The sequence below is a fragment of the Hordeum vulgare genome, chromosome 2H, assembly GCF_904849725.1.
Source record: "Hordeum vulgare subsp. vulgare chromosome 2H, MorexV3_pseudomolecules_assembly, whole genome shotgun sequence".
NCBI classification, from domain to species: Eukaryota; Viridiplantae; Streptophyta; class Magnoliopsida; order Poales; family Poaceae; genus Hordeum; species Hordeum vulgare.
In genome coordinates, this window is record NC_058519.1 from 573,563,343 (window position 1) to 573,635,431 (window position 72,089).

Sequence of the window (72,089 nt, forward strand, 5' to 3'; positions counted from 1 at the left end):
ACCCACTCACATTAATATATATTGATGGGCATCTCCATAGCACGTTGATATGCCTAGTTGATGTGACACTATCTTCTTCCTTTCTTTTTGCAACTTCCACCATATTCTATTCCACCTATAGTGTTATATCCATGGCTCACGCTCATGTATTGCGTGAGAGTTGAAAAGGTTTGAGAACATAAAAAGTGTGAAACAATTGCTTGACTTTCACCGGGGTTGTGCATGATTTAGATACTTTGTGTAGTGAAGATGGAGCATAGCGAGACCATATGATTTTGTAGGGATAACTTTCTAAGACCATGCTATTTCGAAAGGAAGCAATTACCTTAAGAGTATGCTTGAAGTATTATTGTTTTTGTGTCAATATAGACTTTTGTTTTGAGTCTTATGGACCTGAATATTCATGCCACATTAGAGAATATTATATGGATAAATATGTTAGGTAGCATTCCACATCAAAGATTCTATTTTTATCATTTACCTACTCGAGGACGAGCAGGAATTAAGCTTGGGGATGCTGATACGTCTCCAACGTATCTATAATTTTTTTATTGTTCCATGCTATTATATTATTTGTTTTGGATGTTTTATATGCATTTATATGACGTTTTATATTATTTTTGGGACTAACCTATTAATCTAGAGCCTAGTACCAGTTTTTGTTTTTTTCCACATTTTTGAATATTGCAGATAAGGAATATTAAACAGAGTCCAAACATAATAAAATCTTCAAAAATATTTTTTCTGGACCAGAAGACACGCAACAAACTTGGAGTAGGGGGCAAGGCAGTTGCCGGGAGGCCACAAGCCTGCAGGGCGTGCCATGGGGGGTGGTCGCGCCCCGTGGTTTGTGGCCCCCCTGAAGGTCTCCTAACCCTAATTCTTGGCCTATAAATTCCCAAATATTCCAGAAACACGAAAAAGGAGCCACTAGAATACTTTTACGCCGATGGGAGCCTCTATTCCCGAGAGATCCAATCTTGGAGCCTTTTCCGGTAATCTATCGGAGAGGAAATTGATCACGAAGGGCATCTACATCAACTCCATTGCCCCTCCGATGATGTGTGAGTAGTTCACCACAGACCAACGGGTCCATAGCTAGTAGCTAGATGACTTCTTCTCTCTCTTTGATCTTCAATACCATGTTCTTCATGATCTTCATGGAGATCTATTCGATGTAATACTCTTTTGGAGTGTGTTTGTTGAGATCCGATGAATTACGAGTTTATGTTCAGAATATCCATGAATATTATTTGAGTCTCTTCTGAATTCTTATATGCATGATTTCGTATCTTTGCAAGTCTCTTCAAATTATTTGTTTGGTTTGGCCAACTAGATTGGTAATTCTTGCAATGGGAGAAGTGCTTAGTTTTGGGTTCAATCTTGCGGTGTCCTCACCCAGTGACAGTAGGGGTAGCGAGGTTGTTGCCATCAAGGATAAAAAGATGGGGTTTCCATCATATTGCTTGAGTTTATCCCTCTACATCATGTCATACCTACTATTAAAAGCACGAGAGGGCAGATCCAACTTAAGATCTGAACCGTCTAATCATACAATCAGTGGTCTAAACTCGTCGTTAACGAAATCCTTCGTTAACACCGCGAAGCGGGGAAGCCCCACGAGTGGCTACATCTCGCACGTTCTCTTCGTCGAGTAAACCGCTCAACCCCGCCTCCTCTCCCCTCCCCTCCCCTACCCGCACCCGCCCGCTCGCCCCGCCCGTTGCCTGCTCGCCCCACCCGCCGCCTCTCCCTCGCTCAGCCCTAGCACTCCGCCTGCTCGCCCCGCCCGTCGCCAGTTCGCCCCGCCCGTCGCCTCTCCCTGCTCAGCCCCGACCTCCGCCTGCTCGCCCCGCCTGCCGCCTCTCCCTCACTCAGCCCCGCCCCTCCGCCTGCTCGCCCCGCCCGTCGCCTGTTCGCCCCGCCCGCCGCCTCTCCCCTGCTCAGCCCCGACCTCCGCCTGCTCGCCCTGCCCGCCGCCTCTCCCCCGCTCAGCCCCGCCCCGCCCGTCGCTTGTTCGCCCCGCCCGCCGCCTCTCCCCTTCTCAGCCCCGACCTCCGCCTGCTCGCCCCGCCCGCCGCCTCCCTTCCGCGAACCCCTGCTCTCCTCCCGCCGCGCCTTCGTTCCCCGCTGCCCCCGCCGTATGCAGTCCATCTGCAGGTATGTCGATCCTTTCTTCGCGCGCGAGTTTGTCTGCATTTGAAGGGCATTTGGGTCAGCTTGTTGCAGGAGAGAGTCTGGTGCCTGCCCCTCTGGTTTCCATTGGCACAGTGGCAGAGTAGATGGTGCCGTAGCATCATAGGGCGACGGAGGTCACAGCGGGCAGAAGGGATAGCTCCCCTTCGACGGGGAAGATGAATCCCCAGACGCACGGATAGAATAAGAGGTCAGTGGAAAATCTTTCTTGTGTCAACAGAGATGCAAAGATTTTAGTAAAGAAAAAATGACAACAATATTGAAATCAGAAAGCTAATCTTTCAGTAAAACAAAATTGGCAACACTAAATAAATCACGCAACTATGTCAATCTGGTTGAGAGTAGTTTGTGCACTGCATTCAATTGTAGATCGTGGATAAGCGAGATGCAAATATTTAGTAAAAAAAATTGTGTGCAGTAAAGAAATCGGGCAGCTACAGTTTTCTGGGTTCAGAGGAGTAAGCACACTGCATTCTTATTATTGACAGTCAGATAATGAAAAGCTTAATCATGTGATCACATATGAAAAATATTTTAATAAATAAAAATTGACAACACTAAACAAATCATGCACCTATATATGTATGGATTCAGAGTAGTTAGTAAACTGCATTAAAATGAAACCATTTGATATGGGAGATGCAAAGATTTTACAATAGAAAATTTGGTTGCATAAAATAAATCAGGCAACTATAGCTTTGTGGATTCAGAGGAGTTAGTAAATGCATTCACATAAATAATGCCTACTGCCTGGTGTTTGCCGGCTAAGAACTGCACCATTCATGACACCATGCCCAAATGAAATCAGTGCGTTTGAGAACGTTGTTAGATGTTTTGCAGAGAAACCGACGCAAAATGTGACCACACTTGTTCTGAGCACTACATTTGACTCCTTGGGTGAGGTTTACAACTTATACATTCTCTATTCATGGGAGAAGGGATTTGGCATATGGTACGAGAAGAGATTTGGATTAGTATGGTGTAGGTTAGTTTTGAATAGTATCTAGAGAAATTATAGCCAGCACGAGAAAAAGAGAATGTGAGCTGCTTATATTGATAAGAGGAATGGTCTAGATAGTGGTCGTGAATGATTGAGTTGTTGAATAGAGAAAATTGAGTGGAAGAAATTGCTGACTTGGTAAGAATTATGTGATTGTGTATTGACCATATTCCCCTTCTCGTGTTACAATATTGTGTTTTTATCTATCATTTTATCTTGAATACAGAATATGCATGCGTGCGCACATGCTGGTCATGCCGGTTGGTCGTGCAGGTGCTGGTCAAGAAGATGTTCCGTGTGTCCCACATGGCGAGGGAGTTCGCCTCTCGTCTAGTGGACACTGACGCCTGCACGTGCTGCACCGAGGTGCCGCGTGTGGGTGCCTTGCAGAAGCTGATCCTACCACTCCAGGTGGGCTACGATGGCGTGACCAAGGATCGCGACAGCGAGCTGCTCAAGCTGCTAAATGGCTTCAGGGGCAGCGTAGGGTGCATGTGCATCTAGACGGTGGACTTGATGGTGCTCAAGAGGCCATTTTTACAGGTGATGCTTAATTTTTTAGCGTCAACTTTCACGTTTGTTTAGATTGTTTTGGGAGCTACATTAGATGTGTAGATAAAACATATTCCAGGATGACTAGATTATTTTGTAGAGAGTAATTGAATACTCGTATACAAAATGATCAACACAAAAGAGGACTGAACATTGTCCAATTGTTGTCATGTTTATTTATCTTCACAATTTGAAAGTTAATTCGTGTTATTTTCAATTTTGAAGTGATCCTCACATTACAGAATTTCTTGAAGAGTTGGGAAACATAAGTCTATTTTTGGGGTCATCATGATTTCGATAAAGTCTTTATGCCTCTTTCTCCGAGTAGTATGCTCCAATTTTGGGGGGATTAAGTATATTGTGGCTTGAATCATATTTAGTTCCCAAAACTCTACATGTTTGGAAATGGTTCATGCATACTGTTTTGGCCATCAAATACATTTTATTCTTCTAAGAATGCTATTAGGTTGTTTTGTGGGCAAATGACTGCCATGTCTGTTTTTGAAATATTTGGTTGTGGAGTTTTCTGATCGATCTTGCTTTTTCACTCAAACCATGTTGTTTCTCCAGTACGTAGAAGCCCTTTTAAATCCTCTGAAACTAAATGATCCAGTTGAGACAAAAACAATGACAGATAAATTTGTTGCAGTTTGCATACTCTAGGTACACCAAAACCAGGATGACTATAATAATCGAGTCACTCGGTTCATGTTTTCGGTTGACATAATCATTATACAACGATAGATCTTTGGACCGTTCAGTTGAGAGCTGATATTAGTCACATTGAGACTATATCGTTTGTGGGCAGGGTTATTTAGATAACATGAACAGAGCATTGACGTCTGCGGATAATGTGAAGAGTAACTTAAGTTCAGCTTCTAGTAAGTGCTTCTTTGTAAATCTTTGTTTCTTTCTTTGTTGCGTGTGTTGTGTGTGTGTGACAACTGACATGTTTGTTGTTTACAATTTGCATAGGTCAATGAGCATTTGCCTCTTAAATGTTCCATCCGCCTGTCAGTCTTTCTTGGAAGCATGGTTTCTGAAAGTGTTTCCGTTTCTTGTATTATGAAGCGCATCTGCGTTCATTTGGTCGAGACAGAGCATAACTCGGAGTTGGTGCGCCGTTGGACATATTGTGCTGATGGCACATCACCTGGGCAAAAGCAACTTTCCTACTTGTCTTAACCGATGCTAATCTATTGGGAAGATCCTTCCTCCCCTGCTTTCCTTGTAGCCTCAGCCTACTGATTTCATTGCCTCCCCATCGATGGTCTTAACATGTGAGAGATGGAGAATCAACATGCAGCTGCATCCCCGTTAGGATCAAGGGAACATTCCTCATTTAAAGACCAAACGAGCATAATATATTTAGAGTTTTTTGTTTATTGCTGGAAGTTCATCGGTGACAACCAAGGGTCATGCTCCGGAATGATTGCTTCTTCCTACGGTTCACGGGCTGAAGTAGGGGAGGTCGGCATGGCTAAACCCTTTTTGCATGGTGTGTAAGGATGATGATTGTCCCAACATTCTTTTTCTGCAAAAGAGTGTAAATCATGTCTGCTACTTTACTATAATAATTGTTTCCAACATTCGGATAGGTGAGCACATGCATTTATATATCTGGATCTTATATATTGAGAAGCTTTTTAAGTGCAGTTACCAAGCACCTTTCTCATTTAGCTGCCCAGTTTGTATCTATAGTTCTATTATACTCAAGACACTCTATGGGCGCATGCATTTCTAGCTCTATCGGATCAAAACCATGTTGAGTCACCTTGAATTCTGCTTCAGCTTACTGCAAGGTTCATGTTATGTGTATTTAAAGTTGAGGACACAAAAGGTTTTTCTCTTTATTTTATACTGGTGTAATTTAAATTTGGGTCAGTTGATTTTGAAGTTCACCATAGGGAGGCCGGAGGGAAGGAAGGGGCTTGCCGGAAGGCTACCACAATATACATCGTTCATATGGGGAGGGGGCGCGACGGTCGTGCAGCTTTGTTGGAGAGTTCCCGTCAGAACGGGGAGCGGGGGGGGGGGGGAGCAACACGGTGATGGGCCACGGTTGAGGAGAGGATGGTGCGGTGAGGTTGTCAGGGAGCACCGCCGTCGGCGGCGACAGAAGCAGGCGGCTAGACTGGCAGGCGCGCAGCGGATCGAAAGAAGAAGAGAAGGGACTGGAGGTTCAAGAAGGTGATCTGCCTGTCCATTTTCCATCGAACGTCCTAAACCAAATCAACTAACCATACAAAAAAATCGAAGCCACTGTCATCTAACCACGCACATTTTTATCGAGTCAATATTTAACGTGTGTTGCACGTGTAAGCTTACTAGTCTTACTTAATGCGTTACTCTGTTCTTCATGAACTTAATACTCTATATGCAGGCACGAGTTGGTCGATGTGTCGAGTAGTAGTAGTAGATGCAAAATCGTTTCGGTCTATTTGATACGGATGGGATGCCTATATACATAATCATTGCCTTGGATATCTTCATAATTATTTGCTTTTCTACCAATTGCTCAACAGTAATTTGTTCACCCACCGTATTATTTTCCTTTATGAGAGAAGTCTCTAGTGAAACCTATGGCCCCGGGTCTATTTTCCATATCATATTTTCAGATCTATAAACCAAAAATACCAAAAATACTTTGCTGCAATTTATTTACTTTAGTTTTACTTTCAGATCTATCAATATTTTATATCTATCTCTATCACATCTCATCCTTGCAAATAACTCTGAAGGGATTGACAACCCCTTTATAACGTTGGGTGCAAGTGTTTGATTATTTGTGTAGGTACTACTATTGGAGTCTTGTTTGTTCCTCCTACTGGATTGATACCTTGGTTCTCAACAAACTGAGGGAAATACTTATCTACTTCACTGCATCACCCTTTCCTCTTCAAGGGAAAACCAACGCAAGCTCAAGACGTAGCACTAGGCGGCTGAAGAAGAGGCCATAACTCGAGAGCAAAGGAGGGCGGCGGCTCCACGTGCAGCGATCGCTGTTGAGGCAGAAAGTGAGGGTTAGAGCATGATCGTCCTATCCTTCGATGACGAAGACCGCCACGATGACGATGGCATCATTGTTCTTTTGGATGATGAAGACAAGTAGTCGTCCATCTGTTGTCGTTGTTGGTGTTGGCCAACCATCTTATGTTGCCACTGTTAACATATTAGTGTAATGTCACTATGTCAGTTTGTTGTGTTAAGCGTTGACAAAATCTAAGAATGTGCTTGTTAAGGTGTGTGTTTCACACCGCCGCATTCTCGATTTCAAGTGTCACTACCATTCTGCAATGTAGAAAACATCAGGTCAAATAGCCCCGGCTCTGCCCATAAGCAAATAGATGCGCACAATTGAAATGGCTCGCACGATCCATAATCAACCGTTGGTCGCGAGTTCGATCCCTCGAGCGACATTACATTCCACCCTTAGTTTTGCAAATAAATCAAACACTCACATGTGGGTCATTAGGTGTCATGATGACCCACAAGTATAGGAGATCGCGATAGTCTTCCATGATTGCATTTCACCCAATTTATTGGTTCGATACAAGGGGAGACAAAGAGTATTTATGAGCCTTAGTAGCTGATAGTCAATTCAACCTCACATGGGAAATTAAATATCTGCAGCAAAACATTTAGTAGCATAGTAATATGATAGTTTGATAGTAACGGTAACAACAGCAATACTAATCTCTACTATTAAAGAGGGATCTGCCGTCTTGATGGTTGGACCTCCCTCCTTTTATACGATCCCGCCCTTTTTTAGTGGACAGTTCGGCCTCTACTCCATCGTCTCCCACGCTCAGATTCTTTTCATCCCACGACCCCCCTAGCAGCACGATATGAACCCAGAAAAAAGCAGTCGGCCGCACGTCCCACAACCTCCACGTTCTTTTCTCCCTTCCATGGTTCCTCGCTATTCCAGCGGCACCTCACCCAGTCGCACCTGACCCAGCCTCCTCTGCACACGACCCAGAATGCCGCCATCGTGTGCGCCACCGCCTGTCGAAGCGTCGAGATCTGGCGGTGATCCGTAGGGCGATGGAGCTTGCGGCGTACAGAGAAGGAGATGGAGGCTGGTATAATTTTCGTACCCTTGATGGGATCTTCTCATGCGATACAACGTCCTGGCGACACGTACGGCCCCTGACGGCTTTCCCTCCCATGTTGCATCTCTTCCCTCTTAGGCTGATCTGTTCAATACATGGAGGCATCGATCTAGACCCCGTGGAAACAATAGTCTGGATCCAGTCTCTTCCATGTCTCCCTCCTTTGTCAACCCCTCCTCTTATTCCTCTCTCTCCCCCTGATTAGTTTTTCCTCTTTGAATTGCAGCATGAAGGACGTTGGATTGAGTGCATGCGGGCGACTAGGAACAAAAACGGCATCAGAGTTATTACATTGTGGTGGCGGTTTCTTGCTGTAGTGAATAGAAAATTTGATAGCCAAATCACTTACTGTTTGGCAGACTTGTTCATCATTGTTGTACCATGGAGACTCCTTGTAGCTATTGTACTCGTCTTTTTTAGTTTCATTTACTTGTTTTCTTCATATATTCTTGCTTTGAAGTTTGAACACATGATTGTGTATTAGTTTGCAGGATTAAACATGTTTAGTAAAAGCATGCAGAATCTGTAATTAGAATTGGTAGCACACTGCAATTTTTCAGAAGCACTAAACTAATAATGTAAGGTGGTAGAAGGAATTTTACATCAACCTATAGGTGTGTCTGTCCATTCTAAAGGGATGTGTGTATGAAGTGACAACTTTCATGATGGAACAAACCAAGTTTGCTTTTAGTTTCTCCCGCTTGATGTTGTGCTTTGTTTTCTTCTATGTTTTACTACAAGTACTATGCCTCTCATGTGCAGTAGTTTAGCAGATCTAATGTATTTAACACTATCTTATTTATGTGGACGTGATGTATTAAAAAATCTCTAATAAATACGCTTAAATGGAGATGCCGCTACTCAAATCCAAATGTGTTGAAGAATGCATATGTATTGCATGGTTTGCCACCGGAGCACCTTTGGAGGAAGAAGTTCACCTCAAGCCATTGGAGTGAAATTCTCATTGCCATAACCAACTTTCATAGGGAAGCATAAGGTGATCTGGGTTCTTCACGTAGTATGTAGACTGTAGAAGAAATCTAATATATCTCTTATCTAGAATTTGTATGCAGATTTTGTGACAATTTGTCACATTCAAAACTACATTACGTGACTAACGTATTGTTTAGCGTATTTTTTGCCGGATCATACAATGAGTTACTGTTTACATGTGTTGTAGCTTCATGAAGAAAAGAAATAGGATAAATTTTCTATCCTTATATTAATTTATTTTTACTGTAATGTTTAAGAATTAAAGCACTCAAGTTCTGGACATTTTCAGTAGTTTCTTGTCTAATAGTTACCTTTTACACAAGTGGGGCTTATGTGATAACTTGGCATCTACATCTTTGTTGTGTCTGAATTTAGTGGCAACAGATTGAGGACCTTAACGTGAATGACAATGGCGTGGACCAGCGAACAAGGTTGATGTCATGGAGCCAGGAGAAAGGCTTTTGGAAGTAGTATGAGGCAATATTGTATTCTTTCTTCTCTTAATTAACTTTACAGTGATATGTGTTGAAAGCCTGAAAGTGCAGGCTATACCAAGGTTGATGATATCAAAATGATGTAACAAATTATCCATCTCTTGATTGGTCAGATTTGCTCATGCAATACTGATTCATTGCATATCTAAAATTTGGAAAAGGCAATATGAATATTCCTCCATTGAATGGTTGTATTATGCCCTCGGTATCAATGAGTTCCTCGTTTACAAAGTAAGAAATCACCCTAAGTTTTTTCATTCCTTTGGTAGTTGTGGATGCAATACAGTAGTTGAGGGACAAAAACCAATCCATTAGCTCAGGCATAAAAGTCAATCAACTAGAGTTGGCACAAGATTCACACATGTTTTTAGTTTCTATATCATAGTGTCTCTGTAAATTGTCAATAAATTGAATTAAATTCAATACATGACATAATTTTGATTGCCAACAAATTTATGTTGAAAGTTTTAACTGAAGCACTATTTTACTGTTTGCAATAATATATCAGATTTAGTAAAATCTCAGGTAAATGTATAGTTGATACCATTGTTCTTTCAACCCCCTTACCAAAATTCAGTTCTAGCTCCAAAGTGAGCGGTTGAATTAGTAATTACTGCTGTATGCAGATTTTGTGACAATTATTAACTAGAATTTGTAAACAGATTTTGTGACAATTTATCACATTCAAAACTACATTACGTGACTAACGTATTGTTGACCGTATGTTTTGCCGGATCACATCATGAGTTACCGTTTACATGTGTTGTAGCTTCATGGAGAAAAGAAATAGGATAAATTTTCTAGCCTTATATTAATTTATTTTTATTGTAATGTTTAAGAATTAAAGCACTCAAGTTGTGGACCTTTCTAGTAGTTTTTTGTCTAATATGTTACCTTTTACAACAGTGGGGCTTATGTGATAACTTGGCATCTACATCTTTGTCGCGTCTGAATTTAGTGGAAACAGATTGAGGACCTTAACGTGTATGGCAATAGCGTGGACCAGTGGATAAGGTTGATGTCATGGAGTCAGGAGAAACGCTTTTGGAAGTAGAATGAGGCAATATTGTGTTCTTTCTTCTCTTAATTAACTTGCAGTGATATGTCTTGAAAGCCTGAAAGTGCAGGCTATACCAAGGTTAATGATATCAAAATGATGTAACAAATTGTCCATCTCTTGATTGGTCAGATTTGCTCATGCAGTACTGATTCATTGCATATCTGAAATTTGGAAAAGGCAATATGAATATTCCTCCAATGAATGGTTGTATTATGCCCTCGGTATCAATGAGTTCCTCGTTTACAAAGTAAGAAATCACCCTAAGTTTTTTCATTCCTTTGGTAGTTGTGGATGCAATACATTAGTTGAGGGACAAATACCAATCCATTAGCTCAGGCAAAAAAGGCAATCAACTAGAGTTGCCACAAGATTCACACAGGTTTTTAGTTTTTATATCGTAGTGTTTCTGTAAATTGTCAATAAATTGAATTAAATTCAATGCATGACATAATTTTGATTGCGAGCAGATTTATGTTGAAAGTTTTAACTCAAGCACTATTGTACTATTTGCAATAATATATTAGGATTAGTAAAATCTTAGGTAAATGCATAGTTGATACCATTGTTCTTTCAACCTCCTTACCAAAATTGAGTTCTAGCTCCAAAGTGAGCAGTTGAATTAGTAATCATATTGAAGTTAGTGATGGTTAACAAAAAATGATAGAAAAGATTTTTTTATGTGTTCACTACAAACTTGCATCCAGTTTTGTTCTATAGTGCCTTTATTTGAGATTATGCTCTGAGTTTACAAGAAAATGAAAAGCTAGCATGTGAACTTTAGTATGGCCATGAAAAGGTATTCCTTTACATTTGAAACATATAATTTTATTTTTTATAAATTATGTGAGTATGAAGCAAATAAAAAAGGTGTTAGTCCCAATAGCACTATGAATTCTTTCAAAGGTACAAAAGCTACTGCAATAGAAACACAAAATTTACATTATGTATGTGTTCCAAGGAAAGTAATCCTTTTATTTCATTAGGCTGGTATGCAAGTGCATGATTCTGAATGGATAGATGACTGACAAACTTTTCTCCCATATTCTGGAGTTGGACTCACATATGTTGATACGAGCACTCAATGTTGGTGATTTTTATTTGGCGGATTATGGTGTATTGTACTACCTCATAATGTGAGGAGTACTTGCATGGTGACCGTTTGATAGGCATGAGTTTACCTTTTGCCATTGTTCATGTAATTCTGTTGGCCATGCTATAGCGAAATTTGGGTACCATTCGGCTAGGGCTTCTATATTTTGGCTACAGTCTAACCCAGACTTTGTATCTTTTAGTTGCCAACGACTCCGGTGAGATCATTGGTTAATGAAATCATTTTTTAAATACTTGTTCTGCATGCATATGTATGGGATCCACCCTACAAGACAAATAAATTTGTAACCAAGAACTAAGCTAATATATGAGCACCCATATTTTAATCGATGTCAAGGCATCATCATCAGGGTCAAAGTGGTGTATGATAGTCAAATAGTAAGAAGCAAGATAAGTTTCTTATGTTATCACACACACGAAAAAACCACAAGATAGAAACACACATTTACACTAATTTTCCTTCCATGGAAATGCGAGGAGTATGAAATACTAGGTTTGTTACAAGGTTCAATGAAGAGCATTGATACGTCCATTTTGCATCATGTTTTCATGTTGATATTTATCGCTTCTTTGGCTGTTATTTCACTTCACGGTACTATTCTTATGACTTTTCTCTCTTATTTTGCAAGGTTTACATGAAGAGGGAGAATACCGGCAACTGGAATTCTGGCCTGAAAGTGGAGCAAAGTTGAGATACCTATTCCGCGCAACTCCAAACGCCGTGAAAATCAACGGATATTTTTTTCCCAATTTATAAAAAATACTGGGCCGAAGAAGTGCCGGAGGGGCACCACGGGGTGCCCACAAGCGTGCACGGCGCGACCACCCCCCCAGGCCGCGCCATGGGGGCTTGTGGGCAGCCCACTGGCCCCCCTCTTTTGTTATATGGAGGGTTTCGTCCAGGAAAAAAAATCAGAAGGGAGCTTTTTCGTGGTTTCGCCGCCGCCACGAGGCAGAACTTGAGCAGAACCAATCTAGAGCTCCGGCAGGACGATCCTGCCGGGGAAACTTCCCTCCCGGAGGGGGAAATCATCGCCATTGTCATCACCAACACTCCTCTCATCGGAGGGGACTCGTAACCATCAACATCTTCATCAACACCATCTCATCTCCAAACTCTAGTTCATCTCTTGTAACCAATCTCCGTCTCGCGACTCCGATTGGTACTTGTAAGGTTGCTAGTAGTGTTGATTACTCTTTGTAGTTGATGCTAGTTGGATTATTTGGTGGAAGAGATTATGTTCAGATCCTTGATGCTACTCATTACACCTCTGATTATGATTATGATTATGCTTTGTGAGTAGTTACTTTTGTTCCTGAGGACATGGGATAAGTCATGCTAATAATAGTCATGTGAATTTGGTATTCGTTCGGTATTTTGATATGTTGTATGTTGTTTTTCCTCTAGTGGTGTTATGTGAACGTCGACTACATAACACTTCACAATTATTTGGGCCTAGAGGAAGGCATTGGGAAGTAGTAAGTAGATGATGGGTTGCTAGAGTGACAGAAGCTTAAACCCTAGTTTACGCGTTGCTTCGTAAGGGGCTGATTTGGATCCACTAGTTTAATGATATGGTTAGACTTTGTCTTAATTCTTCTTTCGTAGTTGCGAATGCTTGCAAGAGGGGTTAATCATAAGTGGGATTCTTGTCCAAGTAAGGGAAGTACCCAAGCGCCGGTCCACCCACATATCAAACTATCAAACTAACGAACGTGAATCATATGAACATGATGAAACTAGCATGACAGAAATTCCCGTGTGTCCTCGGGAGCGTTTTTCCTCTTTTAAGACCTTGTCCAGGCTTGTCCCTTGCTACAAAAGGGATTGTGCCACTTTGCTGCACCGTTGCTACTTTTGTTACTTGTTACTTGCTACGAATCATCTCACCACACAATCACTTGTTACCGACAATTTCAGTGCTTGCAGATTTTTCCTTGCTGAAAATCACTTGTCAGATCCTTCTGCTCCTCGTTGGGTTCGACACTCTTACTTATCGAAAGGACTACATTTGATCCCCTATACTTGTGGGTCATCAAGACTCTTTTCTAGCACCGTTGCCGGGGAGTGAAGCGCCTTTGGTAAGTGGAACTTGGTAAGGAAACATTCATATAGTGTGCTGAAATTTGTTGTCACTTGTCACTATGGATACTAATCATTTGAGGGGCTTGTTTGGGGTATCTTCACCTCGAATGGAAGCACAAAGAGTTGCTCCTCAACCTGCTGCACCTACTAAAAATATTTTCTTTGAATTTCCTTCGGGCATGCTTGAGAAATTGCTGGCTAATCCTTTTACAGGAGATGGAACATCACATCCAAACTTGCATCTAATCTATGTAGATGAGGTTTGTGGTTTATTTAAGCTTGCAGGTGTGCCCGAGGATCAGGTCAAGAAGAAGGTCTTTCCTTTATCTTTTAAGGATAAGGCGTTGACATGGTATAGGCTATGTGATGATACTGGATCATGGGACTACAATCGGTTGAAATTGGAATTTGATCAAAAGTTTTATCCTATGCATTTAGTACATCGTGATCGGAATTATATTTACAATTTTTGGCCTCGTGACAGAGAAAGCATCGCTCAAGCTTGGGGGAGGCTTAAATCAATGCTATATTCATGCCCCAACTATGAGCTCTCGAGAGAAATTATCATTCAGAACTTCTATGCTTGGCTTTCTCATGATGATTGCACCATGCTTGACAATTCTTGTACCGGTTCTTTTATGAAGAGAGATATTGACTTCAAGTGGAATTTATTGCAGAGAATTAAACGCAACTCTGAAGATTGGGAGCTTGAAGAAGGTAAGGAGTCAGGTATGAATTTCACTTTTGATTGCGTTAAATCCTATGTCGAAACAAATACTTTTTGTGACTTTAGCGCTAAGTATGGACTTTACTCTGAGATAGTAGCTTCATTGTGTGAATCCTTTGCTGCCCATATTGATATCCCCAAAGAGAAGTGGTTTAAATTTCATCCTCCTTTAGAAGTCAATGTAGTCAAACGCACTCCAGTTGAAGAGAAAGTCATTGCCTATAATGATCCCGTGGTTCCCAGTGCTTACATTGAGAAACCACCTTTCCCTGTTAGGATAAAGGATCATTCCAAAGCTTCAACTGTGATATGTAGAGGCTATATTAGAACACCTACACCCCATGAGCAAATTAGAGTTGAACCTAGCATTGCTATTATCAAATATCTTCTGTCTGAAGAAGTTGAGGGACACAATATTCACTTTTGTGAAGATGCTGCTAGAATTGCTAAACCTCACGTTAGAGACAAACATAGGCCTGTTGTTGGCATGCCTGTGGTTTCTATTAAGATAGGAGATCATTGTTATCATGGTTTATGTGACTTGGGTGCTAGTGTTAGTGCAATACCTCAATCCTTATACGTGAAGTCAAAGATGAGATTGCACCTGTTGAGATAGAACCTATAAATGTCACTATTCAGCTTGCCAATAGATATACTATCTGGCCTGTGAGAATTGTTAGGGATGTTGAAGTCTTGTGTGGTAAAACAAAGTATCCTGCTGATTTCCTCGTTCTTGCGACCGCACAAGATAGCTTTTGTCCCATCATATTTGGCAGACCCTTCCTCAATACTGTCAATGCCCATATTGATTGTGAGAAGCAAACTGTCACTGTTGGCTTTGAAGGTGTGTCACATGAGTTCAATTTCTCTAAGTTTGGTAGACAACCTCATGAAAAGGAGTTGCCTAGTAAGGATGAAACTATTGCCTTAGCTTCTATTCCCGTGCCTCCTACTGATCCCTTAGGGCAATACTTGCTTGAGCATGAAAATGATATGCATATGGATGAAAGGGATGAAATAGATAGAGTTGTCTTAGAACAATATCCTATCCTTAAGAATAACTTGCCTGTTGAACTGCTTGGGGATCCACCTCCACCAAAGGGTGATCCTGTGTTCGAGCTTAAACAGTTGCCTAATACTCTTAAGTGTGCCTATATTGATGAAAAATAGACATATCCTGTTATTATTAGTGCTAGCCTCTCGGAGCATGAAGAAAATAAGTTACTAAAAACTCTGAGGAAGCACCGTGCTCCTATAGGATATACTCTTGATGATCTTAAGGGCATTAGTCCCACTCTATGCCAGCACAAGATCAAAACTGATCCTGATTTCAAACCAGTTGCTGATCATCAAAGGAGATTGAATCCTAAGATGAAAGAAGTAGTGAGAAAAGAAATACTGAAGCTCCTGCAAGCAGGTATTATCTATCCTGTTGCTCACAGCGATTGGGTGAGTCTGGTGCATTGCGTTCCTAAGAAGGGAGGCATTACCATTGTCCCTAATGATAAGGATGAGTTGATCCCTCAGAGGATTATTACTGGCTATAGGATGGTGATTGATTTTAGGAAGTTGAATAAGGCCACTAGGAAAGATCATTACCCTCTGCCTTTTATCGACCAAATGCTAGAAAGACTATCCAAACACACACACTTTTGCTTTCTAGACGGTTATTCTGGTTTCTCCCAAATACCAGTTGCACAATCTGATCAGGAGAAAACCAGTTTCACCTGCCCTTTCGGTACCTTTGCTTATAGACGTATGCATTTTGGCTTGTGTAATGCACCTGCCACCTTTCAAAGATGTATGATGGCTATATTCTTTGACTTTTGTGAAAAGATTGTTGAGGTTTTCATGGATGACTTCTCCGTTTATGGGTCTTCCTTTGATGATTGCCTCAGCAACCTTGATCGAGTCTTACAGAGATGTAAATACACCAATCTTGTCTTGAATTGGGAGAAGTGCCACTTAATGGTTAATGAAGGCATCGTCTTAGGACATAAAATTTCTGAAAGAGGTATTGAAGTCGATAAGGCTAAGGTTGATGCAATCGAGAAAATGCCATACCCAACAGATATCAGAGGTATAAGAAGCTTCCTTGGTCATGCTGGTTTCTATAGAAGGTTCATTAAAGACTTCTCTAAGATTTCTAGGCCTCTTACCAATCTCTTGCAAAAGGATATTCCTTTTGTTTTTGACTATGATTGTGAGGAAGCCTTCGAAATACTTAAGAGGGCTTTTCTAACCGCACCTATTGTTCAACCACCTGATTGGAACTTGCCTTTTGAGATCATGTGTGATGCTAGTGATTATGCTGTTGGTGCTGTTCTAGGGCAAAGAGTTGATAAGAAGTTGAATGTTATTCACTACGCTAGTAAAACTCTAGACAGTGCCCAGAGATACTATGCTACTACGGAGAAGGAATTTTTAGCAGTCGTGTTTGCATGTGAAAAGTTCAGGTCTTACATAGTTGATTCCAAAGTCATTATTCACACTGATCATGCTGCTATTAAGTACCTTATGGAGAAGAAGGATGCTAAGCCTAGACTTATCAGATGGGTTCTCTTGCTACAAGAATTTGATCTGCACGTTGTTGACAGAAAGGGTGCTGATAACCCAGTAGCGGATGACTTGTCTAGGTTGGAGAACGTTCTTGATGACCCACAACCTATTGATGATAGCTTTCCCGATGAGCAATTGAATGTCATCAATGCTTCACGTAGTGCATCGTGGTATGCTGATTATGCAAACTATATCGTTGCCAAATACATACCACCTAGTTTCACGTACCAGCAAAAGAAGAAGTTCTTCTTTGACTTGAGACACTACTTTTGGGATGATCCTCGCCTTTATAAGGAAGGAGTAGATGGTGTTTTAGACGTTGTGTACCTGAACATGAACAGGGACATATCCTACAGAAGTGTCACTCCGAGGCCTACGAAGGACACCTTGTAGGAGATAGAACTGCACACAAGGTATTGCAATCAGGTTTCTATTGGCCCACTCTCTTCAAGGATGCCCGTAAGTTTGTCTTGTCGTGTGACGAATGTCAAAGAATAGGTAATATTAGCAAACGTCAGGAAATGCCTATGAACTATTCACTTGTCATTGAACCATTTGATGTTTGGGCTTTGATTATATGGGACCTTTTCCAAAATCCAATGGGTATACGCATATCTTAGTTGCTGTTGATTACGTCACTAAGTGGGTAGAAGCTATCCCCACTAGTAGTGCTGATCACAACACTTCTATCAAGATGGTGAAAGAAGTTATCTTCCCTAGATTTGGAGTCCCTAGATATCTAATGACCGACGGTGGTCCACACTTCATTCATGGTGCTTTCCGTAAAACGCTTGCTAAGTACGATGTCAACCATAGAATTGTGTCTCCCTATCACCCTCAATCCAGTGGTCAAGTAGAGCTAAGTATTAGAGAGATTAAACTAATTCTGCAAAAGAGTGTCAACATGTCTAGAAAGAATTGGTCTAAGAAGCTCGATGATGCATTGTGGGCTTATAGAACTGCCTATAAGAATCCCATGGGCATGTCTCCGTACAAAATGGTGTACGGTAAAGCATGTCACTTACCTCTTGTGCTAGACATAAAACTTACTGGGCAATCAAAGAGCTCAACTTTGATTTCAAACTTGCCGATGAGAAGAGGTTGTTTGACATTAGCTCGCTTGATGAGTGGAGAACTCAAGCATATGAGAATGCCAAGCTCTTCAAAGAGAAGGTTAAGAGGTGGCATGATAAGAGGATACAAAAGCATGAGTTCAATGTAGGTGATTATGTCTTGCTATATAACTCTCGTTTAAGATTCTTTGTAGGCAAGCTTCTCTCTAAATGGGAAGGTCCCTATGTTGTTGAGGAAGTATATCGTTCCGGTGCTATCAAGATCAACAACACGGAAGGTAATTATCCGAGAGTAGTAAATGGGCAGAGAATCAAGCATTATATCTCAGGTACTCCCATAAATGTTGAAAGCAATATCATCAATACCATAACTCCGGAAGAATACCTAAGGGATATTTATCAGCCTGTTTCAGACTCCGAAAACGAAGAGGTATGTGTTTCGGTAAGAAAACAGAGTCCAAAACTTTTCCAATAGGAATTTTTCTCCGTTTTGGAATATTTGAAAAAATACAAAAATTGGAAGTAGTCCGGAAAGTGCGCGAGGAGGCGACAAGCCTGCACGGCACGGGCCCACCCCATGGCCACGCCGTGAGGGCTTGTGGCCACCTCGTGCGCCTCCCGGACTCCGTTTTCATGCAGGGGACTCCTTCTGGTCTGGAAAAAAATCATTATATATACTTCCGTTTGGTCTGACCCCTACACCACGCAGATTTCTTCTGTTTTTTGTTTTGAGCCCATTTTCTGCCGGAGATCTAGGTCAAGATGTCTTCTCAGGATTCAGAGGGGAGAGCTATGTGGCAGATTACCTTGCTAACCCCAAGGTCTATTTGGACTTGGAACCATATGGCTGGACCACTGATGGGGAATAAGACTATGATCCCAAGGGGAAGGAACAAACGAGTTCCGATGAAGAGGAGGCTCCTCTACCTCAACCTGGATGCACTCATGTGGAGTTCAAGAAGTTGAGCCTCCCTGACTCAAGGAAGAAGCCTAAGACCTTGTTTATCCCTTCTCGTTAGGGATGTAAATGGTGCTGGGACCCACTAGTCCCACATATGCCATCCACCAAAAAAACGTTAAGTGGCGTTTGTGGACACCCACGAAAACTAACTGGCGTAAATGGGCAGCCCAGAAAAGCCCATCGAGCAATCTACAAATCTCCTTCCTTGCTCCCCAGTCAATCGTCACGCCCTACGCTAGGGCGCCGCCGCCGCCGCCGTTGTCGCCGCCGCCGCCGCCGCCGCCATCTCCACCGCACCACCTCTCACTTCCAATGGCGCCGCCGTCGCGTCCTTTCAATGGAGCTAAAGAGGACATCACCAGCGACCGAGCCGAGCCTTGCGGGGATGCTCCTCTACTATCTCCCTAACTCGCGCATGTCCTCTTCAACTCCTACTCCGCGGCAACAGTCAAGGGGAATAGCCGGAGACGAGCCGAGCCCTGCGTGACTGCTCCCTTCCCAATCCTAGCGATGGCCTCTTCGGCCCCTGCTGCCCCGCTTCCTCCTCTTCTCCCCCAGATATGCAAACTCCTCTCCTCCTCCTCCAGATTAGCTCAGGATGTAAATGGCACTGGCTCTGGATATGTGCTCGTGTGATGAATCTGCTTGACTGCACGATGAATGGTAGATAGCAATATCATCTGAATTACTTGTGTTTTGCTTTACTTGTACTAGCACACGAATCAGTTATAAGATAGTGATGATCTTTTTATACGGAAACAGTTAGAAAGGTCTATGAAAGGGTGAGATCTTGTGTTTTGCTATGTTGTGTTGAAATCAGTTATGTATGCACCTTCAGTCTATCTATCTGTAATCCATATCAATTCATCTTTGAATTAGTAGCACCTGGATACACACAGTGTTTCAGAATTGTTCGCCGATTCAGCGTCCAAATTTTGCTTCAAGGATAATCTCGAGATGCATTTGATTCAAACTTGTTTCTAGGGCTGTAAGTAGATGTGTGATTGTTTCATGGAACAACTAGCTAGTACTGAATATTGTGGAGATGAGGGAGGGATGGTCCGCTGAATTCGTGACATATAAGTAGTTAGAGTAATGGACTGTATTTTTGGTCATACATGTCTCAAGGTTGCCTGAAAATATAATCTAATTCAAGTGTGCAATTTATATTTCTCGACTCAGATTCACACTGTTTGAATTTGTTTTGCTGTTTAAATCTTTTGTAAAAAATTGTCCAAACCCGTCGACGCGACTATAGAAGTAGACTGAACAACAAGACTGTCGAAGCCTTGATCTGCCTCCAAAATTGGTATAGATCTGATGTTCAATGTCTAGACTCTAGAATATATTTACCGAACTTGAATTTTCTTTCCATGCTTCTAAGCAAGTACGTGAAAACTGAAAAAGAGAAAGATTGAGTCTATTTGCTCTACTTGGCTGCACTATTTGAGTCTTTGAGAGCAGTTAATTTAGTTTCACTGCCCAACAAAGTTTGATAGGTATATTAATTCCTATGAACTGTAGTTTAATTGTGTGAACCATGCCAACTTTTGCAGATGCAGACTCAGGTTGAGGCATACATGATAGGATGTAAGAGTTGCTGGAGTGGTAGATCGAAGCATACATTTCATGTGCAAAAAAATGTTTGATTCATGGTGCAAGTTGCTGTTGCTTTGTGGATTTTGCTCTTTCTTCTACTATGAAAGTATGGATTTTATCCTATAGTTTAATTAATATCCGAGAGAGTGTAAGCTGCAGATAAATGTTTAATCTCAAGAGAGATTCAGAGTATTTTTATCTGAACAAGTCTATTTTGTTGCAGTATATGGACAGTATTTTTATCTCAGAAAGTATATTTTTTCTGAAGAGAGATTGAGATAGTATTTTTATCTCAGAAAGTATTTTAATATGAGAAAGTATGAATGTTGAAGTATATGGACAATATATGGACACCATCAATCCCACATAAAAATTAACTGCGCTACCACTTAATCCCACGTAAACAGTGATGGGCAATGTGGCCAAGTCCAAGAGTGTCCAACGAGCCGCCCACTTACATCCTGACTTCTCGTTTCTTGCAGGAGAGTAAGCAGGAATTACGCCAAAGGGTGTTGAAGCTTGAGGAGGAAAATGATGATCTGAGAGAGCAGAATTTTATGCTCAAGTGGAAATTAGACAAGCTCAATACCTCTGCAACAACTCCACCACCACCAAAGGAAGACAACTGAGCATGGGTATGGGCAATCCCCTTGGCTTGTGCCAAGCCTGGGGGAGTTGCTCCGGTATTGTATCACCATCACATCTTTTGCCTTTACCTTTGTTTTAGTTTTCCTTTTCAGTTTTCTCTTTCTCTTTTAGTTTGAAAGTCTTAGTGTTTTAGTCTTGAGTTTTGCTTTATGTCACCCCTGATGGATTCTTGCTCGTGAGACATATAATAAAGAGTGTCTTAGTTGAAGGGCTTTGCCTCTTGCCATGATTAAAAGAGTGAGTGAAAGTGCGTTATATCGACTAGAGGGGGGGGGGGGTGAATAGGAGATTTTTAGAATTTCATCACTGAGAAAATTCCTTTTGAGGAAATTCCTCACTGATGACTAACTTACAGTGGAAACAGTAAAGGATCAGAAGTGCAAAGTTTCACAACAGCAGTTTTTTAGAGTGAAGAATGTGAAAACAGATTGCACAGTGAGCAGGCACGCAGAATACAGATGTGGATTAACTGACGTGAAGAATTTGGGGTTGAGGAAATTCAGAGAAAGTCTTCAGCAAATTCTTCAAACAGTTGAAGTGAAAGTCATCAACACATAGTACGAGAAATATAAGGAGTTGAGGAATTAGAACCCGTTTCTCAGTGAAGACAATCGTTGATGACCCAGTTCCAACTGCTGTGACAGTCGTACATCTGGTTTGGAGCGGCTTGGTATTGAAACTAAAGGACATACAGTCCCGGGACACACAGTCCCTACAGTATTCTCCTTGAGCTAAGGACACACAGTGTTGGAGCATATATCTCCATATGTGGTTTTGGTACTTGATGACAATTCCTATGGACTAATGGTTGCCTTAAGTTACATTTATAGGATTTGTCCATAGGCACTTCTTGAAGTCCATCTGTTGGGTTCAAGGAGTTTATATGATGACCAAGATGGTATTCAAGGTATTATCCAAAGAATGGTCATAGAGACACATGGTTGATCAAGATCTCAGACAAAGAGTAAATCAAGATGATCAACACACAAAGCATACAAGATGTGCCGGGAGGGATCAAGTGATCCCATGGTATGGATTTGTCCATAGGCACTTCTTGAAGTCCATCAGTTGGGTTCAAGGAGTTTATATGATGACCAAGATGGTATTCAAGGTATTATCCAAAGAATGGTCATAGAGACACATGGTTGATCAAGATCTCAGACAAAGAGTAAATCAAGATGATCAACACACAAAGCGTACAAGATGTATCGAGAGGGATCAAGTGATCCCATGGTATGGTAAGCATTGTCCATTACGTGTTTGTGTACTAACCCATGGTCTTCGTGAGAGTTCTATGTGGGGGTTAGGTGTGTTTCCATGGGCTTGCGTCAAAAGGAAGATCTCATACAACCCATGGAGTATGACGTCAAGTTGTGATCGTCATCAAGATTGCGATGTGCAAGTTCAAGTGGATCAGCACGAAGATAGCATGCTTGAAGCTTGCCGTCCATTGTGGTGGCAATGGACTTGTGAAGATATGCTGAAGAGTGGCTCACCCATAGTGAGTATGGGGGAGCAATCAACTAGTCTTCATCAAGCCAACACAATCAAGAAAGGTGGTCCATCTTGAGGAAGCCAAGATCATCATCATCTAGCTCAAGAGGACGAGGTGCAAGGTATAGGTTTGCCCTTGATAGGTTTTCTGGTTAGGATAGATTGCTGTTCTATCAAGGGGGCCTCTCAAGTGAGTAGCTTGATCGTATCGTTCGTTGAGAGCTCAAACCATTTGCATCCTTGCATCATACTTCTTGGTTCTTGTTTGGTGTTTCTCTTTGTGAGTTTTAGAGCTTATGGTCATCTTCGTGACAAGCTCGAGTTCATCGAAAACGGAGTCCATATGCATCTACTATGATGTTTTTGATGTTGGAGTTTTTGCCGGTTCTTCATTCATAGAGATCTCACATCTCTATATCTTTGGCATATTCATAACCGCATGGTCTTAAGATTTCCAGTCGCTGTTTGGATAGCCCTTGTCGTCCTGAATCCAACAAGCTTGGGTTTGCTCGATTCGGAGCTCGTATGCGAAAGTTATGGGTGTTTCAGTGGCGAGCGGTAGTACCGCTGGACCTAGCGGTAGTACCGCTGGCCCTAGCGGTAGTACCGCTGGCTGGCGGTAGTACCGCTCCAGGAGCTTAGTATCGCTTGCCTAGCGGTTGTTCGTGGACGGACCTTTTTGCGAAGACTTTCTTGGCGGTGGTAGTGCCTTTGCACTAGCAGGGGCCCATCGGTAGTACCGCTGGAGTGCCAGCGGTAGTACCGCTGCAGCTAGTGGTAGTACCGCTAGCTGGCGGTAGTACCGCTGGAGTGACAGCGGTAGTACCGCTGGAGTGCCAGCGGTAGTACCGCTGCAGCCAGCGGTAGTACCGCTGGAGCTCGGGCAGAGAGTGGGGGTAACGGTCTGATTCTTCCCCCCACTATATAAAGGGGGTCTTCTTCCCCCTTGCCTTATCCATCTGTTGAGCTCTTGTTCTACCTCCATTGTTGACATTCTTAGAGCTTGATTACTCTCAATCCCTCCAATGATTCTTGCTTGCTCTTGAGGGAAAAGAGAGAGGAGATCTAGATCCACATCTCCACCAATCACTTTCTCCTCTATGTGAGGGGAACCCCTTGGATCTTGATCTTGGAGTTCTTTGTGAGCTCCTTGTTCTTCCTGTCATATTTCTCCATAGCTTTTGTTGTTGTGGAGGGATTTGAGTGTGAGGGACTTGACCACTTCGTGTGTTCTTGCCATTGCATTAGTTGCATCGGTTTGAGTTCTCCACGGTGATACGTGGAAGTGAGAAGTTGAGAAGCTTACTACCTTCGGTACTTAGTACCCTTGATATTGTTCTTCGTGGATGCTTTGGTGTCCTAGAAGCTTGGTGGTGTCTCGGAGCTCAATCATTGTGGTGTGAAGCTTCGGGAAGCGTCGGGGTCTCCAATAAGGTTGTGGAGATTGCCCCGAGAAATTTGTACGGGTACCGGTAACCGCCCCCAAGGGTTGCCACGTGTACGGGTTCGGTGACCGCCCCCAAGGGTTGCCTCGTGTACGGGTTCGGTGACCGCCCCAAGGGTTGCCATTTGTACGGGTTCGGTGACCGCCCCCAAGGGTTGCCATTTGTACGGGTTCCGTGACCGCCCTCAAGGGTCCCTTAGTGGAATCACGGCATCTTGCATTGTGCGAGGGCGTGAGGAGATTACGGTGGCCTTAGTGGCATCTTGGGGAGCATTGTGCCTCCACACCGCTCTAACGGAGATTAGCATCCGCAAGGGTGTGAACTTCGGGATACATCATCGTCTCCCCGTGCCTCGGTTATCTCTTACCCGAACCCTTTACTTATGCACTTTACTTTGTGATAGACTTATTCTTTATTGTAATATATCTTGCTATCACTTAGTTGTTTATCTTGCTTAGCATAAGTTGTTGGTACACATAGGTGAGCCTAGTTGTTTGTAGGTTTTGTGCTTGACATATTAAACGATTAGTTTTATTCCGCATTTGTTCAAGCCTAAACCTTAACTATTTTAAAGCGCCTATTCACCCCCCCTCTAGGCGACATCCACGTCCTTTTCACAAAGTCCTCGCCCAACACTCGTGGTAAGTCTTCAGGGCAGACTTGCAAACCCTCACAAACTTGGTCACCCGGCGATCCACAATTGACTACTGGAAAGCTCTAGACCTTGACGCCTAACCGTCTGGAGGATGCACAGTCCTCAAAGGTAAAAGGCTTCAGTCGCACACAGGAACAACTTCTTCAGTGATGCTCAATCACTAGGTTTGGTTTGTGGTTTCAGTGTATGGTGTATTTCCTCACTGATGAATTACTCTCGAAGGCTCTCAGGAATTGGGTTGCTCTTATGACAAGTGTCAGTTTCTAACGGAGCAGCCAACCAGCTAGTGGTTGTGGAGGGTGGCTATTTATAGCCTGGGAGCATCCCGACATGATTTGACACTAATGCCCTTAAATAATATGGCCGTTGGAGTGGATAAGACCAATGACTTGGCGTGGCTATCAAAACGGTCAGAACACTCAACTGTGAGAGTCCTCATGTCACTCGTATTCCTCACTCTAGGCTTTTGGTAGGATTAGGCTTGGGTTGAGCATCATGAGGAAATTCATTCCAAAGTGTAACTTCGACCCCCTTTAACAGTACGGTGTTCCTATTACTCAAATGCGAAGAAAATAAAACCGAAAGTGTAAATCTTCATGCTTCAAATTCTTCAGAGTGATTTTCTTCAGGACACACCGGATTCCTCAATATCAGTATCTTCATGAGGAATATCAATTTCATCGCAGATTCCTCGCGATTCAGTTCTTCAGCTTCAGACCAAATTCTTCAACTGAAGACATATATTTTTAGGGGTCGATATTCTTCAAATATCTCAAACTCCTCAATGACTTATAGATCCTGTGTACACTCATAAGAACATTAGATACTTAACCTATAAGTCTTCAAACCACCAAAATCACTAAGGGGCACTAGATGCACTTACAATCTCCCCCTTTTTGGTGGTTGATGACAATTAGGTTAAGTCTTCAATAGGGATCAAAAATATGAATTGTAGATACTCATTTGAGGAATTTGAAATCAAGATTCAGAGAGACTCCCCCTGAAGATGTGCATTATCTTGAGGATTTTGCTTTTTACAGCAAATGCACATTGATGATTTAAATCATGGAGATCTCCCCCTGAGTCTTGTAAATCATGCATACATGTAATATATCATATGAGGAAAATGAAAATGCATGATGACAAATGGTATCTGACGAATTCCAGCATGTGTGCATTAAAACTTGAGGAATAAGCATGCGAAGAAAAACGTTCAAAAAGCGTCAAAGTACCATCGGGCTTAAGTTACAACTCATTACATAAAAACTTCAGAAGAGCCAAGAGTTTGTAACTTAAATATAGTTCATAAGCCCCAAAAATATCCCGCTTGAAGACTAACTCTCAAGTTTCTCCCCCTTTGTCATCAAGTGGCAAAAAGGGACAAACTGAGGACTAACGTCCGTGAAGATTTCACTTCGTGGCAGTTGAGGAAGAGCCGTGATGCTTCTTGGGAGTAGTCTTCTTCCTTGGACCGGTAGCAGTGTCGAGCTGTTCTTCATCAGTTTCAGAAGTGCGAAATGAAGAAAAGGAGCTGTCTTCAAGGTCTGGCACTGGAATAGGCCTGAACTTCTTCTTGGGAGGCCATGACCATTCAAAGTCTCGCTCAAAGTCCATTTCTTCAAGCTCAGTCTGAGTCTTCAGATGTGCAAGTGTAGCCCAGGTGCGATCAAAAACCTCATGTAGATAGTGATGGTTGAGCTTCACAGAGTTCTGTGTTTCAATTAGGGTTTTCACAATGGCGCCAAACTGGCGTTTGACCCACTTGTGATTGCGATCCACCTTCTGGTGAAGACTGAGGAGGAGCTCTCTTGTATTCATCACGCGAGGAGGAACGGGGCTTGCCGGACGAGTCTCAGTATCATCCCATGAAGAATAAGCTTCTGGCTCTCTGAACTGGCCATCAAGGGGCCTACTGCCTTCTTCAATCACTGATTTTCCTTTTCCTTCAATGGGCTCGAAAGTCTTCTTGTTGACCCGGATAGGAGGCATATAACCAACATGGTTTTTGCAGTCAGCGTGGAAGTTGATGCCTGTCCTTGTCCTGATGAATCTCATGATCCATGGGGCATATATCTTGTGATCAAAAGGACACATAGAATTGTCGGCCAAAGTCCTCAATAAGAAATCATGGATGTTGATAAGAATACCGTGGATAATGTTGAAGAGGATATTCTTCATGAGGCCTACAACATCTTCTTCATCATCATGGCCTTTGATCGGTGCGAGCACACTGCAGAGGATTCTGTAAACAGACCTGGGTGTGTACTTGAGCTCGTGGACGAGGAAGGTTGTTCTCGGAGATTTTCCTTCAGCCAAAGGTTTCATGAGGACTTCCATCATCCCATTGGGCAGCTCACGCTCACCATAAAGCTTCACAACCTCTTCTGAGGGAATTGGCACAGGCAGTTCTCTGAGGAGTTCAGTAGAAGGAGCCTTGTAGTGAGTGTTTTGTGTCATCCAATCAAACACCCAAGTGTTAATGTCTTCAGGGTTGCCGGATATGTGAAGAGTGGCATAAAACTGAAGGATTAACTCGCTGTTCCAGTCAGAGATGTCGGAGCACATTGGGAGTAAACCAGCATCATGGAGTACTGGCTCTAAGCACGGTATAGCTTCAAGTTCAACATGAGGAATATGCCTGTGCTGGAATATCTTGTTTCGTCCACAGAGCACAGAGGCATAGTAGTTCGTCTGAGTCCTAGTCCAAAACTTTAGATGCCTCATTTGAGGCTTGTCATATGGGTTTTCTCCAATGAAGTACATGCGTTCTTCAAAGAAGTTTTCCTTTTGAAACTTAGGACGCTTGGAGAATGGCTGATGCTGAACTGGCTTAAGATTTTGCTGAGGAATTGGAGGGGAGACAACAATGGCAGTCTCTGGGTTGAGCACGATGAATGCATTGTCTTGGTCAGGTGCATTCTCCTCAGCATTTTCCTCAGGGTGAGGAATTTCAGCGGCTGGTTCTTCAGGCTGAGGGGCTTGCTCTGGCTGTGCATCAGGCTGAGGAATAGCTTCTTCTTGCTCAATTTGAGGAGTTGGGTCAGCATGCTCCTCATCTTGAGGATTCTGCTCAGAGCTTTGAATTTCATCAACTTGAGGATTTTCAGTTTGTTCTTCCTCAGCTGGCTTGGTGGCAGATGCAGTTTCATCAGCTGATGCAGCTGATGCTTGAACAATGTCTTTCTGAGGAATGAGAGGTTGAGGACTTTCGTCTATCCGAATCTCCTCATCAGTGTGTTCCTCAGAGGCGGCATCCTTCATTTCCTCATCTGCCTTTTTCGCTGGATCATCAATGATGACCATTTCATAGGAAGGAGCGACATTCAGTGGCACAGGGTCCAGAGGAGCAGTTTCTTCAAGTGCTTTGAGGCGCTTGGCCTCTGTTTCTTCTTCTGCTGAGGAGGACTTTCTCTTCTTGGCTTCCTTCTCAGCAGCCCTGGTTTTCTTCACGTCTGATGCAGACGGAGTCATTTTCTTCACCGTTGAAGCTTTTGGTGAAGGGGTTTTCTTGACAGATTCTTCAGCTGGTATTGAGGAACCAGCTGGAATAGAGTCATCAGCTTGCTTTGGCGGAGCAACTGGTTCACGGGCAGTCTCATCAGCTGCAGCAAATTCATCAGCAGGAGTTTCCATGATGATTTCTTCAATAGCCGGTTCATCCACACGGCTTTCTTGGTGTACTTCCTCAGCTTGAGGAGTGTCCTCATCATGAGGAGATTCATCTGCTGGCTCCTCAATCAGGGGCTGAGAAGTTGGTGCTGGGGGTGCGGCCTTCTTATTGTATTCATCAACAACACTGGTGGCCAGTTTGATGAAATTGCTCTTGAGGCTTTTGCGATCTGACAACTTGGAGTACTTGTCAGTCAATTTCTTCAGCTCTGCCTGTGTTGACACCAGTGCATCAGGAGTTAATTTGAGGAGATTCTGCTTGAGGAATTTCTCCTTTTTAATCTTTGCAACTTTGGCCTGCCTGGCCTGTTGTTCTTTCCACTTGGCTTCATTGATGAAAGTGGCCACCATGTGGCTAATGCCAGGGGGAAGTTTCAAATCATCAAGCGGAGTGTCTGGGTCCTCATAGCAGATGTTGATGTAGTCAAGGAGGACCTTGGGGTCCATGGCCAGAGGAATGGCACTGCCTGATGCTTGAGCTACTCTTTCCTGCTTGTTTCTGATGATGGCTTGCAGGGTTTGATCATCGTATTCATCACTGCCCTCTGATGCAGACGGGATGGTGATGATTTTGCTAGGGCATGGCAGAGTTGCACGTTCAGCAGACACTTGAGTCTTCACAGGAGGTGGTGAAGACTTTGTCTCCGAGATGGTTGCAGCTGGGAGTGAGGAGCTGGAGCTCGCGGTCATAGGCTTCATGACTTGCTTCTGTACTGGTTTCTCTTGAGGCTTTGGTGGTGGTGCTGAGGATTTTGAAGCTGAGGAGATTGGTACTGAGGGCTTTGGCGCTGATGGTTTTGGTGTTGAAGGTTTTGGTGCTGAGGGTTTTGTGATTGAAGCCTGAACAGACTTCTCTTGAGGCTTTGGAGCCCTTGGCTTTGACGGCATAGAGTGTGGTTGAGGAATTGCTGAACCAGAGGTCTCAGCGGCAGAGGAAGTAGCAGCAGCTGAGGCAGCAGCTGAGGATTCATTGAATTTCCTCACTGCAGCTTCTGCTTGCTTCTTGAGCTTGGCCAGATGCTTTTCCTTCTCATCTGGATAGTCATCAATGGTCTTGAGGCTTGAGGGATGTGCTACTTGATGATCCTCAAGTGGGGCCCGTCTGCCAGGGGGCTTCAGAGCGAATTTCTTTGCATACTTGGGAGTCACAAACCTGTATTCCTTCCATTCCTTCGCCCATCGGCGTTCTATCTTCTGCAGCCGTATTTTTCTCTTGGCCATTGTCTCATTTTCATCAGGCGTGCAATAGTCCAAGTAAATATCCTCAGGGATATCCACAGCTGTGTTTTGCTCAAGTTTCTTTCCTCCCTTCTGTTTTCTGTCATCCTCCATTTTCTTCAGCAGAGGATTTTGCTGATGAGATTGAACTCTTGAGGATTCTGATGAGACTTGAAGATTTTCTTCCAGAAACGCTGCAAATGAGTTAATGTGATGAGAACCGAGAGATTCATCAGCTGACATTTGTGTACCTGTGAACATAGTATAGTTGCAAGGAATTTGGAGAGGTCATATGCGTTCTTAGATTTGAGGAAAATGAAAAAGTTTGACAGTTTGAGGAATATAACCAGTGGTTGAGGAATTTGCCTAAGCATACTGTTCTTGGGTTCCAGAGTTGTACAGATCCGAAAATTCGCACAATTGAGGAATCTCGTGAAAATCTTAGATGCTTAGCATAGTTCATCAATGATGTGGTGATAGGCAGTGTTTGAGGAATCAAGTGCTTATCGTTTCTTGAGGAAAAACAGATTTCACATAGAAGATGTAAAATTTTAGATCTAACTTGCTGTAAAAATGGGATTTATTTACCCTGGAAGGTGCGCACGAAGAACACAGAAAGGTGTGTGTGGAGAAGCTCTTCGGTCGCGTGTCCAATGCACCCTAACTCGGTGACAGAGGACGTCTACGACGGCGGCGGACGAAGATGGTCCGACTCCGGCGTGGTTCCGGCGACGGAGAAGTCGAGGCAGTGAAGCTCTTCCTCACGGTGACGAGACTACCGGCGATGGCGCTAGGGTTCGGTGGTGTATGCTGTGGCAGGAGAGCGATGGAGCGAAGAAGAGTATGCCGAGGGGGATAAGGACATATTTATAGCCAAAAGTTACTGTTGGCGCGAAAATTTTGGACCAAACCGCCCCTGCCTCTACGTCTCCGCAGGACACGTGTAGCTCCCGAATAGTGTGGTGGAGATAGTGGAGATCGTGGTTATCCGATCGTGGGAAGTGGGGTTCAGTTACTGTGTATTAAAGAAACAATTTTTGAAGATTTGAGGATTTTCGTTACAAAATCATCAGCTAACACGGACGCAGTGAGGATTTTGAACAAAGTTTCAAGTAGAACGCATATGAAGAATTGAATAGACTGGATGAGTATAGCATAGAGGGAATGTAGGGTCCGATCACATTCACTTAGCAAAAAAATATCAACTTGAAGAAATAGCAATAAGTGAATACTGTTGAGGACTTGAAATCACAGTCTATCTAGTCAAATGAAAGTTATCAAGTGTTTTTGAATATTTTGTGATAAATCATCACACTGAAGAACAACTGTTTTGAAGAAAAACACATTTTGAGGAAATAGAACACTTGAAGAAAATTAACTTGAGGAATTTCACATTGGGCGGTGGCGTGACCCACCATATAAGAATGTTGATTACAGACGCCGCGTACAATTGTCGTAGGGCCCTGAGAATCAATTTCTTCGTTGATTTCTTCACATTCAGAGTGACATTCTTCATTAGTTGAAGAAAATCGATTCATCATGTGTTGCACATCTAAGTCATCAATTTTGCATAAGTGTTAGGATGTGTGCATGTTTTTACAAAACATTTGAAGATTCTAAGATATTTAGCTCACACCGCAACTTGCAAAACCTTTTCTCATCCAAGGGCTTAGTGAAGATATCTGCGAGTTGATCATCAGTCTTCACATGGTCGATGAGGATATTGCCCTTGAGGACATGGTCCCGAAGAAAATGATGACGAATCTGGATGTGCTTGGTCTTCGAGTGCTGTACTGGGTTGTATGCAATCTTGATAGCACTCTCATTGTCACAATAGAGAGGCACATTCTTCATGTTGATGCCGTAGTCCTTGAGGGTTTGCTTCATCCATAGTAATTGAGCACAGCAAGAACCGGCAGCAATGTACTCAACTTCGGCAGTGGAGAGTGATACGCAGTTCTGCTTCTTTGAGGACCAGCAAACTAGTGATCTTCCGAGGAAATGGCATGTCCCAGAAGTTGACTTGCGATCCACACGGTCACCAGCATAGTCAGAATCAGAATACCCTACGAGATGAAGATTAGAGCCCTTGGGATACCATAATCCTAGTGTTGGTGTGTGAGGTAAGTATCGAAGAATATGTTTCACAACCTTATGGTGTGATTCCTTTGGTTTTGCTTGAAAACGTGCACACATGCAAACACTAAGCATTATATCTGGCCTAGATGCACATAGATACAATAAAGAGCCAATCATAGAACGATATACCTGCTGATCGAAATCTTTACCATTTTCATCAGTGCCGAGGTGGCAGTTGGTACGCATTGGAGTCTTGGCACCTTTGCATTCATGCATGTCGAATTTCCTCAGAACATCCTTGAGGTATTTCTCCTGTGATATGAAGATTCCATTGCTTTGTTGACGAATTTGAAGACCTAAGAAGAATTTCAGCTCCCCCATCATGGACATCTGATATTCTTCACTCATCATGTAAGCAAATTCATCACTGTATCGTTTGTCAGTACAGCCAAATATGATATCATCGACATATATTTGACACACAAATAGCTCATTATCATAGGATTTAGTGAAAAGAGTTGGATCGAGTGAACCAGGTTTGAAGCCTTTCTTCATGAGGGATTCCTTCAATATATCATACCATGCCCGAGGGGCTTGCTTGAGACCATAAAGAGCCTTTTTGAGTCTGAAGACTTTGTCTGGATTCTTTGGATCCTCAAAACCTGGGGGCTGAGCAACATATACTTCTTCCTCAAGCTTACCATTGAGGAATGCACTTTTCACATCCATTTGATATAAGATGATGTTATGATGATTAGCATAAGCAAGTAGTATTGGAATAGCTTCAAGTCTAGCGACAGGTGCAAAAGTTTCATCGAAATCTATTCCTTCAACCTGGGTGTAGCCTTGGGCTACAAGTCGTGCCTTGTTCCTCACCACTTGACCGTCCTCATCTTGCTTGTTTCGGAAAATCCACTTGGTGCCGATGATGTTGTGCTTGCGAGGATCTGGTCGTTGGACGAGCTCCCATACGTCATTCAGCTTGAATTGAAGAAGTTCGTCTTGCATAGCTTGGATCCACTCCGGTTCCCGAAAAGCCTCAGCAACTTTTGAGGGTTCTGTGATGGATACAAAGGAGAAATGCCCACAAAAGTTAACTAAGTGTGAAGATTTTGAGCGAGTGAGAGGACCTGGCGCGTTGATGTCGTTGATGATTTTGTCAAGTTCTACTTCATTTGCAATCCTCGGATGAGCTGGTTGAGGATTTTGTCTGGGCTGAGGAAGTGGTGCTGGTGCAATTTCCTCAGGAGCATCTTCTTGATTTTCATCAGTGATGGGGATCGTTTCTTCATCAATTTCCTCAGTTGGGACAATGTCTTCAGTAGGCTTGAGCTTTATTGCTTCCTCAGGAGACAACTTATCTGGATAAAAAGGCAATTGCTCTCTTTGCGAGCCATTAGTTTCATCGAACCGCACATCTACAGTCTCAACAACTTTGTTGTGATAGTTGTTGAAGACTTTGTAAGTGTGCGAGTCCTTTCCATAACCGAGCATAAAACCTTCATGTGCCTTAGGTGCAAATTTTGAGCTATGGTGAGGATCTCTAATCCAGCATTTTGCACCGAAGACTTTGAAATAACTTACATTGGGTTTCTTGTCAGTGAGGAGTTCATATGAGGTTTTCTTGAGGAATTTGTGAAGATATACCCCTGTTGATGATATGGCATGCAGTTTTGATTGCTTCAGGCCAAAAGCGACGAGGAGTCTGATATTCTTCAAGCATAGTTCTTGCCATTTCAACCAGAGTCCTGTTCTTCCTTTCGACGACGCCATTCTGCTGAGGAGTATAAGGAGCAGATAATTCGTGAGTAATACCAAGTTCATCAAGATAATCATCAAGACCAGTGTTTTTGAACTCGGTTCCATTATCACTCCTGATATGTTTGATCTTGATGCCAAAGTTCGTCGAGGCCCTTGAAGAAAACCGTTTAAAGATTTCCTGCACTTCAGTTTTATACACTATGATATGCACCCAAGTATATCTGGAATAATCATCAACTATGATGAAGCCATATAAAGATGCTGCATTGGTTAGTGTGGCATAGTGAGTAGGTCCAAATAGATCCATATGAAGCAATTCGAATGGACGTGTAGTGGTCATGGTAGTCTTCGAGGGATGCTTGGATCTGGTCATTTTCCCAGATTCACAAGCACCGTAGAGATGATCCTTGAGGAATTTGACTGATTCGATGTTGATGACATGCTTCTTCTTCGCGAGCGTGTGCAAATTCCTCATGCCTGCATGACCTAGTATTCGGTGCCACAACCATCCTTCTGAGGTTTTTGCTAGTAAGCAAGTGGCTGGTTGAGGACCTGTAGAGAAATCAACAATGTACAAATCCCCTCTTCTTACACCTTCGAAGACTTTGGATCTGTCAGATTCCATAATGACTACACATCTATATCTACCAAAGATAACAATCATATCAAGATCACAAAGCATCGAGACTGACATGAGGTTAAAACCAAGGGATTCAACAAGCATCACTTTGTCCATATGCCTATCCTTGGAAATAGCCACTTTGCCAAGTCCCAATACCTTGCTTTTACCTTTGTCAGCATATGTGATTTGCTTCAGAGGTGATGGAGTTAGTGGCATATTCATTAGTAAGCTTTTATCACCAGTCATGTGATGTGTGCAGCCACTATCAAGAACCCACTCAGTATTCTTGGGTTTGTCATCCTTTGAACCTTTTGCCATGAAGCAAAAGGTTGGAGCAAAGTCATCAGCATAGTCATCAGTGCAGATGGTGCTATCATTTTCTTCAAGGTTGAAGATTGACTTGCTGACGAAAGTGGTTGCCAGTGCAAGACTAGCGTGTCCGGATTCTGAGTCTTCATCAGAACCCTCTTCTTCATCACATTCCTCTGATTCTGCCTCGGAGTCCATTTCCTTGCCAATAAGTGCCCGAGCCTTTCTGAAACTAGTCTTCTTGTGCGATGAGGGCTTTGAAGATGAGGATTTTGAAGATTTCTTCTTCTTCTTCGAGTCATCAGAACTGTCATCCTTGTATTTCTTCTTCTTTGATTCCTTTCCCCAACGGGGACAATCAACAATGTAATGACTTGATTTCTTGCACTTGTGACATGTTCGTTTCTTGTAGTCCTCAGATGAAGATTCTGATTTCCTCATGTCTCTTCTTGAAGATTTACCGAACTGACCACGTCGTGTAAATCTCTGGAATTTCCTCACGAGCATTGCAAGCTCCTGTCCAAATTCTTCAGGGTCACAAATGCTGTCATCTGTCTTCGTCTTCAGATGAGGAAATTGCTCTAGCCTTCAGTGCACGTGGTTTGGAATAGCTTGGTCCATATAGATCTCTCTTTTCTTCTAGCTGGAATTCATGAGAATTTGCCTTTCTAGTATATCAGCTGGATCAAGCATCTTGTAATGTGGTCTTTCTTGAATCATCAGAACTAAAGTATCAAATGAAGAATCCAAAGATCTCAGCAGTTTCTTCACAACTTCGTGATCAGTGATGTCTCGAGCTCCCAGTGCTTGCAGTTCATTTGATATGTCAGTGAGACGATCAAAGGTGTCTTGGCAGCTTTCATTGTCACGTCTCTTGAAGCGATTGAAGAGATTGCGAAGAATATCAACACGAGAGTCACGCTGGGTTGATACTCCTTCATTTACCTTGCACAGTCTCTCCCAGATCAGCGTTGCAGAGCCCAAAGCACTTACTCTTCCAAACTGGCCTGGGCTCAGATGGCCACAGATGATGTTCTTCGCTTGAGAATCAAGTTGCTTGAATTTCTTCACATCAGCAACAGAGACACTGGCAGAGATGATGGGGACGCCATGTTCCACAATATACCAGAGATCATTATCAATAACTTGTAGATGCATTTGCATTTTGTTCTTCCAGAAGGGAAAGTTCTTTCCTTCGTAGATAGGACATGCTGCAGTCACCTTAAACATGCCTGCAGTCGACATAACTAAAACTCAAGGTGGTTAAACCAAAATCACACAGAACAAGGGAGTACCTTGCTCTGATACCAATTGAAAGTGCGTTATATCGACTAGAGGGGGGGTGAATAGGAGATTTTTAGAATTTCATCAGTGAGGAAATTCCTTTTGAGGAAATTCCTCACTGATGACTAACTTACAATGGAAACAGTAAATGATCAGAAGTGCAAAGTTTCACAACAGCAGTTTTTCAGAGTGAAGAATGTGAAAACAGATTGCACAGTGAGCAGACACGCAGAATACATATGTGGATTAACTGATGTGAAGAATTTGGGGTTGAGGAAATTCAGAGAAAGTCTTCAGCAAATTCTTCAAACAGTTGCAGTGAAAGTCATCAACACATAGTACAAGAAAAGTAAGGAGTTGAGGAATTAGAACCCGTTTCTCAGTGAAGACAATCGTTGATGACCCAGTTCCAACTGCTGTGACAGTCGTACATCTGGTTTGGAGCGGCTTGGTATTGAAACCAAAGGACACACACTCCCGGGACACACAGTCCCTATCGTATTCTCCTTGAGCTAAGGACACACAGTCCTCGCCCAACACTCGTGGTAAGTCTTCAGGGCAGACTTTCAAACCCTCACAAACTTGGTCACCCGGCGATCCACAATTGACTGCTGGAAATTTCTAGACCTTGACGCCTAACCGTCTGGAGGATGCACAGTCCTCAAAGGTAAAAGGCTTCAGTCCCATACAGGAACAACTTCTTCAGTGATGCTCAATCACTAGGTTTGGTTTGTGGTTTCGGTGTATGGTGTATTTCCTCACTGATGAATTACTCTCGAAGCCTCTGAGGAATTGGGTTGCTCTTATGACAAGTGTCAGTTTCTAACGGAGCAGCCAACCAACTAGTGGTTGTGGGGGGTGGCTATTTATAGCCTGGGAGCATCCCGACATGATTTGACACTAATGCCCTTAAATAATATGACCCTTGGAGTGGATAAGACCAATGACTTGGCGTGGCTATTGAAACGGTCGGAACCCTCAACTGTGAGAGTCCTCATGTCACTCGTATTCCTCACTTGAGGCTTTTGGTAGGATTAGGCTTGGGTTGAGCATCATGAGGAAATTCATTCCAAAGTGTAACTTCGACCCCCTTTAACAGTACGGTGTTCCTATTACTCAAATGCGAAGAAAATAAAACAGAAAGTGTAAATCTTCATGCTTCAAATTCTTCAGAGTGATTTTCTTCAGGACACACCGGATTCCTCAATATCAGTATCTTCATGAGGAATATCAATTTCATCGCAGATTCCTCGCGATTCATTTCTTCAGCTTCAGACCAAATTCTTCAACTGAAGACATATATTTTTAGGGGTCGATATTCTTCAAATACCTCAAACTCCTCAATGACTTATAGATCCTGTGTACACTCATAAGCACATTAGATACTTAACCTATAAGTCTTCAAACCACCAAAATCACTAAGGGGCACTAAATGCACTTACAGTGAGAATAGAACAAAAGCATGAAAGATCAAGTAGTGATCTTATGGGAAGTGATGGCTTCACATATAAAAAGAATGAGGATTGAAACTTGTTGAGGGTAGGCAAACGTAGACCTTGGTCATTGTTGCAATTAATAGGAAGTGATAAAGAAGGAGAGGTTCACATATAAATATATCATCTCTGACACCATCTATGATTGTGAACACTCACTAAACTATTACATGCCTAGAAGTAGATGTTGGACAAGGAAGACAACGTAATGAATTGTGTTTGCTTGGCTCTGAACAATGTTATATGATTAGAGATCCCTTAGCATGTGACGATTGCTTCCACCTCATATTAGCCAAAACTCCCGCACTAAGTAGAGATACTACTTGTGCATCCATAAACCTTCAAACCAGTTTTGCCATGAGTGTCCACCATACCTACCTATGGATTGAATAAGATCCCTCAAGTAAGTTGTCATCGGTGCAAGCAATAAAAATTGCTCTCTAATATGTATGATCTATTAGTGTGTGGAAAATAAGCTTTATACGAATCTGTGATGAGGAAGACATAAAAGCGACAGACTGCATAATAAAGTTCTTTATCACAGGGGCAATATAAAGTAACGTTCCTCTGCACTAAGAGGACACACATCCAAACCTCAAAAGCGCATGACAACCTCAGCTTCCCTCTGCGAAGGTCCTATCTTGTACCTTTACTTTTTGCCGCTGAAAGAGTCATGGTGATCCTCACCCATACTCTATTTTGCCTTTGTCTTGGCTACCTTCACATGCTTGGGAAAGATCTATATTCATATGTCAACTTGGAGGTGAGTATTCATGAATTATTATTGTTGACATTACCCTTGAGGTAAGCAGTTGGGAGGCAAAACTGTAAGCCCCTATCTTTCTCTGTGTCCAACTGAAACTTTGATCTCATGAGTACCACATGAGTTGTAGCAATTGTAGAGAACGAAAGAATGATTTAGTATGTGGATTTGCTTTACAAGCTCTTATTTGACTCTTTCTGATGTTGTGATAAATTGCAATTGCTTCAATGACTAAAGGCTATCGGTTGTTACTTCTCGGTAATGTTCTAGATCCATGCTTTACTTTGTAAAGGAATTATCACTTTAGCATGAGAGATTATATGTTGGTATGATGTTCTGATCATGATCATGATGCATGCATGTTCGTATCTTGTTTTGTCGACACCTCTCTCCCTAAACATGTGGACATATTTATTGAGCTCGGCTTTCGCTTGAGGACAAGAGAGATCTAAGCTTGGGGGAGTTGATACGTCCATTTTCCATCATGTTTTCATGTCGATATTTATCGCTTCTTTGGCTCTAATTTCACTTCACGGTACTATTCTTATGCCTTTACTCTCTTATTTTGCAAGGTTTACATGAAGAGGGAGAATACCGGCAACTGGAATTCTGGCCTGAAAGTGGAGCAAAGTTGAGATACCTATTATGCGCAACTCCAAACGCCGTGAAAATCAACGAAGATTTTTTTCCCAATTTATAAAAAATACTGGGCCGAAGAAGTGCCGGAGGGGGACCAGGGGGTGCCCACAAGCCTGCACAGTGCGGCCACCCCCAGGCCGCGCCATGGGGGCTTGTGGGCAGCCCACTGGCCCACTGGCTGTTGGAATTATGCCCTAGAGGCAATAATAAATATAGTTATTATTATAATTCCTGTATCAAGATAATCGTTTATTATCCATGCTATAATTGTATTGAATGAAGACTCATTTACATGTGTGGATACATAGACAAAACACCGTCCCTAGCATGCCTCTGGTTGGCTAGCCAGTTGATCAATGATAGTCAGTGTCTTCTAATTATGAACAAGGTGTTGTTGCTTGATAACTGGATCACGTCATTGGGAGAATCACGTGATGGACTAGACCCAAACTAATAGACGTAGCATGTTGATCGTGTCATTTTGTTGCTACTGTTTTCTGCGTGTCAAGTATTTATTCCTATGACCATGAGATCATATAACTCACTGACACCGGAGGAATGCTTTGCGTGTATCAAACGTCGCAATGTAACTGGGTGACTATAAAGGTGCTCTACAGGTATCTCCGAAGGTGTTAATTGAGTTAGTATGGATCAAGACTGGGATTTGTCACTCCGTGTGACGGAGAGGTATCTCGGGGCCCACTCGGTAATACAACATCACACACAAGCCTTGCAAGCAATGTAACTTAGTGTTAGTTGCGGGATCTTGTATTACAGAACAAGTAAAGAGACTTGCCGGTAAACGAGATTGAAATAGGTATACGGATACTGACGATCGAATCTCGGGCAAGTAACATACCGAAGGACAAAGGGAATGACATACGGGATTATATGAATCCTTGGCACTGAGGTTCAAACGATAAGATCTTCGTAGAATATGTAGGATCCAATATGGGCATCCAGGTCCCGCTATTGGATATTGACCGAGGAGTCTCTCGGGTCATGTATACATAGTTCTCGAACCCGCAGGGTCTGCACACTTAAGGTTCGACGTTGTTTTATGCGTATTTGAGTTATATGGTAGGTTACCGAATGTTGTTCGGAGTCCCGGATGAGATCACGGACGTCACGAGGGTTTCCGGAATGATCCGGAAATGAAGATTGATATATAGGATGACCTCATTTGATTACCGGAAGGTTTTCGGAGTTACCGGGAATGTACCGGGAATGACGAATGGGTTCCGGGAGTTCACCGGGGGGGGGGGGGGCAACCCACCCCGGGGAAGCCCATAGGCCTTGAGGGTGGCACACCAGCCCTTAGTGGGCTGGTGGGACAGCCCAAAAGGGCTCTATGCGCCAAGAGAAGAAAAATCAAGAGGAAAAAAAAGGAGGAAGTGGGAAGGGAGGGGGACTCCCTCCCACCAAACCAAGTCCAACTCGGTTTTGGGGGGGGGGGGAGTCCTCCCCCCTTGGACTCGGCCGACCCCCTTGGGGCTCCTTGAGCCCCAAGGCAAGGTCCCCTCCCTCCCACCTATATATACGGAGGTTTTAGGGCTGATTTGAGACGACTTTTCCACGGCAGCCCGACCACATACCTCCACGGTTTTTCCTCTAGATCGCGTTTCTGCGGAGCTCGGGCGGAGCCCTGCTGAGACAAGGTCATCACCAACCTCCGAAGCGCCGTCACGCTGCCGGAGAACTCTTCTACCTCTCCGTCTCTCTAGCTGGATCAAGAAGGCCGAGATCATCGTCGAGCTGTACGTGTGCTGAACGCGGAGGTGCCGTCCGTTCGGTACTAGATCGTGGGACTGATCGCGGGATTGTTCGCGGGGCGGATCGAGGGACGTGAGGACGTTCCACTACATCAACCGCGTTCTCTAACGCTTCTGCTGTACGGTCTATGAGGGTACGTAGATCACTCATCCCCTCTCGTAGATGGACATCACCTTGATAGGTCTTCGTGCGCGTAGGAAATTTTTTGTTTCCCTTGCGACGTTCCCCAACAATTGTATCAGAGCTAGGTTCATGCGTAGATGTCTTCTCGAGTAGATCACAAAAGTTTTTGTGGGCGGTGATGTGCATTTTGCTGCCCTCCTTAGTCTTTTCTTGATTCGCGGTATTGTTGGATTGAAGCGGCTTGGACCGACATTACTCGTACGCTTACGAGAGACTGGTTTCATCGTTACGAGTAACCCCCTTTGCTCAAAGATGACTGGCAAGTGCCGGTTTCTACAACTTTAGTTGAATCGGATTTGACCGAGGAGGTCCTTGGATGAGGTTAAATAGCAACTCATATATCTCCGTTGTGGTGTTTGCGTAAGTAAGATGCGATCCTACTAGATACCCTTGGTCACCACGTAAAACATGCAACAACAAAATTAGAGGACGTCTAACTTGTTTTTGCAGGGTATGCTTGTGATGTGATATGGCCAACGATGTGATGTGATATATTGGATGTATGAGATGATCATGTTGTAATAGAAATATCGACTTGCATGTCGATGGTACGGCAACCGGCAGGAGCCATAGGGTTGTCTTTATACTAACATTTGTGTTTGCAGATGCGTTTACTATTTTGCTAGGAAGTAGCTTTAGTAGTAATAGCATGAGTAGCACGACAACCCCGATGGCAACACGTTGATGGATGATCATGGTGTGGCGCCGGTGACAAGAAGTTCGTGCCGGTGCTTTGGTGATGGAGATCAAGAAGCACGTGATGATGGCCATATCATGTCACTTATGAATTGCATGTGATGTTAATCCTTTTATGCACCTTATTTTGCTTAGATCGACGGTAGCATTATGAGGTGATCTCTCACTAAAATTTCAAGACGAAATTGTGTTCTCCCCGACTGTGCACCGTTGCTACAGTTCGTCGTTTCGAGACACCACGTGATGATCGGGTGTGATAGACTCAACGTTCACATACAACGGGTGCAAAACAGTTGCGCACGCGGAACACTCGGGTTAAGCTTGACGAGCCTAGCATGTGCAGACATGGCCTCGGAACACATGAGACCGAAAGGTCGATCATGAATCATATAGATGATATGATTAGCATAGGGATGGTTACCACTGAAACTATACTCAACTCACGTGATGATCGGACTTGGGATAGTGTAAGTGGATCATGAACCACTCAAATGACTCGAGAGATGTACTTTTTGAGTGGGAGTTTAGCATATAATTTGATTAAGTTAAACTCTAATTATCTTGAACATAGTCTAAGTCCATTTTCATTATATTTGTGTTGTAGATCATGGCTCACGCGACAGTCATCCTGAATTTTAATACGTTCCTAGAGAAAGCTAAGTTGAAAGATGATGGAAGCAACTTTGTAGACTGGGCTCGTAATCTTAAGCTAATCTTACAAGCTGGGAAGAAGGATTATGTACTTAATGCTGCGCTAGGAGATGAACCACCCGCTACGGCTGATCAGGATGTTAAGAACGCTTGGTTAGCACGTAAGGTGGACTACTCAATAGTTCAATGTGCAGTCTTGTATGGCTTAGAACCGGGACTTCAACGTCGCTTTGAGCGTCATGGAGCATTTGAGATGTTCCAGGAGTTGAAGTTTATCTTTCAGAAGAACGCCCGGATCGAGAGGTATGAGACCTCCGATAAATTCTATGCTTGCAAGATGGAGGAAAACTCGTCTCTCAGTGAACATGTGCTCAAAATGTCTGGGTACTCAAACCGTCTAGCTGAGCTGGGGATTGAACTCCCGCAAGAGGCTATCACTGACAGAATCCTTCAATCACTGCCGCCAAGCTATAAAGGCTTTGTGTTGAACTACAACATGCAAGGGATGAACAAGTCTCCCGGCGAGTTGTTTGCGATGCTGAAAGTCGCAGAGTCTGAACTCCGTAAAGAGCATCAAGTGTTGATGGTGAATAAGACCACTAGTTTCAAGAGAAACGGCAAAGGCAAGAAGGGCAATTCGAAGAAGAGCGGCAAGCTTGTTGCCAATCTGCCGAAGAAACCCAAAGCTGGACCTAAGCCTGAAACGGAGTGTTACTATTGCAAGGGTATGGATCACTGGAAGCGCAATTGCCCCAAGTATCTGGCAGATAAGAAGGCGGGCAAAGAAAAATCAGGTATATTTGATATACATGTTATTGATGTGTACTTAACCGGCTCTCGTAGTAGTGCCTGGATATTCGATACCGGTTCTGTTGCTCATATTTGCAACTCGAAACAGGAACTGCGGAATAGACGAAGGCTGGCGAAAGATGAAGTGACGATGCGCGTAGGAAATGGTTCCAAGGTTGATGCAATCGCCGTCGGCACAGTGTCACTTCAGCTACCGTCGGGATTAGTGATGAACTTAAATCATTGTTATTTAGTGCCTGCGTTGAGCATGAACATTATATCTGGATCTTGTTTATTGCGAGACGGTTACTCATTTAAGTCAGAGAATAATGGTTGTTCTATTTCTATGAGTAACATCTTTTATGGTCATGCACCGAATGTGAGAGGATTGTTCATATTGGATCTTGATAGCGATACACATATACATAACATTGAGACCAAAAAGGTTAGAGTAAACAATGATAGCGCCATATTTTTGTGGCACTGCCGCTTAGGTCATATTGGTGTAAAGCGCATGAAGAAACTCCATGCTGATGGACTTTTGGAGTCACTTGACTTTGATTCACTTGACACGTGTGAACCATGCCTCATGGGCAAGATGACTAAGACTCCGTTCTCCGGAACAATGGAGCGTGCAAGTGACTTATTGGAAATCATACATACCGATGTGTGTGGTCCGATGAGCGTAGAGGCACGCGGCGGATATCGTTATTTTCTCACCTTCACTGACGATTTGAGTAGATATGGTTATGTCTACTTGATGAAGCACAAGTCTGAAACATTTGAAAAGTTCAAGCAATTTCAGAGTGAAGTGGAAAATCATCGTAACAAGAACATCAAGTTCCTACGGTCTGATCGTGGGGGTGAATATCTGAGTTTCGAGTTTGGTGATCACTTAAGACAATGTGGAATTGTTTCACAGTTAACACCGCCTGGAACACCACAGCGTAATGGTGTGTCCGAACGTTGTAATCGTACTTTATTAGAGATGGTGCGATCTATGATGTCTCTTACTGATTTGCCGTTATCGTTTTGGGGTTATGCATTAGAAACAACTGCATTCACTTTAAATAGGGCACCATCAAAATCCGTTGAGACGACGCCATACGAACTGTGGTATGGCAAAAGGCCAAAGTTGTCGTTTCTTAAAGTTTGGGGATGTGATGCTTATGTCAAAAAGCTTCAGCCTGAAAAGCTGGAACCCAAAGCGGAAAAGTGCGTCTTCATAGGTTACCCAAAAGAGACAGTTGGGTACACCTTCTATCTCAAATCCGAGGGCAAAGTATTTGTTGCTAAGAACGGAGCTTTTCTCGAGAAGGAGTTTCTCTCGAGAGAATTGAGTGGGAGGAAGATAGAACTTGACGAGGTTGTCGAACCTCTGATCCCTCTGGATGGTGGCGCAGGGCAAGGGGAAACCTCTGTCGTTGCGACGCCGGTTGAGGAGGAAGTTAATGATGATGATCATGAAACTCCAGTTCAAGTTTCTGTTGAACCACGCAGGTCGACGAGATCACGTGCTGCTCTAGAGTGGTACGGTAATCCCGTCTTATCAATCATGTTGTTAGACAACAATGAACCTGCAAATTATGAAGAAGCAATGGTGGGCCCAGATTCCAACAAATGGCTAGAAGCCATGAAGTTCAAGATAGGATCCATGTATGAGAACAAAGTGTGGACTTTGGAGGTACTGCCTGAGGGCCGCAAGGCTATTCAGAACAAATGGATCTTTAAGAAGAAAACGGACGCTGACGGCAATGTGACCGTTTATAAAGCTCGACTTGTGGCAAAGGGTTTTTCAAAAATTCAAGGAATTGACTACGATGAGACATTCTCTCCCGTAGCGATGCTTAAGTCCGTCAGAATCATGTTAGCAATAGCTGCATTTTTCGATTATGAAATCTGGCAGATGGATGTCAAAACGGCGTTCCTTAATGGTTTCCTTAAGGAAGAGTTGTATATGATACAACCCGAAGGTTTTGTCGATCCTAAGAATGCTAACAAGGTGTGCAAGCTCCAGCGATCCATTTATGGACTGGTGCAAGCATCTCGGAGTTGGAACAAACGCTTTGATGAGGTGATCAAAGCTTTTGGGTTTATACTAGTGGTTGGAGAATCTTGTATTTACAAGAAAGTGAGTGGGAGCTCTGTGGCGTTTCTAATATTATATGTGGATGACATATTACTGATTGGGAACAACGTAGAGTTATTGGAGAGCATAAAAGGTTACTTGAATAAAAGTTTCTCTATGAAGGACCTAGGAGAAGCTTCTTACATTCTAGGCATTAAGATCTATTGGGATAGATCAAAACGCCTGATAGGACTTTCACAAAGCACATACCTTGGTAAAGTTTTGAAGAGGTTCAAAATGGAACAGTCCAAGAAAGGGTTCTTGCCAGTTTTACAAGGTACGAGATTGAGTAAGACTCAGTGCCCAGCAACTGATGAAGATAGAGAGCATATGCGCTCCGTCCCCTATGCTTCAGCCATAGGTTCTATCATGTATGCAATGCTGTGCACTAGACCGGATGTTAGCCTGGCCATAAGTATGGCAGGTAGGTTCCAGAGTAATCCAGGAGTGGATCACTGGACAGCGGTCAAGAATATCCTAAAGTACCTGAAAAGGACTAAGGAGATGTTTCTCGTATATGGAGGTGACGAAGAGCTCGCCGTAAAAGGTTACGTCGATGCAAGCTTTGACACAGATCCGGACGACTCTAAGTCGCAAACCGGATACGTATTTATTCTTAATGGGGGTGCAGTAAGCTGGTGCAGTTCCAAGCAAAGCGTCGTAGCAGATTGTACATGTGAAGCGGAGTACATGGCTGCCTCGGAGGCGGCTAAGGAGGGTGTCTGGATGAAGCAGTTCATGACGGATCTTGGAGTGGTGCCAAGCGCACTGAATCCAATAACCTTGTTCTGTGACAACACTGGTGCCATTGCCTTAGCAAAGGAACCATGGTTTCACAAGAAGACCAGACACATCAAACGACGCTTCAACCTCATCCGCGACTACGTCGAGGAAGAGTACGTGAATATATGCAAAGTGCACACGGATCTGAATGTAGCAGACCCGCTGACTAAACCTCTTCCACGACCAAAACATGATCAACACCAGAACTGTATGGGTGTTAGATTTATTACAATGTAATTCACATGGTGATGTGAGGGCTAGATTATTGACTCTAGTGCAAGTGGGAGACTGTTGGAATTATGCCCTAGAGGAAATAATAAATATAGTTATTATTATAATTCCTGTATCAAGATAATCGTTTATTATCCATGCTATAATTGTATTGAATGAAGACTCATTTACATGTGTGGATACATAGACAAAACACCGTCCCTAGCATGCCTCTAGTTGGCTAGCCAGTTGATCAATGATAGTTAGTGTCTTCTAATTATGAACAAGGTGTTGTTGCTTGATAACTGGATCACGTCATTGGGAGAATCACGTGATGGACTAGACCCAAACTAATAGACGTAGCATGTTGATCGTGTCATTTTGTTGCTACTGTTTTCTGCGTGTCAAGTATTTATTCCTATGACCATGAGATCATATAACTCACTGACACCGGAGGAATGCTTTGCGTGTATCAAACGTCGCAACGTAACTGGGTGACTATAAAGGTGCTCTACAGGTATCTCCGAAGGTGTTAGTTGTGTTAGTATGGATCAAGACTGGGATTTGTCACTCCGTGTGACGGAGAGGTATCTCGGGGCCCACTCGGTAATACAACATCACACACAAGCCTTGCAAGCAATGTAACTTAGTGTAAGTTGCGGGATCTTGTATTACAGAACGAGTAAAGAGACTTGCCGGTAAACGAGATTGAAATAGGTATACGGATACTGACGATCGAATCTCGGGCAAGTAACATACCGAAGGACAAAGGGAATGACATACGGGATTATATGAATCCTTGGCACTGAGGTTCAAACGATAAGATCTTCGTAGAATATGTAGGATCCAATATGGGCATCCAGGTCCCGTTATTGGATATTGACCGAGGAGTCTCTCGGGTCATGTATACATAGTTCTCGAACCCGCAGGGTTTGCACACTTAAGGTTCGACGTTGTTTTATGCGTATTTGAGTTATATGGTAGGTTACCGAATGTTGTTCGGAGTCCCGGATGAGATCACGGACATCACGAGGGTTTCCGGAATGGTCCGGAAACGAAGATTGATATATAGGATGACCTCATTTGATTACCGGAAGGTTTTCGGAGTTACCGGGAATGTACCGGGAATGACGAATGGGTTCCGGGAGTTCACCGGGGGGGGGGGGCAACCCACCCCGGGGAAGCCCATAGGACTTGAGGGTGGCACACCAGCCCTTAGTGGGCTGGTGGGACATCCCAAAAGGGCTCTATGCGCCAAGAGAAGAAAAATCAAGAGGAAAAGAAAAAAAAGGAGGAAGTGGGAAGGGAGGGGGACTCGCTCCCACCAAACCAAGTCCAACTCGGTTTGGGGGGGGGGAGTCCTCCCCCCTTGGACTCGGCCGACCCCCTTGGGGCTCCTTGAGCCCCAAGGCAAGGTCCCCTCCCTCCCACCTGTATATACGGAGGTTTTAGGGCTGATTTGAGACGACTTTTCCACGGCAGCCCGACCACATACCTCCACGGTTTTTCCTCTAGATCGCGTTTCTGCGGAGCTCGGGCGGAGCCCTGCTGAGACAAGGTCATCACCAACCTCCGAAGCGCCGTCACGCTGCCGGAGAACTCTTCTACCTCTCCGTCTCTCTTACTGGATCAAGAAGGCCGAGATCATCGTCGAGCTGTACGTGTGCTGAACGCGGAGGTGTCGTCCGTTCGGTACTAGATCGTGGGACTGATCGCGGGATTGTTCGCGGGGCGGATCGAGGGACGTGAGGACGTTCCACTACATCAACCACGTTCTCTAACGCTTCTGCTGTACGGTCTACGAGGGTACGTAGATCACTCATCCCCTCTCGTAGATGGACATCACCTTGATAGGTCTTCGTGCGCGTAGGAAATTTTTTGTTTCCCTTGCGACGTTCCCTAACACTGGCCCCCCTCTTTTTCTATATGGAGGGTTTCGTCCAGGAAAAAAAATCAGAAGGGAGCTTTTTCGTGGTTTCGCCGCCGCCACGAGGCGGAACTTGAGCAGAACCAATCTAGAGCTCCGGCACGACGATCCTGCCGGGGAAACGTCCCTCCCGGAGGGGGAAATCGTCGCCATCGTCATCACCAACACTCCTCTCATCGGAGGGGACTCGTCACCATCAACACTTCATCAGCACCATCTCATCTCCAAACCCTAGTTCATCTGTTGTAACCAATCTCCGGCTCGCGACTCCGATTGGTACTTGTAAGGTTGCTAGTAGTGTTGGTTACTCTTTGTAGTTGATGCTAGTTGGATTATTTGGTGGAAGAGATTATGTTCAGATCCTTGATGCTACTCATTACACCTCTGATCATGATTATGATTATGCTTTGTGAGTATATACTTTCGTTCCTGAGGACATGGGATAAGTCATGCTAATAATAGTCATGTGAATTTGGTATTCGTTCGGTATTTTGATATGTTATATGTTGTTTTTCCTCTAGTGGTGTTATGTGAACGTCGACTACATAACACTTCACCATTATTTGGGCCTAGAGGAAGGCATTGGTAAGTAGTAAGTAGATGATGGGTTGCTAGAGTGACAGAAGCTTAAACCCTAGTTTATGCGTTGCTTCGTAAGGGGCTGATTTGGATCCACTAGTTTAATGCTATGGTTAGACTTTGTCTTAATTCTTCTTTCATAGTTGCGGATGCTTGTGAGAGGGGTTAATCATAAGTGGGATGCTTGTCGAAGTAAGGGCAGTACCCAAGCACTGGTCCACCCACATATCAAACTATCAAAGTAACGAACGCGAATCATATGAACATGATGAAACTAGCATGACAGAAATTCCCGTGAGTCCTCGGGAGCGTTTTTCCTCTTTTAAGACTTTGTCCAGGCTTGTCCCTTGCTACAAAAGGGATTGGGCCACTTTGCTGCACCGTTGCTACTTTTGTTACTTGTTGCTTGCTACGAATCATCTCACCACACAATCACTTGTTACCGACAATTTCAGTGCTTGCAAATTTTTCCTTGCTGAAAACCACTTGTCAGATCCTTCTGCTCCTCGTTGGGTTCGACACTCTTACTTATCGAAAGGATTACGATTGATCCCCTATACTTGTGGGTCATGAAGCATGAAAGCGGAAGGGAACGGAAGGCAGGAAAGACATGACAATGTGCCTTCATTCAAGGAGTGGTGGCCGTTGAGGAGGAAAGAAGTGAAAACAAGAATTGATATGTGTTCCTATATCGATGGAAATTACGCCCTCGCATTAGACAGATATCTGAAATAGATAATTGGTATGTCATTTTATTTATTCTGTGGCAACACACGGGCACCAAACTCTCTCTACTATTAAAGCAGAATCGAACGTCGTGATTGTTTGATCTCCTCCCCACATATGATAGCCATGAATCAAAAAAATCCCATCCTCACTCGAGCTAGGGCCACGAGTACACCAACCTAAAAAGTTACCAGCCAAACCCACTTAATAGATCCATAGCCAACTCAACCAACATACGAGATCCACGAACCTACTTGTGACTAGATCCATTTGTGGGAGACTTTAACCAAATGTTAAAGTTGTGTGATGCGTCCATTTTGCATCATGCTTTCATGTTGATATTTATCGCTTTATGGGCTGTTATTACACTTCACGGTACAATACTTATGCCTTTTATCTCTTATTTGGCAAGTTTTACATGAATAGGGAGAATGCCGGCAGCTGGAATTTTGGCCTGAAAAAGGAGCAAGTTTGAGATACGTATTCTGCGCAACTCCAAAAGCCGTGAAAATCAACGAGGATTTATTTTGGAATTTCTAAAAAATACTGGGCTGAAGAAGTAATAGAGGGGAGCCAGCAGGAGGCCACAAGCCTGCTAGGCACGGCCTACCCCCTGGCCGCGCCTAGGGGGCTTGTGGGCTCCCTGTTGGCCCTCTGGCCCCCCTCTTTTGCTATAAGGAGGGTTTTGTTCCAGAAAAAAATCAAGAGGAGGCTTTCGGGAGGAATCGCCGCTGCCACGAGGTGGAACTTGAGCAGAACCAATCTAGAGCTCCGGCAGGGTCATCCCGTTGGGGAAACTTCCCTCCCGGAGGGGGAAATCGTCGCCATCATCATCACCAACACTCCTCTCATCGGAGGGGACTCATAACCATCAACATCTTCATCAGCACCATCTGATCTCCAAACCCTAGTTCATCTCTTGTAACCAATCTCCGTCTCGCGACTCCGATTGGTACTTGTAAGGTTGCTAGTAGTGTCAATTACTCTTTGTAGTTGATGCTAGTTGGATTACTCGGTGGAAGATTATATGTTCAGATCCTTGATACTATTCAATACCTCTCTGGTCATGAATATTATTATGCTTTGTGAGTAGTTACTTTTGTTCCTGAGGACATGGGATAAGTCATGCTATTAGTAGTCATGTAAATTTGGTATTCGTTCGATATTTTGATGCGTTGTATGTTGTTTTTCCTCTAGTGGTGTTATGTGAACGTCGACTACATAACACTTCACCATTATTTGGGCCTAGAGGAAGGCATTGGGAGGTAGTAAGTAGATGATGGGTTGCTAGAGTGACATAAGCTTAAACCCTAGTTTATGCGTTGCTTCGTAAGCGGCTGATTTGGATCCACTAGTTTAATGCTATGGTTAGACTTTATCTTAATTCTTCTTTCGTAGTTGCGGATGCTTGCGAGAGGGGTTAATCATAAGTGGGATTTTTGTCCAAGTAAGGGCATCACCCAAGCACCGGTCCGCCCACATATCAAACTATCAAAGTAGCGAACGCGAATCATATGAACATGATGAAAACTAGCTTGACAGAAATTCCCATGTGTCCTCGGCAGCGGTTTACCTCCTATCAGAGTTTGTCCAGGCATGTCCCTTGCTACAAAAGGGATTGGGCCATCTTGATGCACCTTTGTTACTTTTGTTACGTGCTACTTGCTGCGAATCATCTTATCACACAACTACTTGTTACCGATAATTTCAGTGCTTGCAGAGATTACCTTGCTGAAAACCACTTGTCAGATCCTTCTGCTCCTCGTTGGGTTCGACACTCTTACTTATCGAAAGGAGTACGATAGATCCCCTATACTTGTGGGTCATCAATACTCTTTTCTGGCGCTGTTGCCGGGGAGTGAAGCGCCTTTGGTAAGTGGAATCTGGTAAGGAAACATTTATATAATGTGCTCAAATTTATTGTTACTTGTCACTATGGAAACTAATCCTTTGAGGAGCTTGTTCGGGGTAATCTTCACCTCGAATGGAAGCACAAGGAGTTGCTCCTCAATCTGCTGCACCTACTGAAAATATTTTCTATGAATTTCCTTCGGGTATGCTTGAGAAACTGTTGGCTAATCCTTTTACAGGAGATGGAACATCACATCCAGACTTGCATCTAATCTATGTAGATGAAGTTTGTGGTTTATTTAAGCTTGTAGGTTTGCCCGAGGATGAGGTCAAGAAGAAGGTCTTTCCCTTATCTTTGAGGGATAAAGCATTGACATGGTATATGCTATGTGATGATACTGGATGATGGAACTACAACCGGTTGAAATTGGAATTTCATCAAAAGTTTTATCCTATGCATCTAGTACATCGTCATCGGAATTATATTTATAATTTTTGGCCTCCTGACAGAGAAATCATCGCTCAAGCTTGGGGGAGGTTTAAATCAATGTTATATTCATGCCCCAACCATGAGCTCTCGAGAGAAATTATCATTCAGAACTTTTATGCTCGGCTTTCTCATGATGATCGCACCTTGAGCTCTCACAATATCCTATCCTTTAGAATAATTTGCCTGTTGAACTGCTTGGAGATCCACCCCCACCAAAGGGTGATCCTGTGTTCGAGCTCAAACAATTGCCTCATACTCTTAAGTATGCTTATCTCAATGAAAAAGAGATATATCCCGTTATTATTAGTGCTAGCCTCAAAGAGCATGAAGAAAAGAAGTTACTAAAAACTGTGAGGAAGCACCGTGCTGCTATTGGAAATACTCTTGATGATCTTAAGGGCATTAATCCCACTCTATGCCATCACAAGATTAAAACCGATCCTGATTCCAAACCAGTTGTCGATCATCAACGGAGATTAAATCCTAAGATGAAAGAGGTAGTAAGAAAAGAAATACTAAAGCTCGTGGAAGCAGGTATTATCTATCCTGTTGCTCATAGTGATTGGGTAAGTCCGGTGCATTTCGTTGATGACCCACAAGTATAGGGGATCTATCGTAGTACTTTCGATAAGTAAGAGTGTCGAACCCAACGAGGAGTAGAAGGATCTGACAAGTGGTTTTCAGCAAGGCAATATCTGGAGGCACTGAAATTATTGGTAACAAGTGGTTGTGTGGTGAGATGATTTGTAGCAAGCAACAAGTAAAAAAAGTAGCAACGGTGCAGCAAAGTGGCCCAATCCCTTTTGTAGCAGTGGACAAGCCTGGACAAAGTCTTATAGGAGGAAAAACGCTCCGAGGACACACGGGAATTTCTGTCATGCCAGTTTTCATCATGTTCATATGATTCGCGTTCGTTACTTTGATAGTTTGATATGTGGGTGGACCGGCGCTTGGGTAATGCCCTTGCTTGGACAAGCATCCCACTTATGATTAACCCCTCCCGCAAGCATCTGCAACTACGAAAGAAGAATTAAGACAAAGTCTGACTATAGCATTAAACTAATGGATCCAAATCAGCCCCTTACGAAACAACGCATGAACTAGGGTTTAAGCTTCTGTCACTCTAGCAACCCATCATCTACTTACTACTTCCCAATGCCTTCCTCTAGGCCTAAATAATGGTGAAGTGTTATGTAGTAGACGTTCACATAACACCACTAGAGGAAAAACAACATACAACACATCAAAATATCGAACGAATACCAAATTCACATGACTACTTATAGCATGACTTATCCCATGTCCTCAGGAACAAAAGTAACTACTCACAAAGCATAATCATATTCATAACCAGAGAGGTAATGAGTAGCATCAAGGATCTGAACATATAATATTCCACCGAGTAATCCAACTAGCATCAACTACAAAGAGTAATTGACACTACTAGCAACCTTACAAGTACCAATCGGAGTCGCGAGACGGAGATTGGTTACAAGAGATGAACTAGGGTTTGGAGATGAGATGGTGCTGATGAAGATGTTGATGGTGATGAGTCCCCTCCGATGAGAGGAGTGTTGGTGATGACGATGGCGATGATTTCCCCCTTCGGGAGGGAAGTTTCCCCGACACGATCGTCCTGTCGGAGCTTTAGATTGGTTCTGCTCAAGTTTCGCCTCGTGGCGGCGGCGAATCCTCTGAAATGCCTCCTCATGAATTTTTTCGGAACGAAACCCTTCATATAGCAGAAGAGGGGAGCCAGTGGGCCAGCACGGGGCCCACAAGCCCCCTAGACGCGGCCAAGGGGGTGGCCCGCCTAGCAGGCTTGTGGCCACCTGCTGGTGCCTGATACGTCTCAAATGTATCTATAATTTTTGATGGTTTGATGCTGTTATCTTGTCAACTTTGGATGTTTTATATACCTTTTATATCTTTTTTGGGACTAACTTATTAATTCAGTGCCAAGTGCCAGTTCCTGTTTTTTCTGTGTTTTTGACTCTTTTCAGATCTGATTTTGGAACGGAGTCCAAACGGAATAAAATCCCCGAAATAATTTTTCCAGAACAGAAGAAGATCGGGGGACTTGAGGGCCAAGGCAGGGGCCCACATGGAGCCCACAAACCCTGTTGCCATGGCCAGGGGGGCCTGCGACAACCAGGCTTGTGGCCTCCCTGGCGCTCCCCTGCCCTAGCTCTTTGGCCTATAAATTCCCTAAAATCGCAGAAAAAATCAGGGCATCCACGAAAACACTTTTCCTCCGCCGCAAGCTTCCGTTTCCGCGAGATCTCATCTGGAGACCCTTCCCGGTGCCGTGTCGGAGGGGACTTTGGAGTTGGAGGGCTTCTACATCAACATCATCGCCTCTCCAATGACTCGTGAGTAGTCCACTTCAGACCTACGGGTCTGTAGTTAGTAACTAGATGGCTTCTTTTCTCTCTTGGATCTTCAATACAAAGTTCTCCATGATTTTCATGGAGATCTATCCGGCGTAATCCTCTTTGGCGGTGTGTTTGTCGAGATCCGATGAATTGTGGATTTGTGATCAAATTATCTATGAATTATATTTGAGTCTTTGCTGATTTCTTATTTGCATGATTTGATATCCTTGTAAGTCTCTCCGAGTCTTAGGTTTTGTTTGGCCAACTAGATCTATGATTGTTGCAATGGGAGAAGTGCTTGGTTTTGGGTTCATATTGTGCAGTGACCTTTCCTAGTGACAGAAGGGGCAGCAAGGCACGCATCATCTTGTTGCCATCAAGGGTAACAAGATGGGCTTTCATCATAGATTTGAGATTGTCCATCTACATCATGTCATCTTGCTTAAGGCATTACTCTATTCTTATGAACTTAATACACTAGATGCATGCTGGATAGCGGTCGACGTGTGGAGTAATAGTAGAAGATGCAGAAAGTATCGGTCTACTTGTTTTGGACGTGATGCCTTAGATATAATCATTGCCATAGATAACATCACGACTTTGCGCGGTTCTATCAATTGCTCGACATTAATTCGTTCACCCACCGTCTACTTGCTTTCATGAGAGAAGCCACTAGTGAACACTACGGCCCTCGGGTCTATTCACAACTATCGTCTCCACTTGCACTTTTACTTTGCTTTGTTTACTTTCTGCTTTCAGTTCTCACTTTGCAAACAATCTATATGGGACTGACAACCCCTTCATAGCGTTGGGTGCAAGCTCTTTGTGTTTGTGCAGGTACTTGTGACTTGACGCGATCCTCCCACTGGATCGATACCTTGGTTCTCAAACTGATTGAAATACTTACCGCCGTTGTGCTACATCACCCTTTCCTCTTCAAGGGAACACCAACGCAAGGCTCCAAGGCTGCGGGGAAATCCTTTGCATATTTGCCAAGGAAGTCCCTATAGGCGTAGCCCGTAGCAGCAGGATTTCTGGCGCCGTTGCCAGGGAATGTCTGTTGTCGCAGTAGCAGCGCCCCTATGGCACTTCTTCGGCCCAGTATTTTTTATATATTCCCAAAAAAATCCACGTTGATTCTCATGGCTTTTGGAGTTGCGCAGAATAAGCATCTCAAACTTGCTCCTTTTTCAGGCCAGAATTCCAGCTGCCGGCATTCTCCCTCTTCATGTAAACCTAGCAAAATAAGAGAGAAAAGGCATAAGTATTGTACCGTGAAGTGAAATAACAGCCCAAAAAGCAATAAATATCAACATGAAAGCATGATGCAAAATGTACGTATCAACTCCCCCAAGCTTAGACCTCCCTTGTCCTCAAGCGAAAGCCGAGCTCAATAAATATGCCCACATGTTTAGGGAGAGAGGTGTCGACAAAACAAGATACAAACATACATGCATCATGATCATGATCAGAACAACAATACCAACATATAATGTCTCGTGCTAAAGTGACAATTCCTTCACAGAGTAAAGTATGGATCAAGAACCTTACCGAGAATTAGCAACCGATAGCCTTTAGTCATTGAAGCAATTGCAATTTATCACAACATCAGAAAGAGTCAAATAAGAGCATGTAAAGCAAACCCACATACTCAATCATCTTTTTGTTCTCTACAATTGCTAAAACTCACGTGGTACTCATGAGATCAAAGTTTCAGCTGGACACAGAGAAAGATAGGGGCTTATAGTTTTGCCTCCCAACCATTTACCTCAAGGGTAATGTCAACAATAATAATTCATGAATGCTTACCTCCAAGTTGACATATGAATATAGATCTTTCCCTAGCATATGATGTTAACCAAGATAAAGGCGGAACAAGGAATTGGTGAAGATCACCATGACTCTTTCAAGGGCAAAAAGTAAAGGTACAAGATAGGCCCTGCACAGAGGGAAGCAGAGGTTGTCATGCGCTTTTGAGGTTTGGATGCGTGTCCTCTTGATGCCAATATTCTACAACTTTCATATAATTTTGGCAACTTTTTATACTATTTTTGGGACTAACATATTGATCCAGTGCCCAGTGCCAGTTCCTGTTTGTTGCATGTTTTTTGTTTCGCAGAATATCCATACCAAACGAAGTCCAAACGTAATAAAAATTTACGGGGATTTTTTTGGAATATTTATGATTTTTGGGAAGAAGAATCAACGCGAGGCGATGCACGGAGTGCCCACAAGCCCTGTCGCCGCGGCCAGGGGGTGGGCCCGTGGCAGGCAGGCTTGTGGCCACTCCTTAAGGCGGTTGGAGCCCTTCTTTCGCCGCAAGAAAGATAATATCCGGTAGAAAATCGTGTTAAAATTTCAGCCCAATCGGAGTTACGGATCTCCGGGAATTTAAGAAACGGTGAAACGCAGAATCTGGAAGCGCAGAAACAGAAGGACACACAGAGAGAGAGAAAGATCCAATCTCGGAGGGGCTCTCGCCCCTCCGCCGCCATGGAGATCATGGACCAGAGGGGAAACCCTTCTCCCATCTAGGGAGGAGGTCAAGGAATAAGAAGAAGGAGGGGGCCTCTCTCCCCCTCTCTCCCGACGCCGCCGGAACGCCGCCCGGGACATCATCGTGTGACGGCGGTCTACACCAACACCTCCGTCATATTCACCAACATCTCCATCATCTTCCCCCATCTATATTCAGCGGTTCACTCTCCCGCAACCCGCTGTACCCTCTACTTGAACATGGTGCTTTATGCTACATATTATTATCCAATGATGTGTTGCTATCCTATGATGTCTGAGTAGATTATCGTTGTCCTATCGGTGATTGATGAATTGCTATGATTGGTTTAATTTGCTTGTGGTTATGTTGCTGTCCTTTGGTGCCCATCATATGATCGCGCGCGTGGATCACACCATAGGGTTAGTTGTATGTTGATAGGACTATGTATTGGCAGGCTAGAGTGACAGAAGCTTCAAACCTAGCATAGATATTGATGCATATGGGATTGAAGGGGGACCAATATATCTTATTGCTATGGTTGGGTTTTACTTTAGTGAACGTTAGTAGTTGCGGACGCTTGCTAATAGTTCCAATCATAAGTGCATATAATTCCAAGTAAGGGATGACATGCTAGCAGAGGCCTCTCCCACATGATACTTGCTATCGATCTAGTAACGTAGTCAATTGCTTAGGGACAATTCCGCAACTCCTACCACCACTTTTCCACACTCGTTAGACAGTCGTAGTTATTTCTTTATCTAACCAGCCCCTAGTTTTATTTACGTGTTCTTTACTTTCTTTCAAGCCTATCCTATCACTCCTACAAAGTATTTCTAGTTTCATACTTGTTCTAGGTAAAGCGAACGTAAAGTGTGCGTAGAGTTGTATCGGTGGCCGATAGAACTTGAGGGAATATTTGTCCCACCTTTAGCTCCTCGTTGGGTTCGACACTCTTACTTATCGAGAAAGGCTACAATTGATCCCCTATACTTGTGGGTTATCAAGACATTTTTCTGGCGCCGTTGCCAGGGAGAGATAGCGTGGGGTGAATATCCTCGTGTGTGCTTGTTTGGTTTATCACTAAGTAGATTTATTTGCTGTTCTAAGTTGTTCTCTATCTTTAGTTATGGATATGGAACACGAAATACCAAAAAAATTAGGTGTACTTGCTACTCATGGTGATGGGGTACCTCCTAAAACCCTCGAGGCTCGTTATGTGGAAAATATTATGCACTTCTTTAATAATCCTGAGAAAGCCCCATTCAATTATATAATGGGATACACGTTGGATCAACGTGAATACTTTAGGGATTATCGCTTGACTCAAAAAGGGAAACTTTTATGGGATCGAATCCATTTGTTGAAATGGTATGCTTGGGAACTATGCAAGAGATATGGTGTTACTTGTTGCTCTAGGATGAAGGCTCCACACCTTCCCTTTTCTTGTGAGTTTAATGATCATAGAACCTTGGATTCTTATGCTAATGGTATATATGATTACTATGATGTAGATCAAATAGAAGAGTTTGTTGCTTTTATGGGTGCTTATGAAATTGAGGCTCTGTTTAAAAGGTGTGATGATAATGATGATGCTCCTTACGATCTGAAAATTTGGCTATGCTTCGTTATTGTTATACTAATTATGAATATAATGCCCATATTGAACGACTGAAGGAGAAATCCTATGCTGCCCAAGAAGAGACTATTATTTTGCAGGAAACTATGGAAGAAGAAAATGCTGAAATTGTGAGCTCATTAGATGAAAAAGATGAAGAGGAGAGCGAAGAACAGAAGGAGGAAGAGCGGACTAGCTACCCGTGTCCACCTTCTAATGAGAGTAACTCTTCTAATCATACATTATTTAATTTCCCTTTGTTCTTACCGAAGGATGAATGTTATGATCCCTTGGATTCGTTTGAAATATCCCTTTTTTGATGAACTTGATGCCTGCTATGCTTGTGGCCATGATGCCAATATGAATGATGCTTATGAAGATGAGCTAGCTATAGTTCCTTATGTTACACATGATGATTTTGATGAATATAATATGCATGTGCTTGCTGCTCCTACTTGCAATTATTATGAGAGAGGAACTACATCTCCACCTCTCTATGTTCCCAATACGATAAAATTGCAAGAAACTGCTTATGCTATGTATTGGCCTTTACTTGGTGTGCGTGAATTGTTCTTTTATGACATGCCAATGCATAGGAAGAGAGTTAGACTTCGTCATTGCATGATATATGTTACCTTGTGCTCACTACTAAATTTCAAATCATTGCTAATTAAAATTGGCTTTGATATACCTTGGGATCTGGGTGGATCCATTACTTGAGCACTTTATGCCTAGCTTAATGGCTTTAAAGAAAGCGCTGCCTGGGAGACAACCCGGAAGTTTTAGAGAGTCACTTATTTATGTTGAGTGCTTTTATTTAGTTTAAAAACAAAAAAAATATAGAGGGGAACTTAAAACTTTTTCAAAAAGAGAAGTGATTGAAAGGTGATGCATTGTGGAAGCGAGGGTCGACCTTGAACACTTGTGTTCATGCTCATGGAAACAATGTAGAATTTTTCATGGAAGTTTCTCACAAAAATAATTATCCCCTTGTACAATTCCTTTGTATTTTAAAAATAATGTGCCAAGCAAAGCCTTTACGATTAGTTTGGGTGATAGCTGTTTGATCACGCTGAGAAAAGACAGAAACTTTCTGCTCACGAAATTAATTTTCATTTTTATTATGGAAGAGATTTTGAGTTGATTATTTTTAATGCTGATTAATATGCAAATTTTACAGACGTTCGTAAGTTTTCAGATTTTTTGAGATATCAGAGGTATACGGAATATACATATTGCTACAGACTGTTCTGTTTTGACAGATTCTGTTTTCTATGCATTGTTCTCTTATTCTGATGAATCTATGGGTAGTATCAGGGGGTATGAACCATGATGAAGTTGGATTATAGTAGATATAATGCTTATATGAATTTAGAATGAGTTCACAACAGTAATTGAAGTGGTGATTTATTTTATTATACTAATGGATCTCACGAAGTTTTGTTGAGTTTTGTGTGATTGAAGTTTTCTAGTTTTGGATGAAAGCACGATGGATGAAGGAATAAGGAGAGGCAAGAGCCTAAGCTTGGGGATGCCCGAGGCACCCCAAGGTAATATTCAAGGAAGACTCAAGCGTCTAAGATTGGGTATGCCCCGGAAGGCATCCCCTCTTTCATCTACAATGTATCGGTAATTTTACTCGGAGCTATATTTTAATTCGTCACATGATATGTGCAAATGCTTGGAGCATCTTTTGTGTTTATTTTTCCTTTTTAGTTTATGCACCATGCTGGTATGAGATAGTCCTTGGTTGGCTTTATAGAATGCTTCTTTTGCTTCACTTATATCTTTTGAAGTTTGGATTTCCTGTTTCCCTACACATAGAAAACCGCCATTTGTAGAATGCTCTTTTGCTTCACTTATATTTGTTAGAGCGGGGCATATCTTTTGTACAAAGAATTAAACTCTCATGTTTCACTTATACCTATTTAGAGAGTTAACGGGAGTTGGTCATTCACATGGTTAGTCATAAAATCCTACATAAAACTTGCAGATCACTGAATATGATATGTTTGATTCCTTGCAACAGTTTTGCGACATGAATATGTGATATTAGAGTCATGCTAGTGAGTAATTGTGTATTTTTAGAAATACTTGTGTTAAGGTTTGTGATTCCCGTAGCATGCACGTATGGTGAACCGTTATGTGATGAAGTCGGAGCATGCTTTATTTATTGATTGTCATCCTTTGTGTGGAGGTCGGGATCACGCGATGGTTAACTCCTACCAACCTTTCCCCTAGGAGCATGCGTGTAGTACCTTGTTTCGATGACTAATAGACTTTTGCAATAAGTATGTGAGTTCTTTATGACTAATGTTGAGTCCATGGATTATACGCACTCTCACCCTTCCACCATTGCTAGCCTCTCTAGTACCGCGCAACTTTCGCCGGTGCATTACACCCACCATATAGCCTCCCTCAAAACAACCACCATACCTACCTATTATGGCATTTTCGTAGCCATTCCGAGATATATTGCCATGCAACTACCACCGTTCCGTCTCATGACATGTGCCACCACTTCCATATTGCCATTGCATGATCGTAAGATAGCTAGCATGATGTTTCCATGGCTTGTCCCTTTTTTTTATGTCATTGCTATGCTAGATCATTGTCACGGTACACTACCGAAGGCATTTCATATAGAGTCATCATTGCTCTAAGTATTGAGTTGTAAGTGTGATGATCATTATTAATAGAGCATTGTCCCATGTGAGGAAATAAAAGAGGCCAGCAAAGCCCATTTACAAAAAAGAGGCCAAAGATGCCCACCAAAAAAAATAAAAAAATAAAAAAACGGAGGCCAAAGAGCCCACAAAAAAAATGAGAGAAAAGAGAGAAGGGACAATTGCTACTATCCTCTTTCCACACTTGTGCTTCAAATAGCACTATGATCTTCATGATAGAGAGTCTCCTATGTTTTCACTTCCATATACTAGTGGGAATTTTTCATTATATAACATGGCTTGTATATTCCAATGATGGGCTTCCTCAAAATTGCCCTAGGTCTTCGTGAGCAAGCAAGTTGGGTGCACACCCACTAGTTTCTTTTGTGAGCTTTCATACACTTATAAGCTCTAGTGCATCCGTTGCGTGGCAATCCCTACTCACTCACATTGATATCTATTGATGGGCATCTCCATAGCCCGTTGATACGCCTAGTTGATGTGAGACTATCTCCTCCTTTTTGTCTTCTCCACAACCACCATACTCTATTCCACCTATAGTGCTATGTCCATGGCTCACGCTCATGTATTGCGTGAAAGTTGAAAAAGTTTGGATGGATACAGTAGGTGGAGGTAGGGTTGGAGGAAATCCACTTCTTCAACTTCTTCCTTGTTGAACACAGATTGCACTTCGTCCCACGCCTGATTCCTCTCCTTAGTTCTGCCCTTGGCTTGTGTGACTTCCACTCTTTTAAGATCATCATCTACTTCTTCATAGACTTGAGGGAAATTGTTCTCCCTGACAGATTCTTGAGACGGCATCCTTGCTCTAAATTTACGGCAGAAAACAGGCTCAAAAGGAAAACAGAGGAAATTTGCGTGATACGAGGGTCAGACCTTTCTGGAGTATATATAATGATTTTTTCCAGACCAAAAGGAATACTCCGCACGAAAACGGAGTCCGGGAGGCACACGAGGTGGCCACAAGCCCCCTGGCGCGGCCAGGGGGTGGGCCCGCGCCTGGCAGGCTTGTCGCCTCCTCGCGCGCTGATACGTCTCCGTCGTATCTACTTTTCTGAACTATTTTGCCCTTGTTTTGGTCTCTAATTTGCATGATTTGACTGGAACTAACCTGGACTAACGCTGTTTTCAGCAGAATTGCCATGGTGTTGTTTTTGCGCAGAAATAAAAGTTCTCGGAATGACCTGGAAATCTACGAGGATTTTTTGTGGAATATATAAAAAATACTGGCGCAAGAATCAACTAGAGGGACGGAGCCACGAGCTCACAAGCCCACTAGGCCCCCCCCCCGGCCGGGCCTGGCAGGCTTGTGAGCCCCTCGGGACTCCGCCGCCCCCAATTCCAGCTCTATATATCCTCTTTCTCCGAAAAAAATCAAGGAGAAGAGTTCACCGTGTTTTACGATACGGAGGCGCCGCCACCTCCTGTTCTTCCTCTGGAGGGCAGATCTGGAGTCCGTTTTGGCCTCCGGAGAGGGGAGATCGTCACCATCGTCATCACCAACCTTCCTTCATCGCTAATTCCATGATGCTCTTCACTGTTCGTGAGTAATATCATCGTAGGCTTGCTAGACGGTGATGGGTTGGATGAGATCTATCATGTAATCGAGTTAGTTTTGACGGGGATTGATCCCTAGTATCCACTATGTTCTGAGATTGATGTTGCGACTACTTTGCCATGCTTAATTCTTGTCACTAGGGCCCGAATGCCATGATTTCAGATCTGAACCTATTATGTTGTCGCCAATATATGTGTGTTTTAGATCCTATCTTGCAAGTTGTAGTCACCTACTATGTGTTTTGACCCGGCAACCCCGGAGTGACAATAGCCGGAACCACTCCCGGAGATGACCATAGTATGAGGAGTTCATGTATTCACCAAGTGTTAATGCATTGGTCTGGTTCTTTATTCAAATGAGAACCTTAATATCCAGTAGTTTCCATTAGGACCCCGCTGCCATGGGAGGGATGGACAATAGATGTCATGCAAGTTCTTTTCCCTAAGCACGTATGACTACATACGGAATACATACCTACATTAGATTGACGAACTGGAGCTAGTTACATATCTCTACGTGTTATAACTGTTGCATGATGAATAGCATCCGGCATAATCATCCATCACCGATCCAATGCCTACGAGTCTTTCACTACAGGAATCACCTTCTTTGCCGTCTGCCATCACAGACAGCAAAGACAAATACCCGGACGGCAAAGACAGTACCACAGACGGCAAAGATTGTCACGGCCGGCAAATTTTCTGCGTCAGCCTACGACGGCATAGGACATTCTTTGCCGTCTGCCCCCCAAAGCGGACGGCAAAGCTCTTTGCCGTCAGCTTCCCTGAGGAGCAGTCGGCAAAGAGCTTGAGACGGCAGCCGAGAGGCGTTGCCTCCGTTAGGGGTTAACGGAGGCTCTTTGCCGTCTGCCTGCTGGTCAATCTTTGCCGTCTGCCCTGTTGAATATCTTTGCTGTCTGCCGTGTCCTCCCCTCCCCCTCTCTCCACTCCTGCCCCTCCTCTGTGCCCTCTTCTTTGCCGTCTGCCCCCCCAGCAGGCAGACGGCAAAGAGCCTATATGGCCAGCTGCTACTGCCCAGGAAGCACAGCTGGGTGCCATGTGGCACCTTTGCCGTCTGCTGGCTGATGGCAAAGGCCTTTGCCATCAGCCAGCAGACGGCAAAGAGCCCATATTGTCACTGTTTTGTTTATTTTATGTTATTTCACAGCAATAATATATATAATTCATAGCACATATATGATATATAGTTCACAACACATATATGATATACATATAAAGTTCACCAATGTCATTTGTTCATCAATGGACATCCATATATCGAAAGAAACCAACATATAAAAAGTTTCATCCATATATATATACATATAGTTCCACATATATTGTTCATCAACACATTGTTCATCAACACATACAAAGAACCAACACATTGTTCATCAACTCAAATAAAAAAGGAAACTAAAGCACTCCAACGCCAGCTTCCATGCATGTAGTACATCCAATCTGCAAAATGGGAATAAGAAAGTAAGTAGAAGAAGAACAACAACATATATGACAAATAAGCTAAATTGAAGAAGAAAGAGAAGAAGCAATAAGAGAACAAGGAGAAGAAAAACAAGAAGGAGGAGGAGGAGGAGGAGGAGGGGAAGGGGAAGGAGAAGGAGAAGGAGGAGGAGGAGAAGAAAAAAGAAGAGAAGAAGAAGGAGAAGAAGGAGGAGAAGAAAGAGGAGAAGAAAGAGGAGGAGGAGGAGGAGAAGAAGAAGAAATCAAGAAGAAGGAGGAGGAGGAGAAGGATAGAAGGTCCTTGGCCTTCTCCTCCTCCTCCTCCTCCTCCTCCTCCTCCCTTCTCCTCCTCCTCCTCCTCCTCCTTCTCCTTCTTCTCTTCTTCTTCATCTCTTCTTCTTCTTTCTTTTCATTTTGAGCTTATTATGGTAGAAGAAGAAGAAGAAAGAGAAGGAGAAGAAGAAGAACGAGGCGGAAGAGGAGAAGAAGAAGAAATCAAGAAGAAGGAGGAGGAGGAGGAGGAGGAGAAGGCCAGGGGCCTTCTCCTCCTCCTCCTCCTCCTTCTTCTCTTCTTCTTCATCTCTTCTTCTTCTTTCTTTTCATTTTGCCTATTTCTTCTCCTCTTCTCCTCTTGTTGGAGCTAAATTACCTAATTATGTCTTTTTTGAGCTAAATATTCCAATTATGTCCTTTTAGAGGAAAAGAAGCTAAGTACATAATATTCATGAGCTAACCAAGGTTCTTATGCCATTTTGAGCTTATTACGGTATTTTGGAGCTAAATGGGCTAACTATGTCATTGTTGGGTTAATTAAAGCAAGGATAATATGAAAGAGGAGAAGAAAGAGGAGGAGGAGGAGGAGAAGAAGAAGAAATCAAGAAGAAGAAGGAGGAGGAGGAGAAGGAGGAGGAGGAGAAGGATAGAAGGTCCTTGGCCTTCTCCTCCTCCTCCTCCTCCTCCTTCTCCTTCTTCTCTTCTTCTTCATCTCTTCTTCTTCTTTCTTTTCATTTTGAGCTTATTATGGTAGAAGAAGAAGAAGAAAGAGGAGGAGAAGAATAAGAAAGAGGAGGAAGAGGAGAAGAAGAAGAAATCAAGAAGAAGGAGGAGGAGGAGGAGGAGGAGAAGAAGAAGAAAGAGGAGGAGCTTATTATGGCATATTTTCTAATGTTTCTAATCTTCAAGTGCATTGCATTCATCTTGATCTTGTGATCGTCACGCACCTCGGCAACATCCAACTCCAATATCATCTTCTCCTCATCAAGGCTTTTACGGACCTTCGACAACTTATATATAAGCTAATAATAGATCTTTTGCGTCTTTCGATATGCGAAGAGAAGTAAGAAGGTTTACTATTGGGATAACGAAGATATGACCATATTTCTGATCAATTCAACAGACGAGATCAGATAGTAGAATAGAGAGAAGGATCTTCTACTTTGTGAAAATGATAGAGAGTCAGGAGAGGGTCTATGTTAATAGTGCTCTTTAGATAGGGAGAGGAAAGACGTAACTAGACCGTGAAAATAATATAATCTTTTACCCCTACATCCGCTGGAGAAGAAAACTCAGCAAAGGATATTTCTATCCTTTCTCTAGTTGAAGACTAATCTGGATATTCCCTAACATGCTTGACTTCGAGTTCTTGGAGTGACAACTTTCTTTGTACACAAGGGTCCCTTACTTTATTACTTTTCCACTTCATTGATCTGAAAGAAGTGACAGAAGAAAGCTACATGCATATACCCCTGCCCTGGGGGAACAAGTGCCACCTCAACAGTTATATTCTAAATCGTTAAGCCTTGCAACCCTTTCTTTTGTATGAGACCTTTCCCGATTTCCTTACTTTCCTTGTTCACTCAAACTTCAAAAATTCCTTCCATGAATCTAGGGACGGAAAACCACCTGTGACTTCGCCAAGTCTCCCTTTCTTTGGTCGAAGGCCTCAGGTCAAGATCCTTTTTCCTATCTATTGAAAATGCATAGAGAGATGCTTCTTCCTCTTCAAGTTGGAAGTGTAAGAAGAAATGCGGTAAATAGGAGTTCCATCTACCACGCACTCCACCCTCCAGCTAACTTCAGCATCCATACTCAGCTATGAGGAAGGTGCCGGGGACACTATGAACACACACGTACTTGGTTGACTTGACGTCCCGTCTCACAACCGTGTAAGATCTAATAAACAAACAACTTTCTTGCCCAATCCCTATCGAGAGGATTTCTTGAGCTTGAACTTCCTTTTGTAGCTCCGCACAAAAGGACTTCTTTTCATCCGCAATGAAGCTTATACCACCACTTGGTGAGTAAGGCCTGATTTCGTCCCGTCCATAGCACTTCAGAAGTCACTTTGGCGTGGCGCTGCTGGATACTTCTGTTCAATAGGAATAGGAGGAAAAAAAGCTATTGATGAGCATCTAATTGGAGTCGATCATTTCAAAGATCTAATTCTAGTTTCTTATTATGTAGTTGAAACACCTCACAATCTTCAGTTTTACGCTTACGCTTAAGGGATGAAATGTTCTTGGTGGATGCAGGACCTAGTACTACAAAAATTTGCATGCAAGATGAGCTTACATGAGTGCCAATCAAGGGAGCCACCAGGCTTGAGAATAAGGTGGTATCAAAGAATTAGTTGCTGGTGAATGACTCATCAAAAAGCGGATTTCTGAGAGGTTCTTTATCGATCTAGTGGCCAATGAATCACTTATCAAAGAGCGAGCAACCGCCAGGTTTAATGATTTTGTGGACCCTGGATGTAGCGGCTGGTGAACCGCGTCTTCTTCCAGAAAGATTCAGACAAAACCGAGCTTGGATAGAACTAAAGAAGATTTGGCGAACGAAGAAAAATGTCAAAGGGTTTAGTATAAAAAAATCAAAGGAGGTTATTCAGTAGCCATCACGGGTTTCATTACTTTTCTTCCATTCAAAAAAGCTCTTCACAAAAAAAGGATAGCGAATGATCGATTCACCATTGATAGCATTAAGCCTACAAGGAGGGATATTGTGATAATAGTGACCTCCGGGCTACCATGTCAATTGTAAAAAGTAGTTGATTCGTGTCTTGCAGGAGCAATAATAGTGAAATGAGGACGTAAGCCCCCTAGGTCTTCCTCTTCCTTCTAAACTAATTGCTTTCGCTTGACTCTTCCAGGAGAAAAGTATAATAAGTGGTTGAAGGAAAGCGAAAAGGAATGGCTTTTTCATGTACCAGATCCGTGATCTAGACATCAAGCAAAAATGTACATACAATCAAAGAGAGAAGTTATTTGTAGTGACTGGTGTATTGGTTAGAGATGCAAGGAGAGACTCGGTTATGGTGTGGTAAAGATCCCGTGTGTGGTCTGATCGGATGATTGCCGCTTGTGTGAATTTCATTGTTGTGGGTCCCGTGTGTGCTCGAATAATATTATTTTAGGATTCAATTTAGTTGAATTTCTTGACTCCGCGGTGCTGGTTATCGAGTTTATGGCGCCGCCGACCATCCAAAAAGTCAAAGATGGCGCCGGCATTTACTTATTATGGTCTCTTCTAATAGTGGTCCCTTGGTATTCAGGTTGTAAAATCCTCATAGGAACGTCGATTGTTATACCTTGTTTTTGTAATGGTCTATCTTATTTAAAAAGCCGAAAGATAAACAAGCTCTTGGAACCGAAGGTATGTCTGAGCATTCTGGGCAGGTCGCAAGAAGCCGCTTTTAGAAGGTTTGGAGCAACCGCAATTTTTCACCATATTACCCGCTTCCAATTTTTCACCATGCCACCGTGGGACCGCTTTCGCGAGCTCTGCCTTCTCCGGTTTCCCCCCCCCCCCCATCCGTGGCAGCCGACTGGCTGCCCTCGGCCGCTTACCGTTTACCTCAACGGTCCAGGACTACGCCGACCGATTCCAAGCCCTGGCATGCCACGCGCCAGGCATATCCGGGACTTCGACGCCCTCACGATGACATTCTGGCGGCTGGGACGCCAAATTGGCCTTGGCCTCCTCCTCCTCCTCCTCTTTATGTCTTTTTTGAGCTAAATTACCTAATTATGTCTTTTTTGAGCTAAATTACCTAATTATGTCTTCTTGGAGCTAAATTGGCTAATTATCTCATTTTAAAGGAAAACAAGCTAAGTTTGGAGGAGAAACTTACCGTAGTGGTCATCAAGGAGGAGAAACACCACGGTTGCTCGCGCCGGCTTCGTTTGGAGACGGTTGCCCTAGAGAAGGGTTGTGCGATGCCGCTCGGGAGTAATTCTGCAGAAAAGAGAGGAACAAAATATTAGCATAAGAATGAATTGCATGAATCATGAAGCAAATCACATACCCAGTTTCGTCCAAACTGAAGTAAGTTGGCGCTGCCTTGATGGTGTGGCACACCAACCATTTGGCTACGCCGATCCTTCGCATTATCGTGGACGGCTCGCCAGCTGCCTGTGCACCACTCATCAACCAACGCCTCCCAACAATTCATCTTATCCGCACACCATCTCGGGGGCACCTGTAAGTTATTAGAAAGAATTTTCAGCGCTACGCCTATGAATGAAATCAAGAAAACTACGTAGAAGGACTTAAGAATAGGTAATTACCTTCATGTATTGCTCCTTCTTCAGAAACTTTCCGCGGCAATCCTTCTTCTCCTTCTTAATACCACGCGTGGCGTAGTAATCTCGAATAGCCTGCGGCCGAGCCTCGTGGCGCAAGTTCTGTAGTAACCGCCTACACTCGACCTCGAGAACCCTGGCCGCCGCCTCCTCATATCCATCCTCACACCTATAGAAGGTCTCCAATCAAACGTGAAAACACCGATTAGTACAATAATGAGGTATATGCTTAATTTTAGATTCTGTAAAAGGATAATTTACCCAAAAGCTCCTGATCACCATCTCGGCCCTCGTGTGGCACAAGACACCATCTATAATCTCCTCCGGCGGGGCCTGCGCAGCCTGGTAGTGCTCCCAGGTAAATCCTAGTGTAGGAACCTGACCCTCACCAGGCAACGTGACAAACCCCGGGAAATTTGTCCGGCAAAGCACACCAAGGACGGAGTTCGGCCTGCGGACTCCAAGAGGGTGTACCCATCCCCTGCAGTATGATAAGGTGAGCGCATTAGATATTTGAACAAACTTGAAGGCAAAAGCTAAAAAAAAGGGTAAATGTACTTACCTATCTCCTTCAGGTTTTATCACCGGCCTCTGCTCGCGGGTAGCCGGGGCGACCGGGAGACGTGTACTACCACGCTTGTACATGGTAGCCGGGGCCCCGTCCACCTGCACATCGCCCTCGCTATCCGTAAGATCATCCCCGCCATCCCCGCACCCTGAGCCACCCGGACCCTCGGTCCAATCCGGCAACTCGGTACGATCCGGCCAAGGCTCCCATCCGGACCTCTCCACGTCGGGTGAAGCCTCCGGAACCGTAGTCTCCTCCGGCTGCTCCTGGGACGAATGCACCTCGACCCGAGGCTGCTCCTGGACCGGAGTCTCATGGGACGAATGCCCGTGAACACCAGGCTCCTGGACCGGAGTCCCCGTAGCCTCCTCCGCAAACGGGTCGACCATACTAGTCCTATGCTCGGGTGAATGAGCTGGTGGTGGTGGCGAGGACGGCTCAACAGTCCTCCTGGATCTTCCGCGGCCACCACCTCTCCCTGTACCCTTCCCCTTCTTCCCTACCCGACCAACACCTCTACCAGCGGGCAATGCCGCCGACGAAGAAGAACCCCCGGCTGGTGTCGAAAGACTGTCTGCCAAGGCTCTACGGAGAGATAGGGGTGGAAGGGAAGTACCACCCCTCGTGCGGGGCGCCTGGGAAGAACCCGTCGAGCGCTCTGGACCCGCGCCCACCATCTTTCAACACCTGCCATGATAAAGATTAAAAGAAATTAGTACAACATAAAAAAATTGAATGACTGACATGAATAATAATATGTACATGAATAGTAAATATTAAAATATATAGATATTATCTTCTGTTGCCCGGCTCTCCAAGGAGCCGGAACCCTAGCCTCTGCCGCACCTAACCCTAGCCGCGACGGCGCCATCTCACCGGCGCGTCCGCTCCAGCCCTCGCTCCCCTCCTCCCTGCCCTTACAACCTACGCCGGAGGCCCGGTAGGAACCCTAGTCCTACCAATTTGGTATCCAGAGATTCCAGGCTGATCATGTCGCTCCCTCCACCACCGCCGCCGCTCAACACCACCACCGCCCCACTGCCGCAAACCACCACCACCGCCCCGCTGGGACCCAACCCCCGCCGCCGAGCGTCGCCCCCACTACCTACGGGCCGCCGTCGCTGCCGTGGGCCACCCCGGCCTTCCAGCCACTCCACGGAGGGGCGCCGCCACTGCCGCCGCAGCTGCTGCTGCAGCACTACCACGCCGCGGGCACTCCCTGGCCGGTGTGGCCGGCCACCACCGCGCCGCTGGGGGGGCTGCCCCAACAGTCGCTACCGGCCACCACGGCGCAGGTGTCGGGGGTCGGGGTAGGGGGTCGGGGGTCGAGGGTGAGTGTTGTCGGGGGTCGGGGGTCGGGGGTCGAGGTTACCTATAAAACTTTCTAGGTTACCTATAAAACTTTCTAGGTTACCTATAAAACTTTCTAGGTTACCTATAAAACTTTCCAGGTTACCTATACTACTTTATAAAACTTTCCAGGTTCCATAAAAAAATATTTCATGCCGGGGTGTCGTCGAGATGTCGTGTCGGGGCGTCGTGTCGGGGTTTCGGGGCATCGTGTCGGGTGTCAGGGGTGTCGTCGAGATGTCGTGTCGGGGTGTCGTGTCGGGGTTTCGGGGCATCGTGACGGGTGTCAGGGGTGTCGTCGAGATGTCGTGTCGGTGCGACAACTACTATTGCAAGCTGTTGTAATATCCTCGGTGTTGAAGTCGAATATCACCGGTGCCTGAAGGGGGTGGTCCCAACAGTAATGTTTCTGCACCGAGCTGCATGGGGGTGGTTGCAGCAGCATCGTTGTTGCAGCACGTGAGCTCGATGGCATAGTAGCCATGGCAGGTGCGTGACAAGCTCACCGACATTCCCCAACGTTGTGGCTAGTGCAAGCATAGGCGGCGACCGGAGGGCTCTACACGGTCAACTACAAACCTAACAACTAACCTAACACACAGTAGGTAATTAACAACTAACCTAACAACTAACCTAGCTCGAGGGGTAATACCACTAACAACTAACCTAATTACCACTAACAACTAACAAGTAACCTAACTAACCTAATTACCAGTACGTAACCACTAACAACTAACCTAACTAACCTAACTAACAATAGGTAATTAACAACTAACCTAACTAACTTAATTAATGAATTAAACGAAAAAAAGGAAAAAAGGACTCACCGAGCTCCGGCGGTGGAGGAGAGGGCGGTGGAGGGGGGGGGGGCGCAGGGCGGCGGTGGGGTGTGTAGGTGAGGAGGTGGGGGGGGGGGGAGGCGGCGGCGGCGGCGGTGGGGCGGCGGCGGTGCTGGGGGCGCAGGGAGGAGGAGGAGGCCCGCAGGGGGGTCGCAGGGCGGCGGTGGGGAGGTGGGGGGAGGCGGCGGCGGTGGGGCGGCGGCGGCGGTGGGGCGGCGGCGGCGCTGGGGGCGCAGGGAGGAGGAGGAGGCCCGCAGGGGGGGGGGGGGCGCAGGGCGTGCGTGGGAGAGAGAGAGAGAGCGCGTGGGAGAGAGAGAGTGCTTGGGAGAGAGGAGAGAGGTAGGCGCGCGGCGACCGTTAACTTTTCGGGGGTCCATCTCCTTTGCCGTCTGCCACTGATCCCCTTTGCCGTCAGCCACGGACGGCAAAGCTACTCAGGCAGACGGCAAAGGGGTGGGTGGGGCCGGGGTGGGATGGGGAGAGAGGAGGGGTGGGGTGGGATAGCTTTGCCGTCGGCCATCCCTACCTTTGCCGTCTGTCAGCAGACGGCAAAGAGGTGGCTGATGGCAAATATTTATTTTGCCATCAGCCTTCTCTTTACCGTCTGTTTTTCGCCAACACACGGTAAAGAGGTTCTTCGCCGTCCGATGGCTGACGGCAAAGATTTGGCGGACGACAAATATAGGAATTCCAGTAGTGTTTCCTACTGGTCCTTGCTACGTTACTCTGTTGCTACTGTTGTTACTCTGCTGCTACTGGTTACTGTTGCTGCTGCTGCTATCACCCTACTTTGCTACTGATACTTTGCTGCATATACTAAATCTTTCAGGTGTGATTGAATTGACAACTCAACTGCTAATACTTGAGAATATTCTTTGGCTTCCCCTTGAGTCGAATCAATAAATTTGGGTTGAATACTCTACCCTCGAAAACTGTTGCGATCCCCTATACTTGTGGGTTATCAAGACCTTTTTCTGGTGCCGTTGCCGGGGAAGCACAACTATATTCTCTGAGTCACTTGGGATTTACGTCTACTGATCACTATGAGGAATCCAAGAGATCCAAAAACTAAAGTCTTGCCCACCACTATGACGACAGGTAAGGAACTGCCATCTTGCTCTGCACTTGATTCACCTTCATTTATGAGTAAGTTTGCGACACCACCTCCTG